Source organism: Bufo bufo, chromosome 10, assembly GCF_905171765.1.
Source record: "Bufo bufo chromosome 10, aBufBuf1.1, whole genome shotgun sequence".
NCBI lineage: Eukaryota > Metazoa > Chordata > Amphibia > Anura > Bufonidae > Bufo > Bufo bufo.
In genome coordinates this window covers 78737766-78809854 of record NC_053398.1, presented here as the reverse complement: position 1 = coordinate 78809854, position 72089 = coordinate 78737766, and the positions used below count along the sequence as shown (strand labels likewise).

At 45.6% G+C, this 72089-nt stretch overlaps 1 protein-coding gene across 3 annotated transcripts; it reads left to right on the top strand.

Moving 5' to 3' along the window:
- Positions 1–15282: 15282 nt before the first annotated feature.
- KAT5 (lysine acetyltransferase 5) lies at positions 15283–70172 on the top strand. 3 transcript variants are annotated; one of them, XM_040410177.1, is made up of 15 exons: positions 15283–15690; positions 16203–16269; positions 23113–23181; positions 23509–23645; positions 24973–25044; positions 26086–26157; positions 26282–26365; positions 40212–40292; positions 40416–40664; positions 40760–40849; positions 41236–41376; positions 47031–47124; positions 49311–49470; positions 49837–49935; positions 69694–69828. In XM_040410177.1, the coding sequence occupies exons 1-14, from the start codon at positions 15589–15591 to the stop codon at positions 49913–49915; spliced, it is 1497 nt and encodes a 498-aa protein (XP_040266111.1). In that variant the 5' UTR covers positions 15283–15588; the 3' UTR covers positions 49916–49935; positions 69694–69828. The 3 variants fall into 3 exon arrangements, with proteins under 3 accessions (XP_040266111.1, XP_040266108.1, XP_040266109.1); XM_040410174.1 differs by having other exon boundaries at positions 15286–15690; positions 49854–49935; positions 69694–70172; XM_040410175.1 differs by having other exon boundaries at positions 15287–15690; positions 26285–26365; positions 49854–49935; positions 69694–70172.
- Positions 70173–72089: the final 1917 nt, after the last annotated feature.

The following is a 72089-nucleotide window of genomic DNA, read 5'->3' as shown; positions in this document are numbered from 1 at the left end:
AACAATTCTATCTTCAAAAATTGTTAGATAAGGAGGCATGATAGAAAAAGCCTGTATCTCCACTATCCTCCTGGCCGTCGTAGTGGCCAATAGAAAAAACGTTTTTAGTGTCAACATTCTAAAGGGTATATCACTGATAGGCTCAAAGGGGGGATGCATCAAAACTGTAAGGACCAGATTTAGGTCCTAAGGCGGAACAGAAGATCTAAGCTTTAGGTGTATTCTACATGCCCCTTTAAAAAAACTTCTAATACACTCAGTGCTGTAACCTGAACCCTTAAAGTACTCACTGTCAGACCTTTATCAAAGCCCTTTTGTAGGAAGTCCAGGATCAGTTCAATATTTGGCTCCATAGATGGGTCCCACGTGTCCTTCCCGAACCGTAAGAAGGCTTCCCAGGATCTCAGATAAATCTTCGAAGTTATTGGTTTTCTACTTTGCATAAGAGTGAAGATAAGGGCGTTGGAAAGGCCCTTACTTCTCAGGATGGCCACTTCAACTTTCCGGCAGTTAATCGGAGCTGAAGAATCCTGGGATGAACCACCGAATCCTAGGATAGGAGGTCTGGTAGGAGGGGAAAAGTCCAGTAATCTTCTCCCGCTAAGTTTTTTAACCCCCGGAAACCAAGCCCTCCTGGGCCAAAAAGGTTTTATTAGGATGATCTGAGCCTTTTCTTCCATAACCTTTGTCAATACCCTGGGCAATAGGGGGAACGGGGGAAAAGCATAAAAGAGACCCCTGGACCATGGAATCGACAGAGCATCTACCTTCAGAGGACGATCCTGGAGAGACAGAGAGTAGAATTTCTCCACTTTCCTGTTCTTCCTTGATTGATCAGTAAGATTCCTGCCAGATGAAATCATTTTGTTACTTCCGCCATAATTTTTGTGAAGATTCTTGGTGCCGAACAAATGCCAAATGGCAGATCCTGAAATTGAAGTAAACTTCCTTGGAACCATACTGCCATTCTCAAATATTTCTGATAATCTCTGTGAATTGGTATGTGGTAATAGGCATTTGCCCACCTAGGCTGCAAAAAAGTGTCACACATGTGGTATCTCCGTACTCAGGAGAAGTTGGGCAATGTGTTTTGGGGTGTCATTTTACATATACCCATGCTGGGTGAGATAAATATCTTGGTCAAATGCCAACTTTGTATAAAAAAATGGGAAAAGTTGTCTTTTGCCAAGATATTTCTCTCACCCAGCATGGGTATATGTAAAATGACACCCCAAAACACATTGCCCAACTTCTCCTGAGTACAGCGATACCACATGTGTGACACTTTTTTGCAGCCTAGGTGGGCAAAGGGGCCCACATTCCAAAGAGCACCTTTCGGATTTCACCGGCCATTTTTTACAGATTTTGATTTCAAACCACTTCTCACGCATTCGGGCCCTAAAATTTATCTCACCCAGCATGGGTATATGTAAAATGACACCCCAAAACACATTGCTCAACTTCTCCTGAGTACGGCGATACCACATGTGTGACACTTTTTTGCAGCCTAGATGCGCAAAGGGGCCCACATTCATTTTATGAGGGCATTTTTAGACATTTGGATCCCAGACTTCTTCTCACGCTTTAGGGCCCCTAGAATGCCAGGGCAGTATAAATACCCCACATGTGATCCCATTTTGGAAAGAAGACACCCCAAGGTATTCAATGAGGGGCATGGCGAGTTCATAGAATTTTATTTTTTTTGGCACAAGTTAGCGGAAATTGATATTTTTTTTTTCTCACAAAGTCTCCCTTTCCGCTAACTTGGGACAAAAATTTCAATCTTTCATGGACTCAATATGCCCCTCAGCGAAAACCTTGGGGTGTCTTCTTTCCGAAATGGGGTCACATGTGGGGTATTTATACTGCCCTGGCATTCTAGGGGCCCTAAAGCGTGAGAAGAAGTCTGGAATATAAATGTCTAAAAAATTTTCCGCATTTGGATTTCGTGAGGGGTATGGTGAGTTCATGTGAGATTTTATTTTTTGACACAAGTTAGTGGAATATGAGACTTTGTAAGAAAAAAAATAATAATTTCCGCTAACTTGGGCCAAAAAAATGTCTGAATGGAGCCTTACAGGGGGGTGATCAATGACAGGGGGTGATCAATGACAGGGGGGTGATCAGGGAGTCTATATGGGGTGATCACCCTCCTGTCATTGATCACCACCTATAAGGCTCCATTCAGATGTCCGTATGTGTTTTGCGGATCCGATCCATGTATCAGTGGATCCGTAAAAATCATACGGACATCTGAATGCAGCCTTACAGGGGGGTGATCAATGACAGGGGGGTGATCAATGACAGGGGGGTGATCAATGACAGGGGGGTGATCAGGGAGTCTATATGGGGTGATCACCCCCCTGTAAGGCTCCATTCAGATGTCCGTATGTGTTTTGCGGATCCGATCCATGTATCAGTGGATCCGTAAAAATCATACGGACATCTGAATGCAGCATTACAGGGGGGTGATCAATGACAGGGGGGTGATCAGGGAGTCTATATGGGGTGATCACCCCCGTCATTGATCACCCCCCCTGTAAGGCTCCATTCAGACGTCCGTATGCGTTTTGCGGATCCGATCCATCTATCAGTGGATCCGTAAAAATCATACGGACATCTGAATAGAGCCTTACAGGGGGGTGATCAATGACAGGGGGGTGATCAATGACAGGGGGGTGATCAGGGAGTCTATATGGGGTGATCAGGGGTTCATAAGGGGTTAATAAGTGACAGGGGGGGGTGTAGTGTAGTGGTGTTTGGTGCTACTTTACTGAGCTACCTGTGTCCTCTGGTGGTCGATCCAAACAAAAGGGACCACCAGAGGACCAGGTAGCAGGTATATTAGACGCTGTTATCAAAACAGCGTCTAATATACCTGTTAGGGGTTAAAAAAATCACATCTCCAGCCTGCCAGCGAACGATCGCCGCTGGCAGGCTGGAGATCCACTCGCTTACCTTCCGATCCTGTGAACACACAGGCGCGCGCGTTCACAGGAAATCTCGCGTCTCGCGAGATGACGCATATATGCGTGACTCTGTGCAGGGCTGCCGCCTCCGGAACGCGATCCTGCGTTAGGCGGTCCGGAGGCGGTTAAGGAGGGACTTGCATTTTTTATCCATAGGGTTGTTGAGCAGCCCAAGGTCTTCAAACTGTAGAGAGGAATTTTGGGAAATCCTCGCTATCGGCGCATCCACCTTAGGAGGTCTGTCCCAGGATACAGAATCCTCTTCCGCGAACTGATATTTCCTTTTAAACATTTTGGATGCTGATTGTCTCTTCTCAGGATCCTTCCACTCATTAATTGTCTCTTCTCAGGATCCTTCCACTCATTAGGTATAAGAGTCTTAATGTTATTGCGAAAGGGAAAAACACGTTTCTTCCTGTCCGCAAGTCCCACAAACATTTGGTCCTGGACTGACAGAGGTTCTCTGGGATCTTCCAAATTTATTGTAGCCCTGATAGTAGTAAAGAGAGATTCAGTCTCCTCAATGGAACAGAGTGGAGGACCAGGAGCATTTTCTGAGACAGTAGAGCTTGCATCAGAAGCAATCTCCCCCTCGTCAAAGTCAGAAGCCTGTTCCTCCAGGATAGGAGTATTTGAAGTGGAAGCTCTGGGAGGGATGGCCGAAACTTAGCATCAACCGCCGCTCCGACTTCTTCTTTGATCATGGTTCTTAGGCTTTCTACCAGGGAAGGAGTTTCTTCTTAACTACCCTATTTGTACACATTGGGCACAGTGGTTTTTTGGAAGAGGCAGAGAGACCCTTTTTACTTATCGCACACTTCTTCTTTTGGGACGGTTCCCCTTTAATACTTTTTCTACCCTAAGAGACACAAGCATAGTGAAGGCTTAGTAAAAACCTCCTCAATAGAGAACCGTCACCCAAGAGGAAGAACCCCTCCTGTGCACAGAAGGGAGGACTTAGCTGGAGGGCATCAGTGGATTTGCGGGTGGTATCACTTTTCCCCTGCACAGACATGCTGACAGGAATCACTCTGTGTCCACCATAGGAAGGAGAACATGTGGGAACCGGCGTTCTCCTCTTTAACTCCACTTCCTGATTTGCATGATGACGTCAACGCAATTCACGCTGACGTCTGCGTTGTGACGCCGGCGTTCGCGTCATGAGATCACCATGCGCTTGCACATACGGGAGCGTTCCCTGGCCCAAAGGTATGCCCCCTTAACGGTACCTCAACGTTTTTATGCCAGGAACGCGAAAAAGATGCCTCGGGTTGCCGGAACACACTGGACTTAGACCAAGAGGAGGGAGGAGCGATTCTCCTTGCTCCGCGACCCCTCCTCTTGCAGTGGCCCTCCGGACTAAGCGGGTTAACAAACCTAAGGCCCCGCGCTCCATGCTGATCAACAATCCTGCCTTCAGAGGGACAGGAAACAACTGGAAGAGGTAAGAGGGAGGGGGCCCTTTATTGGATAATCTCACAGTTGTTTCCTGTCCCCGAGAAGGCGGGGTAACCACCAGGTGGTGCCATTGTGGAGGCGTGGGGAAAATATACATATGTGGTAATGCCGGATTCGTACTGACTTGAAGAATGAAAGTAACTGGTCAGTTTTATAGTACAGGGAATGCCATAAAAACAAAACACAAAAAAACGCTCATTCACCCCATTTTTAATATTTTTTCTACTTCCCACGACATTGTATGCAACCTTAAATAGTGCCAATAGCAAGGGCAAAAGGCATCTTGTCCCACAAAAAACAAGCCACCATACAGCTATGTGAACCGAAAAATAAAAAAGTTATGACTTTGGGAGGGCTGTGAGTAAAAAACGAAAAAAAAAAAAAAATAATGAAAATCGCCCGGCCAGGAAAAGGTTAAAGTGGTTTTCCGAGATTTTTATTTTTTTACTGACCTATCCTCTGGATAGTGTAGTAGATAATGGTCAGGACTGCACTAGAATACTTGCGGTGCACGTGTCAGCGGGCGGGCATCCTAACGAGCAGTATAAAGAAGGAAGACCGGCACTCGCGATTAAATTTTCACTGCGATTTATTCAGTCACTTATAAATACATAGTGACGCGTTTCAGCACTATACCGTGCTTTCTTCAGACTTTCTGAAGAACGCACGGTATAGTGCTGAAACGCGTCACTATGTATTTATAAGTGACTGAATAAATCGCTGTGAAAATTTAATTGCAAGTGCCGGTCTTCCTTCTTTATACTATCCTCTGGATAGGTCATGAGTATGTGATTGGTGGAACCCCGCCGATCAGCTGTTTGAGAAGGCAGTGGTGCTCGCAGTAGCGCTGTGGCCTTCTTTCAGCTTTCCCTAGGCCATGGGATGTCACGTTCATTGATCACATGGCCTAAGTGAAGCTCAGCCCCACAGTAGTAAATGGGGATGAGCTGCCACACCAAGCAGAGCCCCATACAATGTACGGCACTGTGCTTGTTTTGCAGAGAGAAGGTCACGGCACTACTGCGAGCGCCACTGCCTTTCCAGACTGCTGATCGGCAGGGGTCCTGGGTGTCGGATCCCCACCGATCAGAAACTGATGACCTATCCAGAGGATAGGTCATCAATATAAAACTCCTGGAAACCCCCTTTAAACAGTGTGGTCAGCCCTCAATGCTTTCCCTGATCAAAGTCCCTCAATTGTTTATTTCTATTCTTTGCATACACTGTCCCACGTACATCAGAATTGATACTTGCTTGTGCCTCTGTATAGTGCGTAAAATCATTTTCTGTCAGACACTGCATAGACCCATCCACCGTCATCATCAGCCTAACAAAGAATGGTTTCTGCTCCCTGCCCGCTGCCACCCCTGACTGGCTGATGAGGCTGTTTTTCAGCATCTGAGCCACTCAGGACAAGACCCCACTACTTCATTTCTGGGTCATGTGAGCATTATTCTTCTTCCTGCCTCGTGGTTTTACCCACCAACATGCACAGTAACATGGAGCTGTGCGCCAATTTACTGGATTTGTCCAAAGTGAACCTGAAAAGCTTTTCTACATAAAAAATGCACAGAAAACTGAGCACTGATGCGATCAGTAATGGAAGGTACTGATTGGCACTCAGGAGTTACTGGACACATGCAAGCAGATGCTGCGTGTGCGCGTAAAAACTGTAGTATAAAAATTTACATATAGCAAAATATTCCAGCTCACCCGCTCCACTCCATAGTCATGCAAGAAACCCCGGACTAGAGACTATAAAAATTTTCTTCACACAAATAATCAGTCCAGCAGCACACACTGAGAGGAAGATACCTGCCTCCCTGTGACGGACTGAACCGTCACTGGGGCTGCTGGAGAAGCCTGAGGGCCAGCCTCCTTCCTACGGACTATGGACCCAGACATATGGAGACCCCCCTCAGAGCTTTTGGGGTTACAAGGAACTATGAACCTGATTTATGTGTGGAATTTATATGCCACATATTTCCTATTGCCCACTAAAGGTGCAGGGTGTGAATTCAGCAACACAAAAAGGGTTAACTCTGCACTGAGACTCCCACTGATTGTGTTAGTGATGGGATTAAGATAGCTGACTCTGGGAGCAGCCGACTCCACTGTAGATGAGTAGATCACCCTATGATACACTCAGGAGATAATCTCATCACATGTGTCTCCTCTCTCCCTATTCATTCATTATGGAGGGAGTGAAGATGTCTGTTTGCATGTTGTTCATGGTTGATTGATTTATGATGTTAGACTTCTTGAACTGTATATATACTGAATTGATCTTCAATAAAGAGAGTTCCTGTTTTGGCCTTCAACATAGAGCCTCGTCTCATGTGTGTGGGGATTGCTATTCGCTGTATACTTCCCTGGCTATAACCCCCTAGCTATTGTAAGAGCTGTTCCTGTTCCTTTGGTGGTTACGGTGTCGAGCGGAGTGCTTGGAGCCCTTAGGAAGCACTAGGAGCATCCATCAATGGAGGTACCCAGTCGGGGTGCCCGGAGATCCGTTACATTGGTGGCAAGCAGTGGGATGGCGTCCTAGTGCGAGTAGAAGCAGCTCGGAGACACCGTTCATGGAGTATATTGAGGGCAACGCTAGTATCCGTACAGCGCCCCTGGCTACAGCAGAATGGAATCGGCTAGTCTTCGGACACTACGAGGAGGATGACCTGGACTGGAGGGATGCTGTCCGGAAAGGCGTCTTGCATGAGGCCCTGGAAGATGTACAGCGTCGGCGGGGCGATTGTCTCCCCAGTGAGGAGCAGCGATTGCGGATGCGAGTGGCCCGGCGAATGCCTCTTCTGGGAGAGCAGCCCCTGGATGAGTGGGTGACAGACCTCAAAAGCCTGGTATGGAGGGAGCTTTGGCTACACGACGCCTACCAGGCACTCTGGTGGTATGTGATTCGACACTCCCCCTGGATGGCTGAGCACTATGATGGCCCTGGCCTGTTGTTTGAGGCCTTCGCAGAACCGGAGTTCAGAGATGCTGGAGAGTCCCGGTTCTGGGATATCCATGACTACAGGGAGGCTATGCATGATTGGGCTGTAGCGAGAGAGGTGAGACAAGACCTGACGTCACTGGCATCTCTAGTGACAAGGGAGTGGGAGCTGGAGCAGGATTACCAATACTTCTTCAGCTCAATTTGGCCCCAATATACACTGCCAGAGAGCTGGGTGGCAGTCCTAGATCTACAACCCTACAGCTGGGAAGACCCGACTGAAGTATCCCCTGCTTCAGTACCAGCTACGGAGGTAGGGGACCTCATAGACTGGTCCTGGGGGGGAACCCCATATTGCAGGTGGAGATGGGACCGAGATCCCTCCACCGGCCCTACAGGGATGCTGGGCGGTCGGCCCAGATCCCCAACGGCAGCCGGAGTTTCAGGGAGTAGGGGCAGTCGGTCCTGCTCCCCAGCGGCAGTATGTTTTGCAGGGAGAGGAGAGCATCGTCTCCATTCCCCAGCGGCAGTGTACCTTGAAGGGAGAGGAGACAACCGGTCTCTCTCCCTAACCACAGGGGGACAGCACCCCTAACTCCGATGATGCAGATGGGACCAATGTCTCTGCACCAGACCTACAGGGATGCTGGACAGCCGGTACAGATCCCCCACCAACCCCGCAGGAATGCCAGGAGGATTTAAAGGGAACCTGTCACCGGGATTTTGTGTATAGAGCTGAGGACATGGGTTGCTAGATGGCCGCTAGCACATCCGCAATACCCAGTCCCCATAGCTCTGTGTGCTTTTATTGTGTAAAAAAAACGATTTGATACATATGCAAATTAACCTGAGATGTGTCCTGTACGTGAGATCAGTCAGGGACAGGACTCATCGCAGGTTCATTTGCATATTGATCAAATCGTTTTTTTTGACACAATAAAAGCACACAGAGCTATGGGGACTGGGTATTGCGGATGTGCTAGCGGCCATCTCATGTCCTCAGCTCTATACACAAAATCCCGGTGACAGGTTCCCTTTAAAGGGTTTCTGTCACCCCGCAAAACTCATTTTTTTTTTTTTGGATAGTTAGATTCCTCATAGTGCGATATAGCAGAATATAATGCTCTTACTTACTTTCATGCGGCCGATTCTTTATAAAACGAACTTTTATAATATGTAAATGAGGGCTCTACCAGCAAGTAGGGCGTCTACTTGCTGGTAGCTGCTGCAGAAATCCGCCCCCTCGCCGTGTTGATTGACAGGGCCAGCCGTGATCTCCTCCTCCGGCTGGCCCTGTCAGTAATTCAAAAATCGCGCGCCTCGCGTCATTCGGCGCAGGCGCTCTGAGATGAGGAGGCTCGTCTCCTCAGCACTCCCTCAGTGCGCCTGCGCCGATGACGTCTTCTCTTTCGGTGATGTCATCGGCGCAGGCGCACTGAGGGAGTGCTGAGGATACGAGCCTCCTCATCTCAGAGCGCCTGCGCCGAATGACGCGAGGCACGCGATTTTTGAATTACTGACAGGGCCGGCCGGAGGAGGAGATCACGGCTGGCCCTGTCAATCAACACGGCGAGGGGGCGGATTTCTGCAGCAGCTACCAGCAAGTAGACGCCCTACTTGCTGGTAGAGCCCTCATTTACATATTATAAAAGTTCGTTTTATAAAGAATCGGCCGCATGAAAGTAAGTAAGAGCATTATATTCTCCTATATCGCACTATGAGGAATCTAACTATCCAAAAAAAAAATAATGAGTTTTGCGGGGTGACAGAAACCCTTTAACCACCTCAGCCCCCAGTGCTTAAACACCCTGAAAGACCAGGCCACTTTTTACACTTCTGACCTACACTACTTTCACCGTTTATTGCTCGGTCATGCAACTTACCACCCAAATGAATTTTACCTCCTTTTCTTCTCACTAATAGAGCTTTCATTTGGTGGTATTTCATTGCTGCTGACATTTTTACTTTTTTTGTTATTAATCGAAATTTAACGATTTTTTTGCAAAAAAATGACATTTTTCACTTTCAGTTGTAAAATTTTGCAAAAAAAACGACATCCATATAGAAATTTTGCTCTAAATTTATAGTTCTACATGTCTTTGATAAAAAAAAAATGTTTGGGTAGAAAAAAAATGGTTTGGGTAAAAGTTATAGCGTTTACAAACTATGGTACAAAAATGTGAATTTCCGCTTTTTGAAGCAGCTCTGACTTTCTGAGCACCTGTCATGTTTCCTGAGGTTCTACAATGCCCAGACAGTACAAACACCCCACAAATGACCCCATTTCTGAAAGTACACACCCTAAGGTATTCGCTGATGGGCATAGTGAGTTCATAGAACTTTTTATTTTTTGTCACAAGTTAGCGGAAAATGATGATTTTTTTTTTTTTTTTTTTTTTTCTTACAAAGTCTCATATTCCACTAACTTGTGACAAAAAATAAAAAGTTCTATGAACTCACTATGCCCATCACGAAATACCTTGGGGTCTCTTCTTTCCAAAATGGGGTCACTTGTGGGGTAGTTATACTGCCCTGGCATTCTAGGGGCCCAAATGTGTGGTAAGGAGTTTGAAATCAAATTCAGTAAAAAATGACCTGTGAAATCCGAAAGGTGCTCTTTGGAATATGGGCCCCTTTGCCCACCTAGGCTGCAAAAAAGTGTCACACATCTGGTATTGCCGTACTCAGGAGAAGTTGAGGAATGTGTTTTGGGGTGTCTTTTTACATATACCCATGCTGGGTGAGATAAATATCTTGGTCAAATGACAACTTTGTATAAAAAAATGGGAAAAGTTGTCTTTTGCCAAGATATTTCTCTCACCCAGCATGGGTATATATAAAATGACACCCCAAAACACATTCCCCACCTTCTCCTGAGTACGGAGATACCAGATGTGTGACACTTTTTTGCAGCCTAGGTGGGCAAAGGGGCCCATATTCCAAAGAGCACCTTTCGGATTTCACTCGTCATTTTTTACTGAATTTGATTTCAAACTCCTTACCACACATTTGGGCCCCTAGAATGCCAGGGCAGTATAACTACCCCACAAGTGACCCCATTTTGGAAAGAAGACACCCCAAGGTATTCCGTAAGGGGCATGGCGAGTTCCTAGAATTTTTTATTTTTTGTCACAAGTTAGTGGAAAATGATGATTTTTTTTTTTTTTTTTTTTTTTCATACAAAGTCTCATATTCCACTAACTTGTGACAAAAAATAAAAACTTCCATGAACTCACTATGCCCATCAGCGAATACCTTGGGGTCTCTTCTTTCCAAAATGGGGTCACTTGTGGGGTAGTTATACTGCCCTGGCATTCTAGGGGCCCAAATGTGTGGTAAGGAGTTTGAAATCAAATTCTGTAAAAATTGACCTGTGAAATCCGAAAGGTGCTCTTTGGAATATGGGCCCCTTTGCCCACCTAGGCTGCAAAAAAGTGTCACACATCTGGTATCTCCGTATTCAGTAGAAGTTGGGGAATGTGTTTTGGGGTGTCTTTTTACATATACCCATGCTGGGTGAGAGAAATATCTTGGTCAAATGCCAACTTTGTATAAAAAAATGGGAAAAGTTGTCTTTTGCCAAGATATTTCTCTCACCCAGCAGGGGTATATGTAAAATGACACCCCAAAACACATTCCCCACCTTCTCCTGAGTACGGAGATACCAGATGTGTGACACTTTTTTGCAGCCTAGGTGGGCAAAGGGGCCCATATTCCAAAGAGCACCTTTCGGATTTCACAGGTCATTTATTACAGAATTTGATTTCAAACTCCTTACCACACATTTGGGCCACTAGAATGCCAGGGCAGTATAACTACCCCACAAGTGACCCCATTTTGGAAAGAAGACACCCCAAGGTATTCGCTGATGGACATAGTGAGTTCATGGAAGTTTTTATTTTTTGTCACAAGTTAGTGGAATATGAGACTTTGTATAAAAAAAAAAAAAAAAAAAAAAAATCAGCATTTTCCACTAACTTGTGACAAAAAATAAAAAATTCTAGGAACTCGCCATGCCCCTCACGGAATACCTTGGGGTGTCTTCTTTCCAAAATGGGGTCACTTGTGGGGTAGTTATACTGCCCTGGCATTTTCCAGGGGCCCTAATGTGTGGTAAGTAGGTAAATGACCTGTGAAATCCTAAAGGTGCTCTTTGGAATATGGGCCCCTTTGCCCTTCTAGGCTGCAAAAAAGTGTCACACATGTGGTATCGCCGTATTCAGGAGAAGTTGGGGAATGTGTTTTGGGGTGTCATTTTACATATACCCTTGCTGGGTGAGAGAAATATCTTGGCAAAAGACAACTTTTCCCATTTTTTTATACAAAGTTGGCATTTGACCAAGATATTTCTCTCACCCAGCATGGGTATATGTAAAATGACACCCCAAAACACATTCCCCAACTTCTCCTGAGTACGGCGATACCAGATGTGTGACACTTTTTTGCAGCCTAGATGCGCAAAGGTGCCCAAATTCCTTTTAGGAGGGCATTTTTAGACATTTGGATACCAGACTTCTTCTCACGCTTTGGGGCCCCTAGAATGCCAGGGCAGTATAAATACCCCACATGTGACCCCATTTTGGAAAGAAGACACCCCAAGGTATTCAATGAGGGGCATGGCGAGTTCATAGAAAAAAAAAATTTTTGGCACAAGTTAGCGGAAATTGATATTTTTAATTTTTTTCTCACAAAGTCTCCCGTTCCGCTAACTTGGGACAAAAATTTCAATCTTTCATGGACTCAATATGCCCCTCACGGAATACCTGGGGGTGTCTTCTTTCCGAAATGGGGTCACATGTGGGGTATTTATACTGCCCTGGCATTCTAGGGGCCCTAAAGCGTGAGAAGAAGTCTGGAATATAAATGTCTAAAAAATTTTACGCATTTGGATTCCGTGAGGGGTATGATGAGTTCATGTGAGATTTTATTTTTTGACACAAGTTAGTGGAATATGAGACTTTGTAAGAAAAAAAAAAAATAATTCCGCTAACTTGGGCCAAAAAAATGTCTGAATGGAGCCTTACAGAGGGGTGATCAATGACAGGGGGGTGATCAATGACAGGGGGGTGATCAATGACAGGGGGGGTGATCAATGACAGGGGGGGTGATCAATGACAGGGGGGGTGATCAATGACAGGGGGGGTGATCAATGACAGGGGGGGTGATCAATGACAGGGGGGTGATCAATGACAGGGGGGGTGATCAATGACAGGGGGGGTGATCAATGACAGGGGGGGTGATCAATGACAGGGGGGGTGATCAATGACAGGGGGGGTGATCAATGACAGGGGGGTGATCAGGGAGTCTATATGGGGTGATCACCACAGTCATTGATCATGCCCCTGTAAGGCTTCATTCAGACGTCCGGATGCGTTTTGCGGATCCGATCCATCTATCAGTGGATCCGTAAAAATCATGCGGACGTCTGAATGGAGCTTTACAGGGGTGTAATCAATGACAGGGGGGTGATCAGGGAGTCTATATGGGGTGATCACCACAGTCATTGATCACGCCCCTGTAAGGCTTCATTCAGACGTCCGGATGCGTTTTGCGGATCGGATCCATCTATTAGTGCATCCGTAAAAATCATGCGGACATCTGAATGGAGCTTTACAGGGGGGTGATCAGGGAGTCTATATGGGGTGATCACCACAGTCATTGATCATGCCCCTGTAAGGCTTCATTCAGACGTCCGGATGCGTTTTGCGGATCGGATCCATCTATCAGTGCATCCGTAAAAATCATGCGGACATCTGAATGGAGCTTTACAGGGGGGTGATCAGGGAGTCTATATGGGGTGATCACCACAGTCATTGATCATGCCCCTGTAAGGCTTCATTCAGACGTCCGGATGCGTTTTGCGGATCCGATCCATCTATCAGTGCATCCGTAAAAATCATGCGGACGTCTGAATGGAGCTTTACAGGGGGGTGATCAATGACAGGGGTGTGATCAATGACAGGGGGGTGATCAGGGAGTCTATATGGGGTGATAACCACAGTCATTGATCACGCCCCTGTAAGGCTTCATTCAGACGTCCGGATGCGTTTTGCGGATCCGATCCATCTATCAGTGGATCCGTAAAAATCATGCGGACGTCTGAATGGAGCTTTACAGGGGGGAAATCAATGACAGGGGTGTAATCAATGACAGGGGGGTGATCAGGGAGTCTATATGGGGTGATAACCACAGTCATTGATCACGCCCCTGTAAGGCTTCATTCAGACGTCCGGATGCGTTTTGCGGATCCGATCCATCTATCAGTGGATCCGTAAAAATCATGCGGACGTCTGAATGGAGCTTTACAGGGGGTTGATCAATGACAGGGGGGTAATCAATGACAGGGGGGTGATCAGGGAGTCTATATGGGGTGATCAGGTGCTAATAAGGGGTTAATAAGTGACGGGGGGGGGTGTAGTGTAGTGTAGTGGTGCTTGGTGCTACTTTACTGAGCTACCTGTGTCCTCTGGTGGTCGATCCAAACAAAGGGGACCACCAGAGGACCAGGTAGCAGGTATATTAGACGCTGTTATCAAAACAGCGTCTAATATACCTGTTAGGGGTTAAAAAAATCACATCTCCAGCCTGCCAGCGAACGATCGCCGCTGGCAGGCTGGAGATCAACTCTCTTACCTTCCGTTCCTGTGAGCGCGCGCGCCTGTGTGCGCGCGTTCACAGGAAATCTCGCGTCTCGCGAGATGACGCACGGATGCGTCCAGGAGGAATGAATCAACCACCTTCCGGACGCATCCGTGCGTTAGGCGGTCGGGAGGTGGTTAAGCAATCCCTCCTCTCCACAGCCGATCTGCAATAAGGTCCTGGGGGTAGGATTGCCTGACCCCATCCCAGCGGAAGAGCTGGCATCTGGGCAGAGCGCAGTCGGCCTCTGCCCTCCCCTATCCTCTTGTCCAGATGCTGACTCCCCACAGGCTACCCCAGCGGAAGAGCCATGGCGCCCACTCGCATATGCATGCATGCTTACCCATCGCCGTGCATACACATGCTGGTAGCGAAAGGGTTAACTACTTTTTATTTTATTTAAAGAAAAGTGCACTAAAAACAATGTAAGTTAAAAAAAGAAAAAAAAAACACGGATCAGTGACCCATTGACTTTCAATGTATTTAGTGATGGATCCGTTTTTCTCCGTTTTGATTTCACACAACCATCCTAATGGAACGAATGCATCCTGATGTGCAAAATTAAAATGGATCCATTAAATTCCGGTAATGAGATCTTCTGCTGGATCTCAATACCAGAATTAACAACGCAAGTGTGAAAGTAGCCTTATCCGCAAAAAATGCGGCTTGGACGAGGAGCAAAAATATCTTTGTGAAATTGAGGCCTTCACGGTAGGAAACTACTGTGGTCTGCATGGATAGGGGCTGCGGGGAGTACAGCCTTACTGGGCCCATGGCTAAGATGGTGGCCATCTTAGCCTGGTCACCGGGCAATAAGGCTCTAGCACCAGTTTTCATTGCGCCATGTATGCAGCAATGCACGAAGTCACTTCCCACTGCACTGGGAACAGTGTTGCCAACGTCCAGAAATTTCTGGACAGTTTGTAAAAATAGGCAGCTTTATTCATGTGTTCGTGAATAAAATAAAATAAAAAAAAGTTCTTATCAGTATATTGGCCTATAGACCTGTATCACTGCAAAAAAAAACACAAAAAAACAAAACAAAAAAAAACAGTTGGCGTCTGTGATTTTGGGATAGATTGCCCAGAAAAAATGAAAAGTGATCAAATCACTGGCTTTAAATAACACCACGGCAAGTCACGCCCACAAATCCACAGCCCCTTTGTACCATATCAACTCGACCAGCATTTATTTATTGCCGTAGTCACAAAGCATCCTGAGCCGGCGATCTTCGGCAGCCCTGCAACATCAGTCCAACCAGTGACGCTGCCAGCTCCCAAATTACAATAATAATCGATCTATCATCCATAGCACTGGATAACATGTACTGTCCCAGAGAAACCAGAACCGATAAGCGTCTTTCACCATACACCACGCATGCGCAGTACGAGACTTCTCATAGCAGTTGAAAGCCCCCTTTGTCTGCTCAGGCTGTCTTACCCACTGCCTGGCCGTGTATGTGACATTTTTTACTAACTAAAAGAGAACTGGTATGGACTTAACACAAGCCAATAACGTTTCCTTAGCTGTCCAGTACAATATAGTCTTTGTTTTCCTTGAGAAACTAATATGTGAATGGTCATTATCAGGCGCACTGTAAATAGCCCTGGACTCCAAGGAAGAGGCGGAGCCAGCGGTGGATACAGTAGGAAGCGGTGCAGGCTCGACATGGCGGAGGTGAGGTCTCCTATGTGTCAGTGATGGGTTCTGGTTCCGCACTGTAGAAATCGGAGAGTTTGGGCACTGTTCACATACCTACATGTTTATCCCAGTGCTGGCTCGTCACTTCTCATGTTAGAAATGTGTATGTGGTGTGACAGCTTGTTATTTCTGTGATATATACAATGGTAGGGGAAATCTTCAGTGCAAACATTTTTTTATAGGAGCCATAATTTTTTTAAAAAGTTCTGTTTCTACAGCTCCTATGCAGACCTATGCATCTCCATGGTAATAGTTTGCAAACAAACCTGTTGTGGTCTGATCCTGCAGTCATTAGCGAGCTGTGGACAGACTACACTACACCATAAATGTGCCCTGGTTTTCCATAGATGCTGTGGACACAACAGCAGGGTATTGGGTATTCTTCACTTTAAATGAATTGCAGCATGGCTGCTGAATTGCACAAACCTTCTAATGTGAGAAAATCCTAGGTTTGCAGTCAGTCATCCCGTTTACGTGCTTATTTCTAGGCAGAGATTGTGGAAGGCTGCCGACTTCCTGTTCTCCGGAAGAACCAAGAAAACGAAGTGGAGTGGCGTAAGTGTTTTAGATGTTTGAAAACTAGTGTAATGTACACACGTTGTTTTATTAATTTCTCTTTTATATATGTATAGATTTTGTTTTCAACTTGCTGGAAAATGGCTTTTACCATTGTTAGGCTACATTCACACAAACGTATTTTGTTTCCGTGTCCGTTCAGTTTTTGTTTTTTGCGGATAGGATGCAGACCCATTCATTTCAATGGGTCCGCAAAAAATACAGACAGCACACAGTGTGCTATCCTCATCCGTATGTCCGTTCCGTAGCCCCGCAAACAAAAAACATGTCCTATTCTTGTCCGTTTTGCGGACAAGAATAGACATTGTTACAATGGACCCGCGAGAAAAAAAAACGGATGCCATACGGACGTCATCCTTTTTTTTTGTGGACCGCAAAACACATACGGTCGTGTGAATGTATGCTTAGGGGATATTCACATGTACATGATTTGTTGTAGAAATGTCCCTTCCTCTGTAAGGTGCTTGCAGAAATTAATGTGATGAATGGAACTGATTTGCTGTGTGTGAATATTCCCTTAAAGGGAACCTGTCACCTGAAAAATGCATATTAAACCGACCACAGTACCTTACAGTATCCCCCAGTGTGTTGCTAATCATGTTGTAAGGCTGGCGGGCGCATGCACTGTAGCGAGACTGAAGCCGGCTGAGTGTACGAGCCGGAATCGCGCTACAGCAGCCCTTTACTGCGCATGCGGGCTGAGAGCGCGGTCCCGGCACTGAGATGCGGCGTGTCAATCAAGGCGGCGGGAGGCGGGGAGAGCAGGATTGGAGACGCCTAGGCTGCTGCCCCCTTGACTTCAAGCCTGACTCGGAGACAGCGCCAACCGACATTAAAACATTGTTTTTAACAAGTATGAAGAAACACAAAGAGGCAAGAAAAACATGATTAGCAACACACTGGGGGATACTGTAAGGTACTGTGGTCGGTTTAATATGCGTTTTTCAGGTGACAGGTTCCCTTTAAAGGGAATATGTCAACTCTTTCAAGCATATCTAATAAATGGCAATGCATGTCAAGCCAGTTTAACCACCTCCCGCCTGCCAGTTGACTATAAACGTCCGGGAGGTGGATCTCTATCTCTGAATGGACGTTTCTGAATGTCCATTGAGAGATGGCAGCTGCTCGCTAATCGTGCAGCTGCAGAGCGGGTTCCCAGGTGTCCCTGCCTTCTAGATCGCTGCATACACAACGCTCACTGAGTGCCGTGTGTACAGATCAGGAAGCGCAATGCCAGAAAAGTGAAATTTAAAAATTTGATCTCCATTTTTCCTTTAATTCTTATTGAACACCTAAAGGGTTAACAAAGTTAGTAAAATCAGTTTTGAGTAACTTGAGGGGTGTAGTTTCTACAATGGGGTCATTTATGGGGGTATCCACTATGTAAGCCCCACAAAGTGACTTCAGACCTGAACTGGTCCTTAAAAAGTAGGTTTTGGCAATTTTCTTAAAAAATTTAAGAATTGCTTCTAAAATGCTAAGCCTTCTAACGTCCTAAAAAAATAAAATTATAAAATTGGGTAAATTTGAAGTTTAAGTAATGGAGAGATTGCCCAGCTCTAAAAATTTATTGATATTCAATATGTTCTGTATATTTCATGCCTTGTTCTCAAATAAAAAAATAAAATGACATTTCCAAAATGATGCCAGCATAAAGTTGACATATGGGGAATGTTAAGTAATACATATTTTATGAGGTATCACTTTCTGTCCCACAAAGTGACTTCAGACCTAAACTGGTCCTTAAAAAGTGGGTTTTGGCAATTTAAAAAATGTTCAGAATTGCTTCTAAAATTCTAAGCCTTCTAATGTCCTAAAAAAAAAAAAAAATGACGTTTACAAAACGATGCTAACATAAATGTGTCACGAGAAAACCGTCTCTGAATGGCTTAGATGAGTTAAAGTATTCCAAAATTATTACCACATAAAGTGATTTGCAAAATTAGGCCTGGTCAGGAAGGGGGCAAATGACCCAGATGTGAAGTGGTTAAAGAGGTTGTCCGGTCCCAAAATCAAAATTCTTTTTATGTGCTCCTAACACCCCTCACCATCTATACATACAGTTGCAAGAAAAAGTATGTGAACCCTTTGGAATGATATGGATTTCTGCACAAATTGGTCATAAAATGTGATCTGATCTTCATCTAAGTCACAACAATAGACAATCACAGTCTGCTTAAACTAATAACACACAGATAATTAAATGTTACCATGTTTTTATTGAACACACCATGTAAACATTCACAGTGCAGGTGGAAAAAGTATGTGAACCCCTAGACTAATGACATCTCCAAGAGCTAATTGGAGTGAGGTGTCAGCCAACTGGAATCCAATCAATGAGATGAGATTGGAGGTGTTGGTTACAGCTGCCCTGTCCTATAAAAAACACACACCAGTTCTGGGTTTGCTTTTCACAAGAAGCATTGCCTGATGTGAATGATGCCTCGCACAAAAGAGCTCTCAGAAGACCTACGATTAAGAATTCTTGACTTGCATAAAGCTGGAAAGGGTTATAAAAGTATCTCCAAAAGCCTTGCTGTTCATCAGTCCACGGTAAGACAAATTGTCTATTAATTGAGAAAGTTCAGCACTGCTGCTACTCTCCCTAGGAGTGGCCGTCCTGTAAAGATGACTGCAAGAGCACAGCGCAGACTGCTCAATGAGGTGAAGAAGAATCCTAGAGTGTCAGCTACAGACTTACAAAAGTCTCTGGCATATGCTAACATCCCTGTTAGCGAATCTACGATACATAAAACACTATACAAGAATGGATTTCATGGGAGGATACCACAGAGGAAGCCACTGCTGTCCCAAAAAAACATTGCTGCACGTTTACAGTTTGCACAAGAGCACCTGGATGTTCCACAGCAGTACTGGCAAAATATTCTGTGGACAGATGAAACCAAAGTTGAGTTGTTTGGAAGAAACACACAATACTATGTGTGGAGAAAAAGAGGCACAGCACACCAACATCAAAACCTCATCCAACTGTGAAGTATGGTGGTGGGGGCATCATGGTTTGGGGCTGCTTTGCTGCGTCAGGGCCTGGACGGATTGCTATCATCGAAGGAAAAATGAATTCCCAAGTTTATTAAGATATTTTGCAGGAGAACTTAAGGCCATCTGTCCACCAGCTAAAGCTCAACAGAAGATGTGTGTTGCAACAGGACAACGACCCAAAGCATAGAAGTAAATCAACAACAGAATGGCTTAAACAGAAGAAAATACACCTTCTGGAGTGGCCCAGTCAGAGTCCTGACCTCAACCGGATTGAGATGCTGTGGCATGACCTCAAGAAAGCGATTCACACCAGACATCCCAAGAATATTGCTGAACTGAAACAGTTCTGTAAAGAGGAATGGTCAAGAATTACTCCTCACCGTTGTGCACGTCTGATCTGCAACTACAGGAAACGTTTGGTTGAAGTTATTGCTGCCAAAGGAGGTTCAACCAGTTATTAAATCCAAGGGTTCACATACTTTTTCCACCTGCACTGTGAATGTTTACATGGTGTGTTCAATAAAAACATGGTAACATTTAATTCTTTGTGTGTTATTAGGTTAAGCAGACTGTGATTGTCTATCGTTGTGACTTAGATGAAGATCAGATCACATTTTATGACCAATTTGTGCAGAAATCCATATCATTCCAAAGGGTTCACATACTTTTTCTTGCAACTGTATGCCCCAATACCGGTTTTTCATGTCTGAGCTTCCCTTCCCCCCCTGGAAGACATCACATTATCCTGGCAGATCTGTTTACTTTTTCCCCTTCTTGTTTTGTTGAATACATAACTTTATTGATACACAAGCCTGGCTGCACTGCACAGTGATGAGTTACAGGCTGGCCACGCCCCCATTGCTCTGTCTGCAGCGTCTGCTCCATCTATAACTCCTGTGTCTATCTTTCTACACCCAGAGATGAATCTACTTCTTCTCACCCAGTGTCTAAATCCCATCACTGACTGTCTGCAGGCTCTTCTCTCACCATCTCCATAGTGTGATAAACAGCTGGAATCAGCCTCCCCCTCCCCCACACACAACGGTGACGTCCATGGGGGGGCCCCTCCACAACGGTGATGTCCACGGGCCCCCCCCAACGGTGCCATTCAGTTCCCCTATTGTGCCAACCACTGCCCCCCTTGTGCCATCCAACCAGTGCCCCCTGTGCAGTGGCGACTCTAGGAACAATATATAGGGCACATAAGATACCACAGTCAAAAATGGGGGGGCACTAATCATTTTCACCACTTAATCCTTATACTGAAAAAAACCCAAAATAAGTATATATAAATAAGATTACAAAATACGAGTATTGCGGTATGCAGGGATACCTTTTTATTCTACTAACCTAATACTTTATTTTTTTTGTATGAGATGACGGTTTGATTGGTATTATTTTAGGGTGCATATGACTTTTTGATCGCTTGGTATTACACTTTTTGTGATGTAAGGTGACAAAAAATGGCTTTTTTGGCACAGTTTTTATTTCATTTTTTTTATGGTGTTCTCCTGAGGGTTTAAGTCATGTGAAATTTTTATAGAGCAGGTTCTTACGGATGCGGCTATACCTAAATATGTGTGTGTGTGTGTATGTATATATATATATATATATATATATATATATATTTTTTTTTTTTGACTAACACAATAAAAGCTCTTTTTTTTTTTTTTTGGCGATTGTCTCATGTAGGGGCTCATTTTTTGCGGGATGAGGTGGAGGTTTGATTGGTACTATTTTGGTGTACATATGACTTTTTTGATCACTTTTATTGAGGTGGACAAAAGTTCTATTTCATCATAGTTTTTATTTTATTTATTTATTATGGCGTTCACGTGCTGGGAAAGTAACATGACCCTTTCAGCGATCCAGTTGTTACGGACGTGGTGATATGAAACGTGTATGCTGACACTCTGCGAACCGCTCGGCCATCCTGAAAATGGGGGAAGTGTGGGAAGGAGATCGCGTGCCCTGCCATCCATAAAATGAGGAGGGGCACATTGAGGGTTGCAGGGGAAGGGAGGGGAGGTATTATATATACATTTTAGAAGGTTCTGATCCCTGCAGTCATGGACTGTGGGGATCAGAACCTGTCAGCCGGCATTAGGATTGTCTGTCTGATTGGCGGGGGAGGGGGGGCAAGGGATAACCTGCAGCGACAACAGCCTCTGTGGTTGATCGTTATGCTGTCACTTCTGCACAGCACTTACATCGCGCTGTGCAGGAGTCAGTACAGGCTTCACATAGAAGCCTGTACAATACAGAGAGCGGCTGGTTCTGCACATGCGCATTCAGCCTAGTGCGCTGTGAAGACGGCCGCCCGGAGCTTTTTCCAGCAGGAGGCGGTGATGTCACTTGTGAATCCGTCTCCTGCTGGAGAAAGGAAGAGAAGACAGGAAGATAAGAAGACGGACTCCGGCCGGAAGTACTGAAAAGCCATCTGGAGGGACCACGTGACCGGGAGGCAGATCTCAAGAACGGCTGCACTCTGGAAGGTAAGTATGGGACCAATAATCTTTCCTCCACAGGGTAGCATGTAATAGCAAAAAAAAAGGTTAAGCCCGGAGAACCCCTTTACATCATCATAACTATACCTCTATTATGGCTGTCAAAGTTTCCAGTAGTCAGAAAATTTAGTTTGTGTGATATGCTAATTAGTTAATAGGAGGTTGCTGGAGCCTTGTTCCTTCATAACCGCCCCCTCCTCTGCGATGCCAGAAGCTAGCCATACCTCCGCTCACCTGGTTATTCTGCATCTCGACCAAATCTGCCAGTCAGCTGCTCTGTACTTGTTAAAGATTTTGGTGAGATGCAGGATGAGGAGGCAGAAAGAGTTTTGGCTGGCTTCTGATGTGGCAGAGGAGGGGGCAGTTATAAAAGATTAAAGGGCGCCACTGAGAACTTGTGTAGGGTTCATGGAGGCGGACTTGGGCTCCAACAACCTCTTAATCTCGTGCTGCCAGACACTTGGAAGACTAATTAGCATATCACACAAGCTTCATTTTCTGACAACTGGAGACTACCACAGGCGTAACAAAGGTATAGTTATGATGATGATGGTTGTCATATCAGGAGAACTGCTGTCCATGTGCCTTATTAAGGTATCAATGGATGTCATGGGGGGAGGGGGTGTTCAGTCTTTAAGGCCGGGTGGAAAATTATTAAAGTGTAACTGTCATTTCAGTTTTATTTCTAATTTGTAGGAGATGTGATAATGAATTTTTGTAACATAATTTATTAGGTGAATTTGAACTTTTCTATAAAAAAAAATTGGCTCTGAAGTTGTCCCTTAGCAGCGCTCTATGCTTGAGCATTGGTAAGGAAAATCCATCTTCAGCACAATACAGTACTGTACACGAAGATCCTCCTGGAGCCAGCCTCCCCTTCTACAGACATGGATAATACTTCACTTCTGCAACGAGCGGGCAATCAACGCTCACCGTTCACATTATGTATACAAGGCAGGAGACTGCATATTAAAGGGGTTGTCCAGAGCTTGCAAAAGCTGCTGTTTGCCAAAAACATCACACCTGTCCATAGGTCGTGTGTGGTATTACAGCGCCTCTCTATTCACTTCAATGGAGCTGAGCTGCAATGCCAGACTCGTGGACAGGTGTGGTGATGTTCTAAGTATTAGTGGCTCCTTCTCTGGTTGTCTCGGGTCCACCAATCAGGTGAGGAACTACTATAATTGGCCCAGAGCATCCCAATGAGTGCATATAGAAGTGCCCACTAAATCACGTTATAGATATAATAGTGAAACAAAGGAATGACTGAGGGGTGTGCAGCATTAATGATATTTCTGTTTCCATTCATTTTCAGCATTGGCAGAAATCCTGAGCGTCAAAGACCTGTCTGCAAAGAAACTGTTCTATGTTCATTATATAGACTGTAAGTAGACACTATTGTTTTGCAGTGATTGACGTAAGAAAGTGTCCATTTGTAAATGTGCAGCACATTAGATGAACGTTAGCCAGTTGCAGCTGGACCATTTGAGATCTCCTATCCTTACGCAGAATGGGGCCTGTTGAATTTCAGCTACCTGATTGTTCTCACAGGAGATAAGCTGCATTAAAGGTATCCGGAAGTGGCTTATTCTCCTCTCCCCAGTGAGAGAATGTGCATGCTCTACCTGCATAGAGGGTATTGGAGTAGTATACAGTAATATACATGTAAGATGTATGGTTACTTGAAGAGTTCTGTCATTTGTTCCTCAAGTCAATAAACGACTGGATGAGTGGGTCACCTATGACCGCTTAGACTTGAAGAAGATTCAATTTCCAAAGAAAGAAGCCAAGACTCCAACAAAGAATGGGCTATCTGGATCAAGACCCAGCTCACCAGAGAGGGAAGTGGTGAGTAGCCAGGCCTCCCTTTCAGTATAACTAGGTTTGGAGTGTCAGTCATTGTTTGAAGTAAAAATACAGCATTTTTTGTATCATGTTATTAATTTATTTTTTATTTTTTTTAACAATAAAAAAAAATGAAGTGAACATCACATACATTACATCAAAGTAAAGTTTTTACTTCATGCAGTTGATCTCAATTTATTTTCTAGTGTATCTTGACTTTAAATGAAACTAGAAGAACATGGCTGCTTTCTTCCAGAAACGGCAGCACACCTGTGATATTGAAGGTTCCCACAGAGGGTTGCCTGCTCCTTTTATACTGATGAGCCAACAATATCTGATCTGCAGGGGTCTGACACCCAACACCCCTGTCGATCAGCTATTGTGCAGTAACTCTGGCACCAGAACTACACAGCTTCATCCAATGTGCAGTGCTCCATACTGGACTTTTAGTTCACTATTATTTGCTCATTCTGGGACTTTTGATTCATTGGATTGCGCTGAGACTTTATGAATTGTAGACATCCTTTTCATTGTTATGTATGTTTTTGGTGTTGCCATTTGTGTATAACAATAGGAATACTTGCATTCTACACACGTGTGTTTTGATTTTTAATATTACCAGATCAAATTGACTGAATCTTTCTTTTTGTCGGGGTATGACTGCCTTTGGGATTATTTGCTGCACATACTGGAGTGCTGCTTTCATTATCTTCAACGGGAGCAGCACTGCAGTAACCTGATCTGTCCACAACACAATGGACTACTGTGTAGTCCCAATGCACTCACCGGCAAACGCCCCCTTGATGCTGGTTTTGCGCCGGTGCATGTGCAGTAGTTAAACCTATGCCGTGCCCACAAAGGGCATTGTAGTGTGCATGGCGAGGCAGTGCGCCGGTGCGGGATCTCTGCCAGACTGAAGGATGATGCAAGGGAATAGGAGGGCGGGCAGAGGCTGGGGCGGGGAAACAATGAAAAAAGGCATTGCCGCCTGGGCTCCAACACAGTGAACGGCGCCCCATTGCACTTGCGAGTGCTTATTTGCATATGAATTAAACTTTGTTTTTCCAGCTTCTGCAAGTGTAAAGAAAAAGACAAAGGTACCTTTACATTCATGTATAGGTGTGCTATAGGACAATGTAAGCACTGTATATGGCCATATGGAGGTGACAGACTCCCTTTAAGCAATTATGTGTTGGAAATCGCACTTATTCTAGATATACCATACTTTTATATTAACGGTTCTCCAGCCTTATCTGGGTAAAGCTTTATCATTGCTTAATGAAAAGTTGTGGAACTTTTTAATATACTTTGTTTCATATGACACTATTAGGACGGGTTCTCAACCACTGGATGTAAGCAAGAAGTTCTCCATCCGCTGACAGCAAGCAGAGATCTTGAAACGGTGAGGAACTGAATTTAAGTATATGAGAAAGCTGCATGTAATTTCATTATACAGTGATTAAGCAATAATTCCATAATCACCATTTTAGTTATAACTAAATCAGTTTTCAATTACTGTATAACTTACACCTTTGGGACACTGTTTTTATAGAATAACACTTTAAAGTGTCATTTATATTTTTCCTTCACTTGGGGCAAACCCCTCCCCCCCCCCCCCCCCCCCCCCCGCCCTGTTGAGCAATCTTCTGGTCACTGTGTTATAGACTTCTGGATGGACGGGGTCACCTGCACCACTGCAACCAATGACTGTCCTCACTGGTGACATGTACCCAAGCTTCATGTGACTGCTGGTTCATATTCTGCTTGGGGAGACGTTACCATAGAGGCCAGCCATTATCTGCAGTGACACAGGTGACCCCCATCTGTTACAAGTTGGGGACCGGAAGATCAACACGCTGATGGGAACTGTTGAGACACAAAAGCTGGACAATTCCTCTAAGGTCATGCACATTATCAGGACCAGCTGACCATGATAGTGTCCTGACCCTCCACCAACTACAGATGCCCAATACATTTGTTATCAAGGAAGATAAGAAGCCACAAGACTCTGGCTGCAGCTTACTCGCCTCTCCCATTGAGAACACATGCCATGCATGTGTATGGGGGACGGGGCTTGGGCCACATTAGTTGTCAGCTGAACACGCATTTGGTATATTAGCATCTTTCCCCGCATCACTTTATCAGTCTGCTATGTAACACGCTGCCTGCAGATAGGGAATCGGTCTTAATATGTGTCTAGTTGACAGTGGCTGCCCTGGAAATCTGAGCTATAACCCAGACAAGTGGCGACAGTGTTTATACCTGTCTATTGCACAACCTAATGACACAGGCAGATTCTATCTGAACTTCTGTCCCTGAAACAGGGAAATGTTATACGTGTATCTGCCATACCACATAGTAATGGTAAAGTATAAGCCATACATCTGGCCCTCCCACAACAGTGGGCAGGGGGTTATAAGCCTGTGCCATTCCTTTTCCACAGAGGAAGATTACAGAACTCATTCTACCTCCAGCTGCAGCCCCTGCGGGAGGAGGAAAATCTCTCCCTGTTCCAGTAAGATTTTGTCTCCCATACTTCCATTCATGTCTGTCTCCCTGCCTTCAGTATATTCCATATACAACATATTTTCTCATATCCTTTTTCACAAAATCTTTGCATGTCGCATTGCCTCTTCTAGCAGAAGCGGAAAGTAGAAGTTGTATCACCAGCAACACCAGTTCCACCAGCACCTGAAACCACACAAGCATCTGTATTCCCACAGGTAAAGGAATTGGCAGAAGGGTATTTTTAAGATTTATTTTCTTGACCATTGACTCAAATTGATATTTGTGATTGTCAAATGTCAGTTAGGAATTGGCTTATTGCACAAGTGAGCGTTATCCAGGGCATAAATAGTGCTTTTTGCATTGGGCTACTTGAAGTACAGTGCTGTCTATGACATGATCTAGTTGTGCCATTTCTGGTGGCCACTTAACCCCTTAAGGACTCAGCCCTATTTCACCTTAAGGACTTGGCCATTTTTTGCAAATCTGACCAGTGTCACTTTAAGTGCTGATAACTTTTAAACGCTTTGACTTATCCAGACCATTCTGAGATTGTTTTTTCGTCACATATTGTACTTCATGACACTGGTAAAATGAAGCCAAAAATATTAATTTTTATTTATCAAAAAATACAAAATTTTGTAAAAAATTGCAAATTTCCAAGTTTCAATTTCTCTACTTCTATAATAGTAATACCTCCAAAACTAGTTATTACTTTACATTCCCCATATGTCTACTTCATGTTTGGATCATTTTGGGAATGATATTTTATTTTTTGGGGATGTTACAAGGCTTAGAAGTTTAGAAGCAAATCTTGAAATTTTTCAGAAATTTTCAAAAACCCAATTTTTAGGGACCAGTTCAGGTCTGAAGTCACTTTGCGAGGATTACATAATAGAAACCACCCAAAAATGACCCCATTCTAGAAACTACACCCCTCAAGGTATTCAAAACTGATTTTACAAACTTTGTTAACCCTTTAGGTGTTCCACAAGAATTAATGGAAAATAGAGATACAATTTCAAAATTTCACTTTTTTGGCAGATTTTCCATTTTAATCATTTATTTCCGGTTACAAAGCAAGGGTTAACAGCCAAACCAAACTCAATATTTATGGCCCTGATTCTGTAGTTTACAGAAACACCCCATATGTGGTCGTAAACCGCTGTACGGGCACACGGCAGGGCGCAGAAGGAAAGGAATGCCATACGGATTTTGGAAGGCAGGTTTTGCTGGACAGTTTTTTTTACACCATGTCCCATTTGAAGCCCCCCTGATGCACCCCTAGAGTAGAAACTCCAAAAAAGTGACCCCATTTTAGAAACTACGGGATAGGGTGGCAGTATTGTTGGTACTAGTTTAGGGTACATATTATTTTTGGTTGCTCTATATTACACTTTTTGTGAGGCAAGATAACAAGAAATAGCTGTTTTGGCACCGTTTTTATTTTTTGTTATTTACAACATTCATCTGACAGGTTAGATCATGTGATATTTTTATAGACCAGGTTGTCACGGATGCGGTGATACCTAATATGTATCCTTTTTTTTAATGTAAGTTTTACACAATAATATAATTTTTGAAACAAAAAAAAAAATAATGTTTTAGTGTCTCCATATTTTGAGAGCCATAGTTTTTTCAGTTTTTGGGCGATTATCTTGGGTAGGGTCTCATTTTTTGCGGGATGAGATGACTGTTTGGCACTATTTTGGGGTGCATATGACTTTTTGATCGCTTGCTATTACACTTTTTGTGATGTAAGGTGACAAAAAATGGTTTGTTTAGCACAGTTTTTATTTTTTATTATTTACGGTGTTCATCTGAGATGTTAGGTCATGTGATATTTTTATAGAGCCGGTCGATACGAATGCGGCGATACCAAATACTGTATATGCCGGCGTATAAGACGACTTTTTAACACTAAAAATTATTTTCAAAAGTCGGGGGTCGTCTTATACGCCGGGTATACTCAGATCCGATGGTATATTCTAACCCCCAGGCGTTCCCATGGGGACAGGGATGCTTGCCTGGGGGTTAGAATACACAGGGCCCCGCCGCTCAGAGGAGTACATTTATTAACTGTAATCTGTAACTTTAACTTTAAATGAGCGCTCATCTCTTTACTAGGGTACCTTACTCTCAGCTCCGCTAACAGGCAGTGCGGGCGGCGCTCACTCATTGACGTTACGTGAGTGCTCCTCCCACTAGGCGGCGCAGGCGCGTGACGTCAGTAAGTGAGCGCCGCCCGCACTGCCTGTTAGTCCGGAGTGCGGAGTCCTACAAGTCCTACGGGTCCTACAGCCTTTTATGATGGGACTGCTGTAGAATCACAGCTTTCTGGTCCACAGTTAATGCTGCCATAAATAAGGTATGCTCTGTTACTATGACTCTAGCCCCTGAAGACATTTTTCTTTGTCTGCCATTTGTTTTCAGGGAAAAACAATCACCTCCTCACTACAGCCAAACTCCTCATATCTTTTAAATGGAGAGACGCGAACCCTCCTACCTTGGACATGTGGGTAGCCAGAGTGCAGCAAATCTGTAGGGCGGCGCTAACTCACTGACGTTACGTGCCTGCACCTTCCACTAGGCGGCGCAGGCGCGTGACGTCAGTAAGTGAGCGCCGCCCGCACTGCCTGTTAGCGGAGCTGAGAGTAAGGTACCCTAGTAAAGAGATGAGCGCTCATTTAAAGTTACAGATTACAGTTAATAAATGTATACTCCTCTGAGTGTCGGGGAGGGGGATCTGTGGATGGCACTGTTATGGGGAGGGAGATCTGTGGATGGAACTGTCATGGAGGGGGATCTGTGGATGACACTGTTATGGGGAGGGAGATCTGTGGATGGCACTGTTATGGGGAGGGTGATCTGTAGATGGCACTGTCATGGGGGGGATCTGTGGATGACACGGTTATGGGGAGAGGGATCTGTGGATGGCACTGTCATGGGGGGGATATGTGGATGACACTGTTATGGGGAGGGAGATATGTGGATGGCACTGTTATGGGGAGGGGGAATCTGTGGATGACACTGTCATGGGGTGGATCTGTGGATGACACATATAGCATAAGATGCTATATAGTGTCATCCATAGATCCCCCCCATAAGCAGTGTCATCCACTGATCCCCCTCCCCATAGCAGTGTCATCCACTGATCCCCCTCCCCATATCAGTGCCATCCACAGATCCCAGTCAGTTCCCTGGACTGGAGAAGATCGTCTTGAAGACAGGGAGGGCTGGGCATTCAGGGGTAGTCTTATACGGCAAGTATAGCCCAAACCCTATATTTTAAATGGAAAAGTTGGGGGTCGTCTTATACGCCGGCATATACGGTATGTATACTTTTTTTTTTTTTTTTTTTTTATTATGTAAGTTTTACACAATAACAGCTTTTTTCAAACAAAAATGATGTTTTAGTGTCTCCATATTCTGAGCCATAGTTTTATTTAATTTTTTAGGCGATTGTCTCAGGGGCTCATTTTTTGCGGGATAAGGTGACTGTTAGATTGGTACTATTTTGGTGGGCAAACGCCTTTTTGATCGCTTGCTGTTGTACTTTTTGTGATGTAAGGTGACAAAAAAATTGTTTATTTAGCACAGTTTTTATTTTTTACTTTTTACGGTGTTCATCTGAGGGGTTGGGTCATGTGATATGTTTATGGAGCCGGTCGATACTGACACGGCGATACCTAATATGTATACTTTTTTTTTTTTTCCCCTATTTTTAACCAATTTTTTTTAACTTTATTTGGGGAAAATGACGTTTTTGTTTATTTTTACTTGAAACTTTAATTTTTTTTGGGGGAAAACTTTCTTTTTTCAACTTTTTTTTTTTCACTTTATTTTTTGTCCCACTTTGGGACTTGAACTTTGGGGGGTATATTCCTTTACAATGCATTCCAGTACTTCTGTATTGGAATGCATTGGCTGTATAAATAATACTGTGTGTATTACTCATACAGCTTCCGGGGCCTGTGAGATCCAGGGGGCTGGATTTCACAGGCTCTTCACCGCAAGGCAGCGCGATGCCTTCCATGCCATCGGGTCCCCCCTACAGCCGCATGCGGACCCGATGGCACCGCCCGATCGCCGCCGCAAACAGCAGGTAAAGCCGCAATTCAGACCTGCGGTTTGCGGCGATCGCCGATACGGGAGGGTCACATGAAACCCCCCCCCCCCCCCAGCTTTGTGACCGGATGCCCGCTGAATGATTTCAGCGGGCATCCTGTTCCGATTAACCCCCGCCGCGCTGTAATCTCGGTTTAAACCCATGACGTACCGGTACATCATGGGTCCTTAAGGACTCGGGAAACATGCCGTACCGGTACGTCATGCGTCCCTAAGGGGTTAAAGGCTATGTACACCTTTGGAGTCAATTAATAATTGCATTTCACTTATTTTTGGCTAAAATCATATTTTCAATTGGTCTTTATTAAAAATAATGAGCTGTTCAGTCACAAAGGGTTAGGCTACTTTCACACTGGCATTTTGGTTTCCGTTTGTGAGATCCGTTCAGAGCTCACAAGCGGTCCAAAACGGATCAGTTTTGCCCTAATGCATTCTGAATAAAAAAGGATCCGCTCAGAATGCATCAGTTTGCCTCTGTTCCGTCTCCATTCTGCTTTGGAGGCGGGCCCCAAAACGCTGCCTGCAGCGTTTGGTGTCTGTCGGACGAAACTGAGCCAAAACGATCCGTTCTGACACACAATGTAAGTCAATGGGGACGGATCCGTTTTCTATGACACAAAATAGATCCATCCTCCATTGACTTTCAATAGTGTTCAAGATGGATCCGTTATGGTTATAGAAGACCTAATACAAATGGATCCGTTTATGACGGATGCATGCGGTTATATTATGGTAACAGAACAGTTTTTGCAGATCCATGACGGATCCGCAAAAAACACAAGTGTGAAAGTAGCCTTGGGCACGTAGTGTCCCTATTCCTTCTATTGTAAAGTTGGGAGGTATGCTAAAGCACTGATGAAATGACACCTAAGGTGCTGTTGTCACTATGGCATCACAAGTAGGCAGAGATGTCATGTGACTGCTCCCCTGGAGACGCTTTGCTGTGATGCATGCTGGGATTTTTACTTTCACTTGGCAGCTGCTCCACCCACACAGCCTCTCATGAATGGGAGCATGCTATGCCGAATGCAGTAGAAAAATGATATCTATACAGTATATCTGTCATGATACAAATTCCTCTTGGCTTTAGTTATTGTCTGGGGCACTTTATTGTTTTTTTTATACTTATGGGGGCCAACCCCTTTAACTGTTTTTCTAGCTGTGTGACTGGTACTTTCACTTTGTGCCATCATCTAATAAGCCTTATCTCTAAACTACTGAGAGGTCATAAACACTTATTTAAGCCACTTCTTAAAATTGACCTTTTAATGAGAGTTTATAGTGTGAAAGAGCACAGACAGAAAAGACAAAAAATGTAGGCAGTAGAAGGCTGCCGAAACATACCTTTAAGAGTTGAGCCAAAAGGCAGGTTCGGGTTTTAAGTAAATTACATAATGGATTCCGTTCTCATGGAATCCATAACGTAATTCAATGCTGGCATGCCAAACGGAATGCCATCATAATACAAGTGTATGACCAGCAGAACCCTCGGGGCTGGCCATACACTTGTATTATGCGGCATGCTGGCATTGAATTACGTGATGGATTCCGTGAGAACGGAATCCATTACGTAATTCACTTAAACCTCGAACTCCAAAAGGCAGGTTCGCTCAACTCTAATACCTTTTATTGGTAGCTTTATTTGCTGAATCACTGTGCAAATGAGCTTTGCGCCTGGCACAAGTTGCTTTTGCAATTGCTCTAAAGATGGTCCCTCACATTGAAGTACCCTCTGCAGTAAGCTGCCTTACAACCTTTTTTCTCTGCTGTAGGTGAGTGTAGTAAAGTATCTTACTGCAGAGAGCAATTCAGTGTGAAGTACCAACTTGGGAGCTCTTGCAAGAACAGTTTATGCTAGACTATAAGTTTGTTTGCATGCTGATGCTGCTATTTTAAGAGGCTCTGTCACCTGGTGCAGGCATACCCTACTTGGCATATAGCCAAGTAGGGCTGATAACGCTGACATAAAGCATACCTTTCTTCGGTCACAATCCCTCCTGTGATAGAGGTTAGAAGATCTGAGAGGTCATCTGACAGCCTCTCGGTTTTCACTTTGCAGTGTTGCTGTTGGTAAGACCACACCTCTTGTTTCAGGTGTAGCTTGTGGTCATTATTACTGCTCCTCTATTTAGTCTGGACTCGCACTTCTTACCATGCGGTTCATATTCTCTGCCTGGAGTTGGAAGAGCTGGTGTGTTGTCCTCATCTGAGTTCCTGCTCATCCATTTTCTATATAGGATAACTGTACTTCTCTTGGTATTCTGTTGCGCCCATTTGCTTGTCGCTTACTAGACCTCAGGGAGACGCTGGTTCGTTCATCTGGGAAGGAACCAGTAGTCTCAGACCCTGTCACCAATCCTAGGGCTTTTCAGGGTTTCTAGGGCCTAGGTTTCCGGTGTATGAATATTCCCACCTTCAGGGTCTATTCATACTGACAGGAGTCAGGGCTAGGTTTAGGGTTTCTGTAGGTGGTCACCATTTCCCTGTCCCTAGGCTTGAGGCCTAGTTCCTGGTCATTTTCCTTCTGTTATCTTTCTGATCTTCCTCCCCTCCCCTTACACTGTGACATTATTAACCGCCTAAAAACCGCCATTTTGTTTGTGTCAGTGCAGTGATGGATACGATTTCTGCACTGGGCGGACAACTGCAGGGACTGTCTTTGGAGGTAGCTAACCTCCACACGACCGTCTCACAGATCCAGAGACTACAGGCGGCTGGTTCCGGCATCGGGAACCAGGCCTGTCCTGAACCTAAGGTTGCTCTCCTGGACAGATTTTCCGGGGGAAGTGACAACTTTGTTTGGTTCGGGGAGTTGTGCAAATTCTATTTTAGACTACGTCCTAACTCTTCTGGGGACGAGTCAGAGTAGGTATAATCTAGGGCTGCAACGATTAATCGAAGTTATCGATAATATTCGATAACTGGATTCGTTGTCGACGAATCCCGTTAACGAATAATCAGGCTGATTCGTTGCTATGCGTCGGGAGAGGGCGGTCAGGCGCTATACCTGCGGGTCCTTAACCGGCAGTAACTTTTACATGAACTTTAAATCAGCGCATCTTTATTACCTTACAATGAAGCTCTGTTAACAGGCAGAGCGGGCGGCGTCATTATGTCACTCACTCACGTGACGCACCGGCTTCATTCATAAAGTGGGCGGCACAGGCGCGTCACGTAAATGAGTGACGTTACGCCACCGCCCGCTCTGCCTGTTACCGGAGCTTTTTTGTATTTGTAAGGTAATAGACATCATAGATCTGATTTAAAGTTCAAGTAAAAGTTAATGCCAGTTAAGGAATAGTCTACTGCTGTGAGCGGCGGGGCCGGGCCGGGGCTGTTATGGGGAGGGGGATCTGTGCACTGTTATGGGGAGGGGGATCTGTGGATGACACATAGCATAAGATGCTATATAGTGCCATCCACAGATCCCCCTCCCCATAACTGTGCCATCCACAGATCCCCCTCCCCATAATTGTGCCATCCACAGATCCCCCTCGCCATAACTGTGCCATCCATAATTTGTTTTAATATGGCCTTTGAACTTAATTTTTCAAGTAAAATCAAAAAACCCTTTTTTTTTTTTCATTTTGGTGTTTTTTTTTTTCGATTAATCGATGAAATTATCGACAACTAATCGATTATTCAAATAATCGTTAGCTGCAGCCCTAGTATAATCATTTCGTTACTTAAAGTTTTTTCGTTGCCGACCGGATCACAGTCCCTCCGGTCGGTATATGAATTTTTCAGAGCTCTAGGTCTTATCTACGATGACCCAGATCGGATCTCCCCTGCCGAGACTAAGTTGCGTGGCTTATGGCAGGGAGAGCGTTCTGCGGAGACCTATTCTTCTGAATTTAGGAGATGGGCTACGTGATCCAGCTCTCCGTAGTCAATTCTGTCAAGGGTTATCCGAGAGCCTGAAGGATGCGTTGGCGTTTCACGAATATCCTGAGTAATTGGAGGCGGCCATCTCCCTTGCTGTACGTATTGATAGACGCCTGAGGGAGAGATCTAAGGTTCCTCACTCTCGGGACGTACTATCATATAAGGTGGCGGCCTCCTCCGACTCTTTAGGTAGAGAAATACTTGAGTTTATGTCTGGTGACGAACCAATGCAGCTGGGGGGAGCGACCCCTGGACCTGGTGATAAGAACTTTAGGCTTTAGATGAGGCTCTGCTTTTTCTGTGGAAAAAGGAGACATTTTATTAACGTATGTCTTTATGTTCAGCGGCAGGGTGAAAAAGAAAAAAAAATGTGTTTTAGTTCTCATCTCACTCTTGGTGGGGAATCTGAGAATTTACTTTTGTCATTTGCCAGTAGTACCCGATTTCTCTTGTCTGCCGAGGTGGCGCTGGATTCCAAAACGGTGGGAATTGAAGTGTTTATTGACTGTGGGGTGGGGCAGGGGTTAACCTAGTTGATGGTCAGTTTGTCCGTATGCATGAATTGACAAAAAGTGCATTGGACAAAAATATTTTGGTGTTTGCAATTGATTTCGCTCCACTCACACAGAAATGTTTATCACAAATGGTGCAGGACATCCGTTTAAAGGTGGGTGATTTTCATCAAGAATCCATTTCGCATTTCGGAGGGTCTGCCTGCTCCCTTGGTGTTAGGGTTACCTTGGTTAAGCAAACATAATCCTACCATCGATTGGCAAGTGAGTGATTATTGCATCGACAACTGTCTTAGCACATCGCTTTCTGTGGTAGCCGCTAAAGTTCTACCTTCGTTTATTTCTGATTTTTCGGATGTATTCTCTAAAAGTGGAGACCAGGAGTTGCCTCCACATCGGGAGCATGATTGCCCCGTCAACCTTGTTCACGATGCTAGATTGCCTAAGTCTCGGTTGTATAATCTTTCCGAACCCGAAAGAGCCGCCATACGAGAATATATCACCGAGAGTTTGGCCAACGGTCATATTAGACCATCCAAATCCCCAGTGGCTGTAGGGTTCTTCTTTGTTAAGAAAAAGGACCGAACTCTTAGGCCATGTTTAGACTTCCGTGAGCTTAATCGCATTACTGTCCGTGATCCTTATCCCCTTCTTTTGATCCCAGATTTGTTCAATCAGATTGTAGGTGCCAAGATGTTCTCGAAGTTGGATTTGAGGGGAGCATATAATCTGATCAAGGAGGGAGACGAATGGAAGACTGCCTTTAATACCCCTGAAGGTCATTTTGAAAATATGGTCATGCCTTTTGGGTAAACCAATGCTCCTGCGGTTTTTCAACATTTTATCAATGACATTTTTCATCATCTGGTAGGCAGGTTTGTTGTGGTGTATCTGGATGATATCTGATTTATTCTCCTGACATGGAGACACATCAGGATCACGTGAGACAAGTGTTACAGATCCTAAGAGAGAATAAACTGTATGCTAAGATGGAGAAGTTTGTATTTGCAGTTCCGGAAGTGTAATTCCTGGGCTACCTACTCTCATCTTCAGGTTTTCTTATGGATCCTGAAAAGGTCCGTGCTGTGTTGGACTGGGATCGACCCGAAGATCTGAAAGCGTTTATGCGATTTTTGGGGTTCACCAACAACTACCGTAAATTTATTGTGAACTACTCGACGCTTGTTAAACCTTTAACAGACATGTCTAGGAAAGGTTCGGATATCTCAGTCTGGTCTGATGAGGCATTACGAGCCTTTTCAGCTGTGAAGAAATGTTTTGCTCCTATACTGATGCAACCTGTTATGTCACAGCCTTTCATTGTGGAAGTTGACGCATGAGAGGTAGGGGTAGAAGCAGTCTTGTCACAGGGTCCTTCACCTAGTAAATGGCGCCCATGTGCTTTCTTCTCGAAGAAGCTCTCAGCTGCTGAGAAAAATGATGACGTGGCTAATAGAGAGTTGCTGGCCATTAAGTTGGCTTTTGAGGAATGGCCTCATTGGTTGGAAGGAGCGAATCATCCTATTACAGTAATTACCTATCGCAAAAACCTGGCTTATCTGGAGTCGGCTAAACGCCTGAACCCAAGGCAGCCCAGATGGTCGTTATTTTTTACCAGATTTAATTTCATTGTCACCTATCGCCCTTTGATTAAGAACGTCAAGGCGGATGCTTTGTCGTGTAGCTTTCCTGGGGGAAGGTGATTCGGAATATCCTGCTCAGATATTGGCTGAAGGGGTGGTATTATCCGCCCTTTATGCCGACCTTGAGACAGAAGTGTTGGATGCCCAGGGAGATGCACCGGATTCCTGTGCTTCGGGGAAGTTGTTTGTTCTTGCTGAATTGTGGCGCAAGGTGTTCGAGGAACATCACTGGACGGTTCTCACGGGACACCCTGGGAGCAGATCCACTGTCTATTTTAATTTCTCGTAGATTCTGGTAGCCGAGGTTGCGTAAATGTGTTGAGTGTTATTTGTCAGCTTGTAATACTTGTGCACGTGCTAAGGTGACACATACTCGTCCTTCGGGATCTCTACTTCCATTGTCCATCCCGTCCCGACCTTGGACTCATTTGTCCATGGACTTTATCACAGATTTGCCGAATTCCTCAGGAAAAACTGATTCTGGTGGTGGTTGATCGCTTCAGCAAGATGTCGCACTTTATAGCATTATCAGGTCTACCTAATGCTAAAACTCTCGCACAAGTGTTTGTCGATAACATCGTAAAGCTACATGATATTCCCTCTGATGTGATGTCTGATAGGGGGACTCAGTTTGTTTCCAAATTCTGGAAGGCGTTCTGTACTCGCCTTAGGGTACAATTGTCCTTCTCTTCGGCCTTTCACCCTCAGTCGAACGGACAGTCTGAGCGCACTAACCAGAGTCCACTGATAACTCGCAGTTTTTTGGGGCATATGGGTTCCATCTGCAGTTTGGCACATTTTCTGGTGCTGAGACTTCTGGTATACCTGAAGAGGTAAGAGTCCCCTCTTCTTTGTCATCTATTTGGCGGAAAATTCTATAAACGTATGGCTGACAAGAAACGTATGAGTGGTCCGGACCTGAGAGTGGGTAATTCTGTGTGGTTGTCAGGGCTCCAGACTAAAAAAAAATATCAAGGAGCCATTGGCTCCTAACCTGAAAAATTTAGGAGCCAAATTAAAAAAAATTGTCGCCAAATTTAAAATACACTGCTCAAAAAAATAAAGGGAACACTTAAACAACATAATGTAACTCCAAGTCAATCACACTTCTGTGAAATCAAACTGTCCACTTAGGAAGCAACACTGAGTGACACTCAATTTCACATGCTGTTGTGCAAATGGGATAGACAACAGGTGGAAATTATAGGCAATTAGCAAGACACCCCCAATAAAGGAGTGGTTCTGCAGGTGGTAACCACAGACCACTTCTCAGTTCCTATGCTTCCTGGCTGATGTTTTGGTCACTTTTGAATGCTGGCGGTGCTTTCACTCTAGTGGTAGCATGAGACGGAGTCTACAACCCACACAAGTGGCTCAGGTAGTGCAGCTTATCCAGGATGGCACATCAATGCGAGCTGTGGCAAGAAGGTTTGCTGTGTCTGTCAGCGTAGTGTCCAGAGCATGGAGGCGCTACCAGGAGACAGGCCAGTACATCAGGAGACGTGGAGGAGGCCGTAGGAGGGCAACAACCCAGCAGCAGGACCGCTACCTCCGCCTTTGTGCAAGGAGGAACAGGAGGAGCACTGCCAGAGCCCTGCAAAATGACCTCCAGCAGGCCACAAATGTGCATGTGTCTGCTCAAACGGTTAGAAACAGACTCCATGAGGGTGATATGAGGGCCCGACGTCCACAGATGGGGGTTGTGCTTACAGCCCAACACCGTGCAGGACGTTTGGCATTTGCCAGAGAACACCAAGATTGGCAAATTCGCCACTGGCGCCCTGTGCTCTTCACAGATGAAAGCAGGTTCACACTGAGCACATGTGACAGATGTGACAGAGTCTGGAGACGCCGTGGAGAACATTCTGCTGCCTGCAACATCCTCCAGCATGACCGGTTTGGCATTGGGTCAGTAATGGTGTGGGGTGGCATTTCTTTGGAGGGCCGCACAGCCCTCCATGTGCTCGCCAGAGGTAGCCTGACTGCCATTAGGTACCGAGATGAGATCCTCAGACCCCTTGTGAGACCATATGCTGGTGCGGTTGGCCCTGGGTTCCTCCTAATGCAAGACAATGCTAGACCTCATGTGGCTGGAGTGTGTCAGCAGTTCTTGCAAGATGAAGGCATTGATGCTATGGACTGGCCCGCCCGTTCCCCAGACCTGAATCCAATTGAGCACATCTGGGACATCATGTCTTGCTCTATCCACCAACGTCACGTTGCACCACAGACTGTCCAGGAGTTGGCAGATGCTTTAGTCCAGGTCTGGGAGGAGATCCCTCAGGAGACCGTCCGCCACCTCATCAGAAGCATGCACAGGCGTTGTAGGGAGGTCATACAGGCACGTGGAGGCCACACACACTACTGAGCCTCATTTTGACTTGTTTTAAGGACATTACATCAAAGTTGGATCAGCCTGTAGTGTGTTTTTCCACTTTAATTTTGAGTGTGACTCCAAATCCAGACCTCCATGGGTTAAAAAATTTGATTTCCATTTTTTAATTTTTGTGTGATTTTGTTGTCAGCACATTCAACTATGTAAAGAACAAAGTATTTCAGAAGAATATTTAATTAACTCAGATCTAGGATGTGTTATTTTTGTGTTCCCTTTATTTTTTTGAGCAGTGTACATATAATTACAGTATAATAAAAAAAAACAAAAAAAAAACGCATGTCTTACTTAGGGTTATCACGATACCAAAAAAACAATGATTCTACTTTATAATACTGGGGTTGGGAAGGGGGGGTTCGGTGCACTGTGCCACCAATGAATATAGTTTATGCTTAATACAAACGCAGGCTGCGCTGCGGATGCCGGCCATATCCCACACCCGGCACCCAGCCTCTATTAGTGCGCGCTGCTATCCGCCACTATTAACCTGTCAGGTGCCGCTGCCTCCTTGACTTCAAGCATGTGTGGAGAAGTGCGCCGGGCAGGGGATAAAACAACGTTTTCAGTACTTTTGCTGCATCTGCCTTCAGGAAGAAAGGCATCATCAGAAACACGCTGCTGGCGGCTTGGGATGGTTTTGGGAGGTGACAGGTTCCCTTTAAAAATATGCTAATTAGCAAAAGGAGCACTCAGAGGCGGGCTTATGCCTTCCGACCATGGCTTCTGCGACGCCCATTTTTTAATTTTTAATACTGCCGCCCTTATTCAATAATCACACTCCCAATCTCTCTGACCCACCGGTCTAGTGCTGAAATCCTGCGCACTCACATCTATGACGGCGCGTGCACACTAGAGAAATACACTAGCCAAGAGGAACAGGAAAAGTCCAGTTTTCACGCGCCATTATAGAAGCGAGTGCGCAGCTCCATTAGGGTGAATAGGACAAGGGTTCTAGCCCTAAGGAGGCTAATAGTAAATAAAAAGTAAAAAAAAACAAAATACTAAGTTTAAATCGACCCCTTTCCCAATTTTACATATAAAAATAAACATTACATATTGCGAAGTGCGAACTATTAAAATATTTATAAAATATTTCCTATGCAGTGAACACCGTAACAAAAAAAATCTAAAACGTGATTCGCCATTTTTAGTCACCTTGTCCCTCCAAAAAATACTATAGGACTGTTCTATTATGGGCCGGATGTTCCATAAAATGCGTAATGCACGTGGCTTTTTTGGTGTTTTATTTTCTTCGCATGGTATCGAGTATCGCAATACATTTTTAAATTGCAACATGTTGCAGGTAAAGCATGTCAAATGTGTGAAGAAAAAAACTAAAAAAAGTATGTGACAAAGTATATGACAAAAAAAATGCTTGCTATTTTATTTATTTTTTGGGGCAGACCTAGAAGCCATTAAAATTATTTGCAAACCCAGCAATTTGTTTCTGGTTAGCAGTAATTCTACAGACCTCTTGTTGATATTATTTGCTATTTCCATGCAGAATGGAGCATCCCGCAGGCCAAGTGCCCCTGCTGTACCTGCAGGACGCAAGAGAAAATCAAACTGCCTAAGTGCAGATGAGGTAAGGACTTGGGAATCAATTCTATGTAAGCCATTTGTGGCAGAGTGTTTTTTTTTTTTTTCAAGTAAACAGTGCCTCCTGTGACCCGAATGAGTAGGTAACTTGTATCTGCACTATGTCCAGGATTCTCAAGACAGCTCTGATGGAATTCCTTCAGCACCTCGAATGACTGGCAGCTTGGTGTCTGACAGGAGCCATGATGACATAATTACTCGCATGAAGAACATAGAATGCATTGAACTGGGCCGCCACCGGCTTAAGCCTTGGTACTTCTCGCCCTATCCACAAGAGTTGACTGTCTTACCGGTACTTTATTTATGTGAATTCTGCCTCAAGTATCTGAAGAGTCTTAAATGTCTACAAAGACACCTGGTACGTAATCTGATCCAGATAGTTATACCGTTCGTATTTCATGGAGACCAGTAGAATAACATGCTGATATTCTTCCATTGCTCCATTATTCACAGACTAAATGTAATTTGCGACATCCCCCAGGAAATGAAATCTACAGAAAAGGAACTATCTCATTTTTTGAAATAGATGGACGCAAGAATAAGGTACAGTGGCTCTTACTTCTGTGATTGGTGTCTGAAGTTGTGTTTTTTTTTTTTTTTATGCTACAGAGAAAAGCCATACAGTTTCCCATGTCTGTAAGGTTTTGAGCCTTTTCTTACACTCAGAATATTTGTTTACCTCCCTCCAAGGAAATCTAGCAGGATAGCAGTTTAAAAATCATACAGAAAAGGAAGAAATAAACTCACCCTTAAGACAGGGGTCTAGCTTTGCTGCAGCTTCCCCTCATTGGATGCATATTGGTTCTGTCTTGCCATTAGGGGCCTTATATGGTTATTGATGATTGTTACTCTTCCTTCCCTCCCTCCCATAGTTCATTCATCAGTCACTGACGTTTCTCACATCAACATTTTATTTTTATTTTTTTCAGAGCTACTCTCAGAATCTTTGCCTTTTGGCAAAATGCTTTTTGGACCACAAGACTTTATACTATGACACGGATCCTTTCCTTTTTTACATTATGACCGAGTATGACTCTAAAGGCTTTCACATTGTTGGCTACTTTTCAAAGGTGGGTTTCTTTTATTAAAAGCAGCGTCAAAAGAAACTAACAGAGGATTACATTGGTTATATTACTTTGAAAGGGGCAAAAAAGAGAAGCATTGCTCACTCTAACCAATCTTCTGCCATTGTGATGGTTATTGGTCCAAGTTCAACACACAGGAAATGATTACTCAGGTAGTCACTGGCCAAGGCAGGTCATTGATGTGACCAGTGATTGGCTCAGCAGTCATTTTGAGACAGGACCAGTAACTGTGGCAGGGGATCTGTGAGGGTGGCTAATTATTTTTATTTTTTTATCTTGCTAGATATCCTCATTTAAAGGGGTATGGATATTGGGGGCATATTGCTAAGATACCTCTGGGACCCACACCTATGCTTAGAACAGAGCCTCCGAAGGGCGCACTACGAATGCACGGCCGCCCTCCATTAATTTCTGTGGGAACGCCGAAAATAGCTGAGCGCTGGCTCAGCTTTTTCTGTAAGCCCCATAGCAGTGAATGGAGCGGTGGCCGTGCCTGCACGGCTGCCCTCAATTCATTTCTATGGGACTGCTGAAAATGGCTAAGGAGTCCCATTGAAAGGAATGGATACTGTAAAAATGCTAGATCATAGAGATCAAGCAGACTTATGGATGGTACAAGGTGCAATATTACAACCAGGTGTCAAAGTGGATATCAATTTATTCAAAGACGACGCGTTTCGGGGTGCAAGACCCCTTTGTCAAGTCTGAAAAAAGCATAACACAGTATAAAATAGTATAAAAAAATCATAAATATTGGAAAGGAAGATGCAAAGGACATTAAGATCTATTTCAAGATAATATACATGGGGGGGGGAAGCACACCCCCAAAAAACAATGTGATGAACACTAATTACCGGGTGTAAAATAAAAATGATTATAATGATTATTATTTTAAGCTTATATATACCGTTACAGTAAGGTCAGGTTGTCTCTGACTCAATTTGGCCGATGCACAAAGTGTTTCAGGCTATGCCCATTCAATGCATAATAGTGTTGATAGGGGCTATGAGTGGTAAACAAGGATAGGTAAATAAAAACAACTAGGTGGTTAATATCAATAAAACAATATATGCTGTAGACCATTCTAAACGATGAGGGTATATATAGAATGTGGTGCCACAACTCTAAGTGTGCTTGATATAATAAAATACACCCCTTCAACAGTGGCTGTAAAAAGAGAGAGTGCCTTAAGAACAATACCTGGAGAGTCACAGCATAGGCAAGGACGCAGCCACTGCTTGTCAGCACACGGGGCTTCTTGTTTGCTGCATTCGCAGCTCGTGCTTGTGGGTTGGGTGGGAGGGAGCCGCTCTGATTGGAGGAGTGCTGGGCGGGGTTGAAGTAGCGATACTATGAAGGGTTGCTAGGACTGGCGCTAGAAGTGAATGTATCGGGATGTTGATGAGAAAGGGAGGTGGTGTAACTGACAGGGGGGGAAGGATATGGACATATTATACAGATATGGTGAATAATGGCCAAAAATACAGACTATTATTCATCATATCTGTATAATCTGTCCATATCCTTCCCCCCCTGTCAGTTACACCGCCTCCCTTTCTCATCAACATCCCAATACATTCACAACCTGACCTTACTGTAACAGTGTATGTGTATGTGTGTGTGTGTGTGTGTGTATATGTATGTATGTATATATATATATATATATATAATTTTATTTTTTATTTTTACATACACATATAAATATAAGCTTAAAATAATAAAAAAAAAAATATATTTTACATCCGGTAATTTGTGTTCATCACATTGTACTTGTTTTTTTTTCGCCGCCCTCCCTTTCATGCGATCCGCCTACCTCACGTCATCACTGCCTCTCTAACCACCGCTCGCTTCATCCAAATCCCACGCGTGCGCACTAGGTATATCCTGATGCGCCCATGCGGACTACTGGCAGCGGCCTCGTATAGCGAAGTGCGCATGCGCCGGCCGGCGCACTTCGCTCAAACCTCCACTGACTGCCCATCCCAGCCATCCAACCTCCTACAGCCTGGTTCAAAGCTCGCGGGATCTGGATGAAGAGAGCGGTGGTTAGAGAGGCAGTGATGACGTGAGGTAGGCGGATCGCATGAAAGGGAGGGCGGCAATTTCAGCTGAGAAGGCGGCGCTGGGCACCTAAACGACATGGCTGCAGCCGGGCACCTTTCACCATGAGACGTCCCCTTGGACACATTTTTAAGTGATTGACAGGTGATATAAACCGCTTTTTTAGGAATATAGAGCCACAGGGGCATTTGATAAACTCACTTTAGGATTCTGTGTTTTACAAGGGACATCGCCATATGTTTAGCTTATAGGGCTCATTTTTGATGACAGAATCCCTTTAACAAAGAGGTCTTGCACCCCGAAACGTGTCATCTTTGAATAAATTGATATCCACTTTGACACCTGGTTGTGATATTGGGCCTCGTACCGTCCATAAGTCTGCTTAATGTCTATGATCTAGCTTTTTTACAGTATCCTTCCTGTGTTCACCTGAGTGGCGTCCTTGGCTCCCGCCTAAGGTGTTTGGACAAGTCCGGCTGCACCAACCAATAACCATCTTCACCCAAGCCTTCATTGTGGTTGCACCCAATCTGAATAGGTGAGCAAAACTATCTCTTCTGTACGAAGACAATATTTTTTAACTTATTCATCCTATGAGCGCCTATGTCTTCTTTTTGGCCACTAATTGAGCGTGGCCACTGCTCCATTCACTTCTACGGGGCCTGTGGAAATAGCTGAGCCAGCGCCTATAGAAATGAATGAAGGGCAGCCGAACATTCACGGTGCGGGCATTGTTCTAAGTATAGGTGTGGATCCCAGAGGTGGGACCCGCACCTATCAACCATTTGGGGCATATCCTAGCTTTTATTCCCACTTATGGGGGGGGAAGTCAACTGGAAAATTATGGGTCAGTGGCATCTATCATGATCTGAATAAATGCAATGTAGATCTGTTTTGGTTTCTGTAAAAAACAGAAGCCATGATGTCGGGATACGCAGACTCTTAAAAGGGTATGCCATGAGTGATGAAAAATATGAAAATCGGACATCATCTAGTACATGACAATTTTCTAACACAGCTAGAACCAGCCCTGTACCTCACATGGATCCAGATATCTCTCCATTCATCGCTTAAATTGTTCTTTTAAAAATTTTTTTTAAGCTGGCTGCTCAGGGGACTTGCCTTTTCTCAGGCGTTGTCCTGTCTGGTGTAGCTAGTAAGGTAGATGGAGAAATAAGGAAAAGAAGAATAGCAGGTGACGCTATACAGATACATTTTATTGAATAACTCCGTAGCGCAACCCCTTTAATAAAAATGAATGCAATTTTGTTAGAGTAGGATCGTCTCAGTTGGTTCTGCTAATAACGGCATATTGCTTTAGTTCTAACGATCGTCAGGCTCACCCAGACCCAGGGGCGTTGCTAGGTTAAAACATTTGGGGCCTGAGCCCCTGATGTTTTGTCCCAGGCCCCAAATGTCCTGCCTGCCTGCTAGATACAACTGGACAGTAATACAATTGAATCTAATACACTGGAAGAGCTGAAGGACCTGTGGTGACATCACAGGTCATGTGACCAGCAAAACGCGCAGTGGTTGAGAAGTACCTGCGATAATGTCACTATCTTGTGACCAGTGCAGGAGAGGATGGCAGTGAAGAGGAGAAGAAGCTGTGGTGAGATCTGCTATATGAGGAGAGGTAAGTGAAGGGAGAGGCAGAGCAATGCTGGGAGTTGTGGTTATTTAACTGGGACTGTATGTTAGGGCTGAAGGGAGGGATGTTATTTACATGGGACTGTGTGTTGGGGGTGCCTTGGGAGGGGGTCATGTTATTTACATGGGACTGTATGTTGATGGCGGCTGTGTGAGGGAGTGATATTTACATGGGACTGAATGTTGAGGGGGTATTGTTATTTACATGGGACTGTATTATGAAGGTGGCTGGTGGGGGGAATGATATTTACATGGGATTGAATGCTGAGGGGGTGATGTTTACATACGATTGCATGTTGGAGGCGGCTGGGGAGGAGGTGATGTTATTTACATGGGACTGTATATTGGAGGGGGCTGGAGAGATGGTGTTATGTTATTTACATGGGCCTGTATGGTGGACAGAGGGAAATAGTGTTATTTACATGGGACTGTATGTTGGAGGGGCAGAAGGGAGGGGAGTGATGTTATTTACATAGGACTGTATTTTGGAGGGGGCAGGAGAGATGGTGTTATGTTATTTACATTGGCCTGTATGGTGGACAGAGGATTATAATTACTGGGGGCACTTCAGGGTGACCATTATAACAGTAGGGGGCAGTATAAATACTGGGGGCACTGTAGGGATATTATAAATCCAGGGGACATTAGGCGTTCTTATTACTACTGGGGGCTCTGTAGGAGGGACATATAGATCTGCCTTATTTCTACTAAGAGCACTATGGGGGTCCTTATTACTACTTAGGGGTCTGTAGAGAGCTTTATTACCACTTAGGTAAAAAATAGGGGGCCTTATTTCTACTGGGGGCTCTGTGAGGGTATTATTAATACTGGAGGGCTCTTCTACTAATGGGGGCACTCTTGGGGAGCACTATCACTGTTCGGGGCAGTATTACTAATGGGGGCTTTCTAGAAGTGAATAACTATTGGTGGGACTATGAGGAGCATTATTACTATGGGGGCACTCGTATTTCTTCAGGATAGTATTTGGGGGTATTCGGGAGCGGCTGAGAGAAGTTATATGAACCTAATGGAAAAGATGATGACAAAGAAGATCTACATCAGCGGAGACATCACCTGGAGGCCCTGGGTGTGAGAGGTATGTGCTGCTGTATAGCAAGTACAGAAAAATGCGGTGTGTGGGGGGAGGGGGGGAGACTTGGAGAACTGGGCCATATTCATTGGGGCTTGGGCTCCGGATCTTTTAAGACTCTAGCAACACCCCTGCCCAGACCTCTATCTGTAAGACACTGATGTCCTATCCTAGTCATTAGGGATGAGAAATCGACTTCAGATGCTTCATCCGAAGTCAATTCACATAAAACTTCATTTGAATACTGTACGGAGCGAGCGCTCCGTAAAGTATTAGAGTGTATTGGCTCCGATGAGTTATTAACAGGTAATAACTTCATAAATTAACTTTTACTGTAAAAAACCTTTGTACCTCCTTCACTGATTGTCCCCTAGACAAAACCAGTCATTATAAATAATTGAAGGCATTTAAGAGTTTATTTATAATAAATAGCACAAGGTTGGTGGCTCACTTTCTGATCCGCTATTGGGTAGGTGCACTGCCCGACAGCACTCCCTAATGCTGGTAAAGTAAAAAGGTAAGTGATTGGATTGGGCGTCACTCTTTATCAGGCAACACAGACAAGTTGGTTTGTATATCAGAAATTTTGGTTGGTATATCAGAAATTTTGGTTGGTATATCATATATAAAAAGTTTCTGATATACCAACCAACTTGTCTGTGTTGCCTGATAAAGAATGACGCCCAATCCAATCAATTACGTTTATTTATAATAACATGTATTTTCATTTTTTTTGTTTTTTCCCAGAGAGCCCCTTTTTATTTCGTGTAATAATCCAGTTTATTGTGGATCTCATCTTATTAGAGTAATAATAATTACGTTTTTTTTCCATGTCCAGGAGAAGGAGTCAACAGAGGATTATAATGTGGCATGTATCCTGACACTACCACCTTATCAAAGGAGAGGATATGGAAAACTTCTTATTGAGTTCAGTAAGTCAATATTTAAAGGGGTTGTGCCAAGTTAACTGGTTATCTGCTATTCACAGGATAGGGGATAACTAACTGATCAGGGCAGGGGGTCTGATCCCGAGAATGAAAGTCCCGTCGTTCCTCCATCCTGATGGTGCGGCAGGTTGAGCATGCACCCTGTTGCTCCATTCCTTCTTTAGGCCATCTCCAGTAGTCCCACAGAGAATGACTGGAGAGGCAGGGCGTGTAATCGACCTGACGCTCCATCAGGACAGGGGAAATGGACCCTCATTCTCGGGATCAGGGGGGTGCCAGTGGTCATACCCCCACCAATTACTTATCCCCTACCCTGTGGATAGGGAATAACTTGAAAACTTAATCCCTTAATGGTAAATGCACACATTCAGGATTTATGTGTGGACAATCCGCACCGTAGGTCAAAATCTGCACTGAAAAAAATCTGCATTGTGTGCATGAGAATTTCAAATTCTCATAGAATACAATGTACAGTCGTGGCCAAAAGTTTTGAGAATTAGATAAATATTGGAAAAGTTGCTGCTTAAGTTTTTAATAATAGCAATTTGCATATACTCCAGAATGTTATGAAGAGTGATCAGATGAATTGCATAGTCCTTCTTCGCCATGAAAATTAACTTAATCCCAAAAAAAACTTTCCACTGCATTTCATTGCTGTCATTAAAGGACCTGCTGAGATCATTTCAGTAATCGTCTTGTTAACTCAGGTGAGAATGTTGACGAGCACAAGGCTGGAGATCATTATGTCAGGCTGATTGGGTTAAAATGCCAGACTTGACATGTTAAAAGGAGGGTGATGCTTGAAATCATTGTTCTTCCATTGTTAACCATGGTGACCTGCAAAGAAACGCGTGCAGCCATCATTGCGTTGCATAAAAATGGCTTCACAGGCAAGGATATTGTGGCTACTAAGATTGCACCTCAATCAACAATTTATAGGATCATCAAGAACTTCAAGGAAAGAGGTTCAATTCTTGTTAAGAAGGCTTCAGGGCGTCCAAGAAAGTCCAGCAAGCGCCAGGATCGTCTCCTAAAGAGGATTCAGCTGTGGGATCGGAGTGCCACCAGTGCAGAGCTTGCTCAGGAATGGCAGCAGGCAGGTGTGAGCGCATCTGCACGCACAGTGAGGCGAAGACTTTTGGAAGATGGCCTGGTGTCAAGAAGGGCAGCAAAGAAGCCACTTCTCTCCAAAAAAAAACCCCACCAGGGACAGATTGATCTTCTGCAGAAAGTATGGTGAATGGACTGCTGAGGACTGGGGCAAAGTCATATTCTCAGATGAAGCCTCTTTCCGTTTGTTTGGGGCATCTGGAAAAAGGCTTGTCCGGAGAAGAAAAGGTGAGCGCTACCATCAGTCCTGTGTCATGCCAACAGTAAAGCATCCTGAGACCATTCATGTGTGGGGTTGCTTCTCATCCAAGGGAGTGGGCTCACTCACAATTTTGCCCAAAAACACAGCCATGAACAAAGAATGGTACCAAAACACCCTCCAACAGCAACTTCTTCTTCACCAAACTGTTGTTGGATTGTTGGAACAATGCATTTTCCAGCACGATGGAGCACCGTGCCATAAGGGATAACTAAGTGGCTCGGGGACCATAACGTTGACATTTTGGGTCCATGGCCTGGAAACTCCCCAGATAATCCCATTGAGAACTTGTGGTAAATCCTCAAGAGGTGGGTGGACAAACAAAAACCCACTAATTCTGACAAACTCCAAGAAGTGATTATGAAAGAATGGGTTGCTATCAGTCAGGAATTGGCCCAGAAGTTGATTGAGAGCATGCCCAGTCGAATTGCAGAGGTCCTGAAAAAGAAGGGCCAACACTGCAAATACTGACTCTTTGCATAAATGTCATGTAATTGTCGATAAAAGCCTTTGAAACGTATGAAGTGCGTGTAATTATATTTCACTACATCACAGAAACAACTGAAACAAAGATCTAAAAGCAGTTTAGCAGCAAACTTTGTGAAAACTAATATTTGTGTCATTCTCAAAACTTTTGGCCACGACTGTACATGACCTATGGTGCGGATTTTCTGCACGCAGAACCGTGCAGAAAATCCGCACGCAATCCGGATCGTGTGCATTTTGCCTTAAGATGTTACTGCTCACATATACTCCTTCCTTTCAGCTCTCGTGTTCTCACTATTCTCTACTCACTGATTAGGTTATGAATTGTCTAAAGTGGAGGGAAAGACTGGTACTCCTGAAAAGCCGCTTTCTGATTTGGGTCTCCTCTCCTACCGCAGTTATTGGTCTCAGACAATTTTAGAAATTCTAATGGACCTGAAGACTGAAACTGGGGAGAGGCCGCAGATAACCATTAAGTAAGATATAAAGTACTTTGGTAAGAGAGGTATGAGGAGAAATTTTGAAGAATTGTAAGGGTACTTTCACACTAGCGGCACGGACCTCCGGCAGGCTGTTCCGACGGCTGAACAGCCTGTCTGATCTGTTCTGCTGCTAGTGAACGCGTACCCCGGACTACCGCTACAGTCCCATTGACTATAATGGGGGCGGGGTTCCAGCGGCAGCACGGCATCGCACGCCGAGAGGCTGCCGGAACAGCCTGCCGGAGGTCCGTGCCGCTAGTGTGAAACTAGCTTAAGGGATAACAATAATCTAGTTCTTTAACATAATGGAAACATGAGTCACAAATTGGGTTTCTAGTATTTTTTTATGTACTTATACAGTGTTTTATTCCTTCAAGTGAAATCAGTGAGATCACCAGTATTAAAAAGGAAGATGTCATCTCTACATTGCAGTATCTGAACCTCATCAATTACTACAAGGTAACCATAGAAGAGAACATTTGAATCTGATGTATACTGATTATGGATTGACCGATATTGATTTTTTTATTTTTTTTGGGGCCGATACCAATAACCTGTGAACTTATACTAACATTCTGTGTGTTTTCATTTTTGAGAAAACATTTTTTTCTGTTACTGCGTTCACCACAGTTATTTTTTATATATATTTTAATAGTTTGGACTTTTCGGACGTGGCAATATGTGATATGTTTATCTATGGTTTATATATTTTATATGTAAAATTGGGAAAGGGGGTGATTTATACTTCATATTTTGGTGGGGTTTTTTTTTTTTTTTTTTTTTTTTTTTTTAAACTTTTTATTTAACCCCTTTCACCTTAAGGACCAGGCCATTTTTTGCAAATCTGACCAGTGTCACTTTAAGTGCTGATAACTTTAAAGCTGTTTGACTTATCCAGGCCATTCTGAGAGAGTTTTTTCGTCACATATTGTACTTCATGACACTGGTAAAATGAAGTAAAAAAAAAAATAATATATTTTATTTATTAAAAAAAATACCAAATTTACCAAAAATGTGTAAAAAATTGCAAATTTCCAAGTTTCAATTTCTCTACTTCTAAATTACATAGTAATACCTCCAAAAATAGTTATTACTTTACATTCCCCATATGTCTACTTCATGTTTGGATCATTTGGGGAATGATATTTTATTTTTTGGGGATGTTACAAGGCTTAGAAGTTTAGAAGCACATCTTGAAATTTTTTCTGAAATGTAAAAAAAAAATTTTTTTGGGACTAATTCAGGTCTGAAGCCACTTTGCGAGGCTTACATAATAGAAAACACCCAAAAATGACCCCATTCTAGAAACTACACCCCTCAAGGTATTCAAAACTGATTTTACAAACGTCGTTAACCCTTTAGGTGTTCCACAAGAGTTATTGGCAAATTGAGATGAAATTTCTGAATTTTAATTTTTTGGCAAATTTTTCCATTTTTTCCAGTAACAAAGCAAGGGTTAACAGCCAAACAAAACTCAATATTTATGGCCCTGATTCTGTCGTTTACAGAAACACACCATATGTGGTCGTAAACTACTGTACGGGCACACGGCAGGGCGCAGAAGGAAAGGAATGCCATACGGTCTTTGGAAGGCAGATTTTGCTGGACTGTTTTTTTTTTTTTTTGACACTATGTCCCATTTGAAGCCCCCCTGATGCACCCCTAGAGTAGAAACTCCAAAAAAGTGACCCCATTTTAGAAACTACGGGATAGGGTGGAAGTTTTGTTGGAACTAGTTTAGGGTACATATGATTTTTGGTTGCTCTATATTACACTTTTTGTGAGGCAAGGTAACAAGAAATAGCTGTTTTGGCACAGTTTTTATTTTTTGTTATTTACAACATTCATCTGACAGGTTGTCACGGACGCGGCGTTACCTAATATGTATACTTTTTTTAAAATTTATGTAAGTTTTACACTGATTTCTTTTTTGAAACCAAAAAAAATCATGTTTCTCGCTCATATCATTGGGGGACACAGGACCGTGGGTATAGCTTGCTGCTGCCACTAGGAGGCGACACTAGGCTGAAAACTGTTAGCTCCTCCCCTGCAGGCTATACTCACTCCAGCCTGGAGAGAGCATTTCAGTTTTTAGCTTAGTGTCGTAGGAGGCAGACCCTTAGCAGGGTGGCTCTTTTGGAAATTTTATTTTAATTTTATTAGGTTCATGGGGCGCAGATTCGCATGGCGTCTCTGTCTCCCTGGGAGGCTAGCCGCTGTCGGTTGTCCCACCGCCTTGCCCCCCCCCCCCCCCAAGAAGAGAAGTGGACCAGGGCAGCCTCGCTCCCCTGCTTCCCACCAGCAACAGGGCCACCTACTCACCAGCCCTATACTGCCCCGGCCCCTGATGCCTTCTGCCAGCGGTCGTTGGGTGGCCCTGCTGGGACGACATCTAAGGGCGAAGTCCACAGAAGACAGGTGAGTATTACTCCCCTCTCTCCCTCCCTTAGCTCCTTACCCCTGTCTGCTGGGTAGCGATCTCCCTCCTGCATCCTCAGATCCTCAGCGGCGGCGGTACGGCACTGCGGGGGTTAATGTCGGCAGCATCACGGCTGCAGCGGCTCTGCTACTTCAAGGAGAGCGGTCCGATCTCTCTCTCTCTCTCTCTCTCTCTCTCTCTCTCTCTTCAGCGCTCTTCCTCCCCACTCCACTTCTTAAGTCTCCAGGCATCGCCTGAGGCAACATGTCCGGCGCTATATTAACCCCTTCCCATCTCATGACGGCTCCTAGCATGCGAGTGGGGGGCTTGGCTTCTTCCCGGCCATTTCCTCACACGACCCGCGTGGGGGCGGAGCCTATTTTCCCCAACGCGGAACTCCGGAAGACCTCTCCAGCGCTCCCTTGCCACAAGGACACAGGACCTGGGACTTCTAATGGTAGGAGATCTCTACCCCCTCCAGCATAGAGAAGCCACACAATGTCAGACCCAGCCAAGACCCCTCCCCAGGCACCCTGCAGGACCACTTATTATGCCTGCACTTCATGTTCTGTTAAATTCCCTCGTGGCCAGTCACTCTCTCTATGCTCTGCATGTCAGGCAGCCCCACAGAGCCATCCCTCCATATTGTCACAACCCACAGGAGTTCAGGACCCCTCTGGCTATGGAGAACCTGACTGGGCAAGGTCCCTGTCCCGGGCAGTAGAAGACCTCTCCAAAGTCTCCCATTTCATTACTGGGTCGTTTGGTAGAGAGATCACCCACAGTGCAGCCCTCACCTTCGCAAGGCGCACAAACTAGGAGCAGGCTTACTAGCAAGCGTCCCAGATCAAATAGTCATTCCTCTTCTGACGCTTCTGCATCCCCTCCCGTTTTCTGATCTCAGACGTCCTACATTTTAGGTGACGCACTATCAGATGGTGAGATTGCGGATTCAGATACGGAGATGGACCTGGAGCAGTCTTCCCAGATTGCGTCTATGGTAGTCTGATTTCAGCTATCCGGGACACTTTCCAAGTTCAGGAGGAACTCCCCTCCACCAGCCAGTGTCCGTTTTTGCGTACAAAGCAGACCCCTAAGTCCTTCCCTGTAAACTACGACTTTTCCGTTGTTGTCGCAAAGGCTTGGGACCAGCCAGGTTTGCGCTTCATTGTCCCAAAGCGGTTAGACTTGCTCTACCCTTTTCCAACTGATTGTGTGGAAAAATGGGCCTCACCTCCGAAGGTAGACTCACCGGTCGCTCGCCTCGCAAAGAACACAACTATTCCGGTGGCGGATGGCTCCTCTCTCCAGGACTCAGTAGATCAGCGCATTGACTCGCTATCGAAGTCTGTCTTTGCAGCCAGTGGTTCAGCCTTACGTCCGATCTTCGCATCGGCATGGGTAGCCAAGGCGGTTTCGGAGTGGGCCCTCCGTTTGAACCAAGACCTTGTGACCAATCTTCCTCCGGCGGAACTCCAGTCCTTGGTGGTACAAATTTCGCAGGCAGGAAAGTACCTCTGCGAAGAGGCTCTGGACGCGGGGACGATGGTCGCCCGTTCCTCGGCTCTCGCGATATCTATCCGCCAAGAACTCTGGCTTAACCCCTTAAGGACACAGGACGTACCGGTACGCCCTATTTCCCGAGTCCTTAAGGACACAGGACGTACCGGTACGTCCTAACTTTAAATAGGCATTCCGGCACCCCAGGGGTTAATCTGAACAGGATGCCGGCTGAAATCATTCAGCCGGCATCCTGTCACAACGCCAGGGGGGGGGTCATGTGACCCCCCCGTGTCGGCGATCGCAGCAAACCGCAGGTCAATTCAGACCTGCGGTTTGCTGCGCTTTTTGCAGTTTCTGATCCCCGCGGATCAGAAACTTTAGAGTGCCTAAAATCAAGATTCTGCACCCCTGCATGATTTGATGCTGGCGGGTGGTGCAGGGGGAGTGTCGCAGGCGGTGGGGGCGTTGCGGGAGGCGGGCGGTGCGGCAGGCGGGATCGCGATCCCCCGCCCGCCTCCCCTTGAAAATTCGTTGGCTTCTAGTGGGTTATACCAGGGTGCCAGCACATTGCTGACACCCTCGTATAAACGGCTGACATCTGTGCAGATGTCAGCCGTTTAACCCTTTCCATACCGCGGTCCGTACGGACCGCTGTATGGAAAAGGTTAACGGTCATCTGTCAGGGAGCTCCCTCCCTCTCCCATCGGGGGGCTGCTGTGCCTTTGCAGCCCCCCGATGGAGAGGGAGAGAGCCCCCCGACAGCCCCCTGCCAGCCCCGTGCTCACCCTTCCCCGTCTGCGAAGTTGTGGCAGACGGGGAAGGTTCCCATGGCAACAGGACGCCTGCTCAGGCGTCCTGCTGTCCATGGTGCTGAACAGATCTATGCTAAAAGCATAGATCTGTTCAGTGTAAGTAAAATACAGACATCAGACCCACTGGATCTTCAAGAACCAAGTGGGTCTGGGTCAAAAAGATGTAAAACATTTATCACTGAATAAAAAAATACACTACACATATTAGGTATCGCCGCGTCCGTAACGACCTGATCTATAAAACGGTCATGTTACTTTCCCCGCATGATGAACGCCATAAAAATAAAAAAATATAAACTATGAGAAAATTGAAGTTTTGCCCACCTTACTTCCCAAAAAAGGTAATTAAAGTGATCAAAAAAGTCGCATGTATGCCACAATAGTACCAATCAAACCGTCATCTCATTCCGCAAAAAATGAGACCCTACTCAAGATAATCGCCCAAAAACTGAAAAAACTATGGCTCTTAGACTATGGAAACACTAAAACATGATTTTTTTATTTTTTTTCAAAAATGAAATCATTGTGTAAAACTTACATAAATAAAAATAAAGTATACATATTAGGTATCGCCGCGTCCGTATCGACCGGCTCTATAAAAATATCACATGACCTAACCCCTCAGGTGACCACCGTAAAAAAATAAAAATAAAAACGGTGTAAAAAAAGCCATTTTTTGCCATATTACGTCACAAAAAGTGTACAAGCAAGCGATCAAAAAGTCATATGCACCCCAAAATACCAAAGTGCCAATCAAACCATCATCTCATCCCGCAAAAAATGAGACCCTACTCAAGATAATCGCCCAAAAACTGAAAAAACTATGGCTCTTAGACTATGGAGACACTAAAACATTTTTTGGGTTTTAAAAATGAAGTTATTGTATAAAACTTACATAAATAAAAAAAAATTGTATACATATTAGGTATCGCCGCGTCCGTGACAACCTGCTCTATAAAATTACCACATGATCTAACCTGTCAGATGAATGTTGTAAATAACAAAAAAAAAAAAAACGTGCCAAAAAAGCTATTTCTTGTTACCTTGCCGCACAAAAAGTGTAATATAGAGCAACCAAAAATCATATGTACCCTAAACTAGTACCAACAATACTGCCACCCTATTCCGTACTTTCTAAAATGGGGTCACTTTTTTGGAGTTTCTACTCTAGGGGTGCATCAGGGGGGCTTCAAATGGGACAAGGTGTCAAAAAACCAGTCCAGCAAAATCTGCCTTCCAAAAATCGTATGGCATTCCATTCCTTTCCTTCTGCGCCCTGCCGTGTGCCCGTACAGCAGTTTACGACCACATATGGGGTGTTTCTGTAAACTACAGAATCAGGGCCATAAATAATGAGTTTGGTTTGGCTGTTAACCCTTGCTTTGTAACTGGAAAAAAAATATTAAAATGGAAAATCTGCCCAAAAAGTGAAATCTTTAAATTGTATCTCTATTTTCCATTAAATCTTGTGCAACACCTAAAGGGTTAACAAAGTTTGTAAAATCAGTTTTGAATACCTTGAGGGGTGTAGTTTCTTAGATGGGGTCACTTTTATGGAGTTTCTACTCTAGGGGTGCATCAGGGGGCTTCAAATGGGACATGATGTCAAAAAAACAGTCCAGCAAAATCTGGCTTCCAAAAACCAAACAGCGCACCTTTCACTCTACGCCCCGCTGTGTGGCCGTACAGTAGTTTACGGCCACATATGGGGTGTTTCTGTAAACGGCAGAGTCAGGGCAATAAAGATACAGTCTTGTTTGGCTGTTAACCCTTGCTTTGTTAGTGGAAAAAATGGGTTAAAATGGAAAATTAGGCAAAAAAATGAAATTCTCAAATTTCATCCCCATTTGCCAATAACTCTTGTGCAACACCTAAAGGGTTAACAAAGTTTGTAAAATCAGTTTTGAATACCTTGAGGGGTGTAGTTTATAGAATGGGGTCATTTTTGGGTGGTTTCTATTATGTAAGCCTCGCAAAGTGACTTCAGACCTGTAGTGGTCCCTAAAAATTGGGTTTTTGTAAATTTCTGAAAAATTTCAAGATTTGCTTCTAAACTTCTAAGCCTTGTAACATCCCCAAAAAATAAAATATCATTCCCAAAATAATTCAAACATGAAGTAGACATATGGGGAATGTTAAGTCATCACAATTTTTGGGGGTATTACTATGTATTACAGAAGTAGAGAAACTGAAACTTTGAAATTTGCTAATTTTCCCATTTTTTGGTAAAATAGGTATTTTTTTATGCAAAAAAATTTTCTTTTTTTACCCAATTTTAGCAGTGTCATGAAGTACAATATGTGACGAAAAAACAATCTCAGAATGGCCTGGATGAGTCAAAGTGTTTTAAAGTTATCACCACTTAAAGTGACACTGGTCAGATTTGCAAAAAATGGCCTGGTCCTTAAGGTGAAATAAGGCTGTGTCCTTAAGGGGTTAAAGTCTGGTCGGCGGATTCATCCTCCAAACGTTCTCTTTCAAGACTTCCCTTTGCTGGGTCTCGACTCTTTGGTACCCGGCTAGATGATATTATTTCGGAAGCAACAGGGGGAAAAAGCACCCATTTACCGCAACCCAAGGCGAAACGTTCCTTTCGTCCTAGGGTCACATCTTCCCGTTATCAGTCCTTTTCGTAGGTTTGCAGGCACTCGTCCGGCGGCCCCACCTGCATCTAGGCGACCCAATCAGGACCAGCGAAAAGGCCCATCCTTCAAACCCCAGCCAGCATGGTGTCCGTGAGCGCAACAGCCTCGTTCCGCTCCCGGAAAACAGCCCTCAGCATGAAAGTGCGGAAAATGTGGCGAACTCATATATCGGACGCTTGGGCACGAGAGGTAGTGACATCAGGATACAAGATAGAATTCAAATCTATCCCACCCAACCGTTTTTTCCTCTCCCAGTCGCCCAAGGATCCAGGTCGGGCGACTGCTTTCTTCCAAGCAGTCCAGTCCCTTCTCATACGGGCCGTGATAATTCCGGTCCCCTTACACAAATGATTTACGGGTTTCTATTCAAACCTTTTCGTAGTACCCAAAAAGGAAGGCCATTTTCGTCCAGTGCTGGACCTCAAGATAGTGAATCGCTTCCTCCGCATTCAACGGTTCAAGATGGAGTCACTCCGCTCCTTGATTGCCTCTTTGGTACAGGGAGAACTCATGGCATCGATAGACATCCAAGACGCCTACTTACACGTTCCCATCGCACCCGCTCATCAACGTTGTCTTCGTTTTGCCATTCATTCATGTCACTACCAGTTCGTCGCCCTGCCATTCGGCCTAGCGACAGCTAGGCGAGTGTTCACAAAGGTGCTTGCCCCCCTCCTGGGTCTTCTGCGCTCCAGGGGCATCACTCTCCTCTTGCATCTAGACGATATCTTGATCAAAGCATCTACGGTCTCCCAATGCGAGGAGAGTCTTCAGATCACCGCTTCGGGTGGATAGTCAATCGGCAGGAATCCTGCTTATCTCCCACCACACAAATCAGGTTTCTGGGCATGATACTAGACTCAGGTGCAGCCGTGGTACTCCTGCCATTGGACAAGAGCGTGGACATTCAGAGATGTATACGCATATTACTCCAACGCCGTAATACGTCTATCCGCAATTGCATGCGGGTGCTGGGCATGATGGTGGCCTCCTTCGAGGCCATTCCCTTCGCTCAATTTCACACAAGGTGTTTTGAACGAGCCATTTTGTCATCTTGGGACAAATCCCCGGATTTTCTGGATCGCCGGATCCGGCTGTCCCTCCAAACTCGTACAGCCCTCGGTTGGTGGACAGAGTCTGCGCATCTGTTGGCGGGGAAATCCTTCCTTCCAGTCATATGGATGATCATTACAACAGACGCCAGCCTTCGCGGTTGGGGCGGAGTTCTCGCCACATGGACGGTCCAGGGTGTTTGGTCTCCATCGGAGTCCAAACTTCCCATCAACATACTGGAACTCCGGGCCATTTATCTCTCCCTTGTCCATTGGACTCCACTTCTGCAGGGTCGTCCGATCAGGGTGCAGTCGGACAATGCCACAGCTGTGGCCTACATCAACCACCAAGGAGGGACTCGCAGCCTTCCGGTGATGCAGGAGTCTGCGAAGATTTTGCAGTGGGCGGCGTCCCATGTTCCGATGATTTCGTCAGTCTTCATCCCGGGAGTGGACAACTGGACGGCAGACTTTCTAAGCCAGACAACAGTGGACCCGGGGGAGTGGTCCCTCCATCCGGAGGTGTTCGAGGCCATCTGTCTCAGGTGGGGACGTCTGGAAGTGGACTTGATGGCGTCCAGGTTCAATATCACAAGCTCCCGTGCTTCCTCTCTCGCGCAAGGGATCCAGCAGCACACAGCTTGGATGCTCTCGTGGCGCCTTGGGACAGCTTTGCGTTTCTTTACGTGTTCCCACCGTTACCACTTCTACCTCGGATCCTACGCAGAATCAGGAACGAAGGCATCAAGACGATCCTGATCGCCCCAGACTGGCCTCGATGAGCTTGGTACTCAGAAATCATTCTTCTGCTAGGAGATGCTCCGTGGCCTCTGCCAATCAGAACCGATCTACTCTCCCAGGGCCCAGTCTTCCATCAGAGTTTAGATATGCTACGTTTAACGGCGTGGCTGTTGAAACCTTTCTGTTGAAACGCAGAGGTTTTTCTGATGCGGTCATTCGAACCATGATTAGGGCCAGGAAACCTTCTTCTTCTAGGATTTACTACCGGAACTGGAAATCCTTCTTGCGTTTCTGCGAGGAACGAGCTCTTCCTCCCAGGCGTTTTTCCCTTCCGACGGTTCTAGCGTTCCTTCAGTCGGGATTGGACCTGGGCATGGCTCTCAGTTCCCTCAAAGGGCAGGTCTCGGCCCTGTCCATTTTTTTTTTTTCCAACCTACTCTAGCCGTCCTAGGTCCGGTCAAGACTTTCTTGCAAGGAGTAGCTCATACAGTTCCCCCATATCGGCCCCCATTACATTCTTTGGACCTGAACGTGGTTCTCGATGCACTCCAGACAGCGCCGTTCGAACCTCTGAGTGAAGTTTCCGTCCGTCTACTTTCCTAGAAAGTGGCCTTTTTAGTGGCCATTACCTCTATTCGACAGGTTTCGGAACTGGCAGCTCTCTCCTACAAGGAACCCTTTTTGGTGTTTCACCAAGATAAGGTGGTTCTTCGTCCAGTGCCATCTTTTTTACCAAAGGTTGTTTCTGCCTTTCACGTGAATGAGTACATTGTTTTGCCCTCAGCCTTCTCATCCCCGGGAGGTCTCCCTCCATCGTCTGGATGTAGTACGGGCCTTGAAGATCTATCGGTCGGTGGTGGCCCCCTTTAGACGCACTGACGCTCTGTTCATTATCTCGGAAGGCCCTCGTAAAGGTTTGGCGGCTTCAAAGGTGACTATTGCTCGGTGGATTCGCTCGGCCATTGCCGAGACCTATCGTTCCAGGGACAAGGTTCCTCCACCCGGGATCACGGCTCACTCTACCAGAGCGGTCGGGGCTTCTTGGGCACACCTCCACCACGCTTCTGCGTCAGATGTGTAAAGCAGCGACTTGGTCCTCTCTACACACCTTTTACTAAATTTTACCGGGTGCATTCATTGGCCTCGGCGGATGCTTCTCTCGGCCGCAGGGTTCTGCAGGCCGCAGTTCAGTGACTTCCATAGACAGTTGGTTTGGGAGAATTTTGTTTCCCTCCCTGGGGACTGCTTTAGGACGTCCCACTGTCCTGTGTCCCCCCAATGATATGAGCGAGAAAATTAGATTTTTGTGAACTCCCCTGTAAAATCTTTCTCCCTTGATTCATTGGGGGACACAGCACCCACCCACATATTGTTGTGAGGCAAGTGGGGTTCCTGTTTTGTCTGTTGGGACCTTGTGTTTGGTTCGGTCTCATGACAGTGTACAGTTTTCTGTTGATTTTTACTTTAATTTGGTCTCTCCTACTGCTGGAGCACAAACTGAAATGCTCTCTACAGGCTGGAGGGGGTATAACCTGCAGGGGAGGAGCTAACAGTTTTCAGCCTAGTGTCTCCTCCTAGTGGCAGCAGCAAGCTATACCCACGGTCCTGTGTCCCCAATGAATCAAGCGGGAAAGAGATTTTACAGGTGAGTTCACAAAAATCTAATTTCTCGCCCAATTCCTTGGGGGACACAGGAAACCTTGGGTATAGCTCATCTCCATAGGAGGCGTGACACTAAGTGAAAGACTGTTAAGCCCCTCCTCCAGCAGCTATACCCTCAGCCTGGAGCGAGCGACTACCAGTTTTTTGCTTAGTGTCAAGGAGGCAAGACACTCTCTGCACTGCAGAGCTGTCTTTGCTAAAGATTTTATTTTTTTCTCTTTTTATTATTTTCAACTTTTTTCCTTTTTTCAACAGGGACAACAGAGTCGCAAAGACCTCTCTGTTTTCCCGGGGTTGAGCTGCGCCAGTGCCGGCTATCCGCACTGCTGCCTCCCCCACAGAAGATAAGGAGGACCAGGGCAGCCCAGCTCCCCTGCATCCCGCCAGCACAAGGGTCGCCCGCCTGCAAGCCCCTCTCCAGCTTCCTGCCACTTCGGTGCCAGTGGCTGAAGGGGCGTCCCTGCTGGATGGACTGAGGGTGAAAACGTCGACTGGTGAGGTGGCTATGCAGCCGTTCTACCCCCCCCCCCCCCCCCTCTGTTAGGGTTCTAACTTCTGTGTTCCCTCTGCCTAGCCTTGTCACATTACAAGGCTTACTGTCGGCTTCCCACCTTTGTGTGTGGAGCAGGACGGAGCGGTGCTCGTGGGGGAGGGTTTACTGCACAAGTTTACCTCAGGTGCTGCGGCCATGTGGGGCCGCCTTTTTGTTATCTCGGCCAGTGCTGCCGCTGTGTTCAGCTGCCGGCTGACTTCTCTTGCCGGCTACCGGTGTGTCATTCGCCGCCGGTGTATAAGGAGGTGGTCGGGGGGCAATATTTTCTCGGCGGCATATTTGTTTGAATCGCGCGCGCGAAAGTTCCAGCGGGGGGCGGAGCTTCGTTCCGCTTCTCCTGTACATGTTAGACATTCAGTCGGGGGGGCGGACGTCTTTCTTCCCGCTCCTCGCTGGCCCCGCCTCCTCTTCGTGCCAGCCTGCTCTCAGGACGGATCGTTTTTTACCTCAGGTGTTGCCGCTGCTGTTGTCGCTGCTCCCACTGTGACCTGGTAGGACTGTTGACCCCTTCTAGCTCTGCAGCCCTCTGGCCTGGACGCTTTTATATTACTTCAGCCAACATGTCTGACCCCTCAGCGCCGGCCGGTCCTTGGTATCACACCTGCACCGCATGTAAGGCGCCCCTTCCTCAAGGGCAGCCTGACCCGCATTGCTCGGCTTGCAAAGCCCCATTACAGGGTCCGCCATCTGTTGTGTCACCCCCTGGCCTCTTGGATCCCCCTGACTGGGCTAGATCCCTTTCCCAGGCTGTGGTCAGCCTCTCTAACGTTGTGGGCCGCCTTGCAGAGGTATTGCCCTTATCGCAGCCGGATATTTCCCCTGCTGGGCCCTCCGGGTCCGCTATCTTAGCTGACCTGTCTGAGTCCCTCTCTCCAGGCGACACCTCCAGAGCCCGTCAACCCCAGAAGCGGTCTAGGGCGGAGCGCCTATCATCCTCGGATGCCCTCCCGCGACCAAGCAGAACACTACCTGAAGGTGCGCCCCCACCCACCCGGGTGGGGGGACGTCTCTTCCTGTTCAGGGACTTCTGGCAGGCGCACGTCTCCGACGCCTGGGCTCTCGAAGTTGTGTCTTCCGGGTACAAACTCGAGTTTACGTCCCTCCCCCCAGTTCGGTTCTTTCGCTCCCGGGTTCCCCAAGGGGCAGCCGATTTCTTTACTGCCACTCGCACCCTTCTGGACAAAGGGGTCATCGCTCCGGTTCCCATGGAAGAAAGATTCAAGGGGTTCTATTCGAACCTTTTTGTGGTCCCCAAAAAAGAAGGCTCGGTTCGTCCCATTCTGGATCTAAAACGGTTAAACCGTTTCCTTCGTCTTCAGCGATTCCGGATGGAGTCTCTCAGGTCGGTGGTGGCCTCTCTGGAAAAAGGGGAGTTCCTGGCCTCTATCGACATCCAGGACGCCTACCTTCATATTCCAATCGCTCGGTGTCATCAGTGCTTTCTGCGCTTTGCAGTGGCGTCCGACCACTACCAGTTCGTTGCTCTCCCCTTCGGGCTGGCGACGGCCCCTCGCGTTTTCACAAAGGTCCTTGCCTTACTTCGTTCCAGGGGAGTTTTTCTTCTTCCATATTTGGACGATCTCCTTATCAAGGCACCCTCTCTGTCACTGACATCCGCCAGTGTGGACCTCTCGCTACAAACCTTACGCCGGTTCGGTTGGATTATCAATCTTCCCAAATCCGCTCTTGTTCCATCCAGGCAACTGATCTTTCTGGGGATGCTGCTGGATACAGATGCAACGGAGGTTCGGCTTCCGTCAGAGAAGCGCCAGCTCCTTCATCGGTCGGTTCGGAGCCTTCTGACCCACCGCCATCCTTCCTTCCGGTTCAGTATGCGGGTCTTGGGACAGATGGTGTCCTGTTTCGAAGCAATCCTCTACGCGCAGTATCACTCCCGCACCTTTCAGACTGCCATTCTGTCCGCATGGGACAAGTCCCAGGAAAGTCTGGATCAGCACTTTCCCCTTCCCCCCCCAGGTTCGCTCCTCTCTCCTCTGGTGGTTACGGACCCCTCTCCAAGGGAAGTCCTTCCTGCCGATAACTTGGTTGGTGATTACCACCGATGCCAGTCTGCGGGGTTGGGGGGGGGTGTTTCCTCCTCGGTCCGTACAAGGCACTTGGTCTCCATCGGAGTCCAAACTGCCGATCAACGTTCTGGAGCTGAGGGCGGTTCTCCTTTCACTCCGGCATTGGACTTCGCTGCTTCAGGGTCACCCTGTTCGTGTCCAATCGGACAATGCCACGGCTGTGGCATACATAAATCATCAGGGGGGCACTCGCAGCGCGGCGGCGATGAGGGAGGTGTCTCTAATCCTTCGCTGGGCGGAAATTCATGTTCCAGCCATTTCGGCCATTTACATCCCGGGAGTGGACAATGGGGGGCGGTGGATTTCCTCAGCCAGACGACGATCGACCCGGGCGAGTGGTCTCTGCACCCCGACGTCTTCGAGTCTCTTTGCCTCCGTTGGGGTCGTCCGGACGTGGATCTCATGGCCTCCAGATTCAACCACAAGCTTCCCACTTTCATGGCCAGAACCAAGGATCCGGACGCTTACGGCGCGGACGCGCTCGTCCTTCCCTGGACGAAGTTCTCTCTCCTCTACGTTTTTCCGCCCCTGCCTCTTCTTCCACGAGTCCTTCGGAAGATCGCGGCGGAGGGCACGCCTGCGATCCTAATAGCCCCGGATTGGCCTCGTCGTCCTTGGTACGCCGACCTTATGTTCCTCCTGGCAGACGCCCCCTTGCCTCTGCCTCTAAGAGAAGACCTCCTCTCTCAAGGGCCGATCTTCCACCAGCATTTAGGGTCGCTACGTTTAGCGGCCTGGCTATTGAAACTGCGGTCCTAACGCGGCGGGGGTTTTCTGCTGACGTGGTCCGTACCATGATTCGTGCGCGTAAACCGGCTTTGTCCAGGATTTATTACCGAACCTGGCGGGCCTATTTGAATTTCTGCGAGACCTTAGATGTTCATCCCCTTCGGTTTTCTCTCCCCACGATTTTATCCTTCTTGCAGTCTGGTCTGGACTTGGGTTTAGGTCTCAGTACCCTAAAGGGTCAGATCTCAGCGCTTTCGATCCTTTTTCAGCGACCTCTGGCTCCGCTCGGTCCAGTTAAGACTTTTCTTCAGGGGGTTGCTCACTATGCTCCCCCGTATCGCGCTCCCGTTCCATCTTGGGATCTTAATGTTGTGCTGACGGCTCTCCAATCTTCTCCTTTCGAGCCTTTGCGCAGGGTTTCCCTTCGCTTGTTGTCTTGCAAAGTTTTTTTCCTCGTTGCCATCACGTCTCTTCGGCGTGTGTCTGAATTGGCGGCACTTTCTTGCGTAGAACCCCTCTTGGTTTTTCACCAGGACAAGGTGGTTCTCCGCCCGGCTCCGGATTTCCTTCCGAAGGTGGTGTCCGCTTTTCACCTGAATGAAGATATTGTCCTTCCTTCTCTGTGCCCGTCCCCGTCTCATCCTCGGGAACGGGATCTTCACCGTCTGGATGTTGTTAGGGCTCTGAGGATCTACTTGGATGTAACTAGACCCTTTCGGCGCTCGGATTCTCTATTTGTGGTTCCGGAGGGTCCGCGCAGGGGGCTGGCGGCATCTAAAGTGGTTATTGCCCGCTTCATCAAGATGGCTATTGCTGAGGCTTACCGTGCTAAGGGCAGGGAACCGCCCTTTGGTGTTACCGCTCATTCTACCAGAGCGGTCGGGGCTTCCTGGGCTCAGCGAAATCGAGCTTCGGCTGAACAATTGTGTAAGGCGGCCACCTGGTCTTCTTTGCACACTTTCACCAAGTTCTACAAGGTGAACACTTATGCATCGGCGGATGCTGCTTTGGGCCGCCTGGTCTTGCAGGCGGCGGTGCCTTAATGCCTATGGTTCTTTAATTCATCTTGGGTTGTGGTCCCTCCCTATTTGTGGACTGCTTTTGAACGTCCCAAGGTTTCCTGTGTCCCCCAAGGAATTGGGCGAGAAAACGAGATTTTTGTATAACTTACCAGTAAAATCTCTTTCTCGCTCTTCCTTGGGGGACACAGCACCCACCCATTGTTTTGGTTGCCCTGACGGGAGTTTTGACTTGTTGGTGTTAATTTGGTTGATCCTTGCCTTTGTTTTAACTACTTGGGCACATAACTGGTAGTCGCTCGCTCCAGGCTGAGGGTATAGCTGCTGGAGGAGGGGCTTAACAGTCTTTCACTTAGTGTCACGCCTCCTATGGAGATGAGCTATACCCAAAGTTTCCTGTGTCCCCCAAGGAAGAGCGAGAAAGAGATTTTACTGGTAAGTTATACAAAAATCTTGTTTTTTAGTGTTTCCATAGTCTGAGAGCCTTAATTTTTTCAGTTTTTGGGCGATTACCTTGGGTAGGGTATGATTTTTTTCGGGATGAGATGACTGTTTTATTGGCACTATTTTGGGGTGTGTGTGACTTTTTGATCGCTTGCTATTACACTTTTTGTAATGTAAGGTGACAAAAAATGGTTTATTTAGCACAGTTTTAGGCTACTTTCACACTAGCGTCGGGACTCCGCTTGTGAGCTCCATTTGAAGGGTCTCACAAGTGGCCCCGAACGCATCCGTCCAGCTACCAATGCATTCTGAGTGGACGCGGATACGCTCAGAATGCATCAGTCTGGCAGCGTTCAGCTTCCGCTCCGCTCAGCAGGCGGACACCCGCCTGGCCGTGCGGAGGCAAACGGATCCGTCCAGACTTACAATGTAAGTCAATGGGGACGGATCCGTTTGAAGTTGACACCATATGGCTCAATTTTCAAACGGATCCGTCCCCCATTGACTTTCAATGTAAAGTCTGGACGGATCCGTCTGAACAACTTTCAGACTTAGAATTTTTTCTAAACTATAATGCAGACTGATCCGTTCTGAACGGATCCAAACGTCTGCATTATAGGAGAGGATCCGTCTGTGCAGACACCAGACGGATCCTCTCTGAACGCTAGTCTGAAAGTAGCCTTATATTTAAAAAATTTTACGGTGTTCATCTGAGGGGTTAGGTCATGTGATAATTTTATAGAGCCGGTCGATACGGACGCGGCGATACCTAATATGTATACTTTTTTATTTTATTTATGTAGGTTTTACACAAACAGTTTTTTTAAAACAAAAAAATGATGTTTTAGTGTCTCCATATTCTGAGCCATATACTTTTTTTTTTGGGGCGATTGTCTCATTTTTTGCGGGATGAGGTGACTATTAGATTGGTACTATTTTGGTGGGCAAACGCCTTTTTGATCGCTTGCTGTTGTACTTGTGATGTAAGGTGACAAAAAAATTGTTTATTTAGCACAGTTTTTATTTTTTACGGTGTTCATCTGAGGGGTTAGGTCATGTGATATGTTTATAGTGCTGGTCGATTCGGACGCGGCTATACCCAATATGTATACTTCCCCACCCCCCTATTTTTTACCAATTTTTATTTATTTTTTTACCTTATTGGGGGAAAACGTAATTTTTTAAACTTTTTTTTTTCACTAAATTTTTGTCCCACTTTGGGACTTGAACTTTTGTGGGTCTAATCCCTTTACAATGCATTCCAATACTTCTTTATTGGAATGCATTGGCTGTATGAGGAATTACTCATACAGCTTCCTGCCTGTGAGATCCAGGGGGCTGGATCTCACAGGCTCGTCACCGGAAGGCATCGCGCTGCCTTCCATGCCATCGGGTCCCCCCTACAGCCGCATGGGGACCCGATGGTACCGCCCCCCGCAACCACAAGTAAAAGCCGCAAACCGCCCCCCGCGCATTTAGCCAAGGTGCCTGCTCAATGATTTGAGCAGGCACCTTGTTCCGATCACAGCCCGCCGGCCTGAGGTGATCGGAAATACACATGACGTACCGGTACGTCATGTGTCCTTAAGTACCAGGACAACATGCCGTGTCCTGAAGAGGTTAATAACCATTTCCCCCCTTAGGGGCTAGGGAACCTGGGATCTTTTGATCGCTTGTCCTATTCACCTTAATAGAGATCTATTAGGGTGAATAAGACTTCACACTCTCCCTGCTGCCCTGTACATTATACACACAGCAGCAGGGAGATTACCATGGCAGCCAGGGCTTCAGTAGCGTCTCGGCTGCAATGGTAACCGATCGGAGCCCCAGGATTACACTGCTGGGGCTCCGATCAGAAGCTTCCACTGCCACCAATAAAAAGGAGGGGAGGGGACCCTGTGGCCACTGCCACCAATGACTTTAATAATGGGTGGTGGGGGGTGCACTGCGCAACCAATGTTTTTAATGCTGGGGAGGGCGCACTGCGCTACCAATGATGACGTTTAATACATGTTCTGTGATAGCGCTCTGGATGCATTATTGGCAAGGTTAGCTGCCAATACTGATAACTTTAAAAATCATGAATATCGGCCGATAATATAGGTAACTCTGATAATCGGTCGATCCCTAATACTGATGTCACCCTTCCCCCAGCTGCGTTCGGAGCGGATCCGTCTGGTGTCTGTACAGACGGATCCGCTCCTATAATGCAAACGCTTGCATCCGTTCAGAACGGATCCGTCTGCATAACAGTTTTTTTCAGATCCGACAGTATATTCTAACACAGAGGCGTTCCCATGGTGATGGGGACGCTTCAAGTTAGAATATGCTAAAAGAACTGTGTACATGACTGCCCCCTGGTGCCTGCAGGGGGGGGAGGGAGGGGGGGCTGGCCGCACTGGCCACCAATGAGTTAAATACAGGGGAGGGAGGGAGGGGGGGGGGGGGGGTCGGTCTGCCCCCTGGCAGCACCTGCCAGGCAGCAGGTGGCAGTCATGTACACAGTTCTTTTAGTATATTCTAACTTGAAGCTTCCCCATCACCATGGGAACACCTCTGTGTTAGAATATACTGTCGGATCTAAGTTTCACGAACTAACTCAAATCCGATGGTATATTCTAACATAGAGGCGTTCCCATGGTGATGGGGACGCTTCAAGTTTAAAATATACCATCGGATTGGAGAAAACTCTGATCTGATGGTATATTAATAGGGACTCCTGACTTTACATTGAAAGTCAATGGGGGACGGATCCGTTTGCAATTGCACCATATTGTGTCAACGTCAAACGGATCCGTCCCCATTGACTTGCATTATAAGTCTGGAATGATCCGTTTGGCTCCGCACGGCCAGGCGGACACCAAAACGCTCCAAGCTGCGTTCGGGTGTCCGCCTGCTGAGCGGAACAGAGGTCAAACTGATGCATTCTGAGCGGATCCGCATCCACTCAGAATGCATTGGGGCAGTACGGATCCGTTCTGGGCCGCTTGTGAGAGCCTTCAAATGGAACTCACAAGCGGAACCCCGAACGCAAGTGTGAAAGTAGCCTGAGGTTACAGCCACACACAACTGATTTTACCACTACCTATGGATTTACCCTATGCATTGTAAAGGGTAAATGAAATAGCAGAGTATATCCACAGTATAAATTGACATGCTGTGGATTTAAAGGTGTATTCCAGTTGGTTTACGTTATCCCTATCCACTGGTCAGTGGATAACTATTAGATCGGTGGGAGTCCTACCGAACATTGCAGGGGGTACGTGGCCCCCCCACCAATCTAATCTTGTGGATAGGGGATAACGTTAAAGAGTAACTAAACTTTTGATTGAATTTTTGTTAAAATGTCCGTAATGCCATAATAACACTTTTTGTAATATACTTTAAGGCTTTTTGTATTTTTACTTTACCCCCCTAAAGGGCACCTTTCCCTGTGCACTTAAAATTGACTTTTCTGTACACTGCTGACTTCTCAGCGGGGTATGAAGTTTACAGTTTCTCAATGGGGCACATTGCTGTTTCTTCCTTCCTGTGCCCCCCCCCCCGGAGGTTTAATAAATGCTGGCATACCACATGGGTACCCTGTAACTATGTGCTATGCCAGGATTAGCAGAGCGGGCTCCTGACTGTGCCTGCTTTGCTAAGCTAAAAGCTGACATGCAGGACTATTAGCTTAGCTAAGGAGGCACAGGCAGGAGCCGCTCCACTCAGCTAATCCTGGCATAGCACATTGTTACAGGGTACCCATGTTCTATGCCAGCATTTAGTAAACTTCGGGGGGCACAGGCAGGGAACAGCAACGTGCGCCCCTGCCTGTACTCCCTGTGCTGCAGCCCCATTGAGAAACTGTATACTCCATACACCGCTAAGAAATCAGCAGTGTACAAAAAAAAAATCAATTTTAGGCGCACAGGGAAAGAGGTGTGCTTTGGGGGGAGAGGTAAAGTCTTTTAAAAATACAAAGAGCATTAAAGGGGTTATCTAACCCCCTAAAATGCCTCCCCTACTGCCTGGGCCCCTCACACTGATTGTACTTACCTGCACCCCGGCACCCGCGTTGCTTCTGACGCCTGCATGGCTGCCGCTGCATCTCCCCGTCGCATGGATGGAAATATCTGGGGGAGGGGGTGCAGCCAATAGCAGTAGTAGGGAGGCTCGTCCCCGTTGCAGTCTGCTATTGGAATTTAAGCTTCAGATTTATCCTGCAGTGCATGGTTGATATTTCTGACACCCATCCACTTTGCTGGTACTGTAAACCATTGTAGATTTTCTGCACTAAATCTGCAGCATATTTGTCCCTTGTTGACAAACCCTGACTTAGACATTTCTGAAATTGAAAATATGAAGTTTGCAGAAATCCATGTACTTGCTGTTAAAACAACCCCATTCATATTAATGGAACTGATTTTCAATCTCAGAAATGTCTGCAACAAAATCTGCCATGTGTGAAGGCACAATTCTGATGGCTTGTTGTAAAATTTCTAATAGGTCACCAGATTAGTAACAAACTGATTTGCTTGTACTGTATAATATTGGCTATGTTTCTTTCAGGGACAGTATATCCTGACACTTTCAGAAGACATTGTTGAAGGTCATGAAAGAGCCATGCTGAAAAGGATTTTGAGGATAGATTCAAAATGTCTACACTTCACCCCAAAGGACTGGAGCAAAAGAGGGAAGTGGTAGACAAAAGTCTAACGTATCAGCTAATCCATCATATTAAACTGCTGCTCTCAGACCCTTGGAACAAGTGAACTCTAATGACTACTTCATTTATGAATGTCCTACAGCGCAATGTTCAATTATGTCTGTGTTTCTGAAAAATGAACAAATTTGTATTTCCTGGAAGTTATTTGGAAGCATCAGTTTTTATTGTCAAGTAGCAGCTCAGTAAAGAATAGGACAAGTGATGGCAAATGAAGCTACTTTCACACTGGCGTTTTGGCTTTCAGTTAGGGACATCCGTCATGGTCTATCACAAGCGGTCCAAAACGGATCCGTTTTGCCCTAATGCATTCTGAATGGAAAAGGATCCGCTCAGAATGCATCAGTTTCCCTCCGTTCCGTCTCCATTCCGCTTTGGAGGCGGACACCAAAACACTGCCTGTCTGACAAAACGGAGCCAAACTGATCCATCCTGACACACAATGTAAGTCAATGGGGACGGATCCATTTTCTATGGCACAATAGAAAACGGATCCGTCCTCCATTGACTTTCAATGGTGTTCAAGACTGATCCGTCTTGGCTATGTTAAAGATAATGCATGTTTGAAGTGCGAGTGTGAAAGTAGCCTAAGTTGTATGGTCACCATGACCAGAGGACATGGAAAAAAAACTTTTGATATGTCATAGCAACTTATTAAAGGTTTGGCTGGACAGTGTTGTGATCACCACTGATAGTTAGAACAAGGAAAGAGAAATGCTTAAAGGGGTTGTCTCACTTCAGAAAATAGCCGAAGCCTCTGCCAAGCAGTGTAAAAGATAAACGGCATGAACTGCTCTGATGCACATACCAGGGCCTGCCTGGGTGAAATTGATTCTCTGTTTTGCAGTAGACTGAACACTAGAAATTGGTATAACATTATGGTAAATCCACATGTTTAATAGCAATTTTACAAATCATGTTAAACCTGATTTAGACAGTTGTGTTCTGTTCAGGAAGTGTGGCCCATGTGTTGGCCTCACCTCTCGGACCGACCGAGGCTAGCCTGACCCAGATGACTGCATATATTGTACTGTACTCGCATAATGATGTACAATAGTAGATATCGTTCAACAGACCCACGATCAGATAGGAACTGACTTTGATATATCACTGTGATGTAGTCAGTTCTGGGCCAGGAGATGTGTCCAACATACAGGCGTGTTTCCTGGAGCGAGCAGGGTCAAATGAATCAGGCCTTTGTAAGAGAAGCCCATTTCAACGTGTGACTGATTTTCTAGGCACCGTCCACTGTTGAATGAATATCTGACCTTTTCAGGGCAAAGATAATCAGTCTTCCCTTTTTGGGGAACACCAAATGCAGAATTTGTGTACGTCTTTGTTTCTTATCTGACTAAAATGGAAACACACTGTATTTAATTTTTAGGACCGTTGTTCAGATTGATTCTGGTATGTGTCTACTGTTCTTTGGGTGAGAGACTAGATACACTAAGACTAGGATTATGAATGTCAATCGGTACAAAACCTGTCAGCAAATTTATTATGAGCTTTTTAATAAATTGGTGCGATGGTGTGGGACAGAAATTCAAGTCTGTTAGCTATGAGTAGGCATAGGTAATAGTAAATCTGACGAGTTGTAGAGGCCCACCCATGTTTTTTTTTCCACCAGTGGCAAGAAAAGTAGCATGTTTCTGGTGTGCAGAAAATTAGCAACTTTGTATGCCACAAAAAAGATAAATAAGGATGGCTTCATATACTGCAGATTTTGTTGCCAAAATTTCCATGACTGAAAATCCATTTCATTCCCTCGAATGGGGCTTGCAAAAATCCATGCCCTTGCCACCCCCATGAATGGAACGGATTTTCAGTTACAGATATTTCAGCAACAAAAGTTGTTGGACTGAATCTTGACCCGTTCATTTTAATGGGTCAATTTACATGCATCATCTCTACATTCAGAAAAAAAAATATCTCAGCATGTGCTATATTGTGGGTTTTGCTGGCTCCATAGAAGTGAATGGGGCTTGCATGAAAAACAATGCATCTGCACGGTGTTCTTCACTGATGGTTGCTAGGAGATGTAGATTGTTGTTCTTCAGTTTGTCTTCACACATTTGAAAAACGGATCAATGCGGAAAAAAACAAACACTGAATGCAATTACAGACAAAACAATCAGTATTTCCTAAACCGATCCAGACATAATCCGTGTCGCACATGTGAAAGAGGCCTAACTCTCTGAATCCAACATTGGCAGATGATACCGCAATGCCCGCCGGCCCCATT

Coding starts and splice junctions, on each gene's coding strand:
- KAT5 (XM_040410174.1), top strand. CDS start 15,589: ATGGTCATTATCAGGCGCACTGTAAATAGCCCTGGACTCCAAGGAAGA. Junction 15,691..16,202: donor GCAGGCTCGACATGGCGGAG/GTGAGGTCTCCT, acceptor GCTTATTTCTAG/GCAGAGATTGTGGAAGGCTG. Junction 40,293..40,415: donor ACTGCCTAAGTGCAGATGAG/GTAAGGACTTGG, acceptor CACTATGTCCAG/GATTCTCAAGACAGCTCTGA.